The following is a 72,089-nucleotide window of genomic DNA, read 5'->3' as shown; positions in this document are numbered from 1 at the left end:
TGGGAACTGCTGGCTTATAGCACCAAGTCTAGACTTTGGAATAACATTCACGCTTCCTCCCAATTTGGCACCTGCCTGTTTCTGGCTTTATTTTCAGTCAGTTTCCTCTTGGCAGACAATAGGCCAATCGTACCAAACCACCCATTGGACCCAGGTATGCCCTGCATCTTTGTGTCTTTGCTTGGGATCTTTCTTCCTGACCTTTGCCAGGGCATCTCCATCTCTGCTTCCATGTATTTTACTCATAACATCAGCAGCGCCTCTCACGCTGTGTCACATGGGTTCTAGGAGGGCCCCCCATCCCTGCCCAGGTTCTGGAGGTCAGGAACTGCTTATTTCTATCGAGTATGTAGCACCTCGTGCTTTGCCTGGAGCACAGCGATCATCTATTAGTTGTTTGTTGAGTTGAATGGAAATAAGTACTAACTAGTTAAATGTAACTTTTCATGGTACTTAACACAATGCCTTGAACATAAGTCTTTAAAAATATTTGTTGAGGGATGCCTGGGTGGCTCAGATGGTTGAGCGTCTGCCTTCGGCTCAGGTCACGATCCCAGAGTCCTGGGATCGAGTCCCGCATCGGGCTCCCTGCTCCTTGGGAGCCTGCTTCTCCCTCTGCCTCTCTCTCTCTCTCATGAACAAATAAATAAAATCTTAAAAAATATATATATTTGTTGAATAAATAAATGAACAAAGGACTAAATATGGGCCAGACTTTACCATCACCATTGAGTCACTTCTAAGGAACTTGTGTATGTTTTGATACCACACAGTCGAGCTCAAATGTCAGTGTGTATAAATAAGAATCATCTAGAATGTTATCAAATGTGCAGACTCCTGGCCACACTCCCAGTGATGCTGATTCAGTAGATCTGGGTGGGGCCTAGGAATTTACATTTGTACAAAATATCTCGGGTAATTCTGAGACAGTGGCCCACAGACCACATTGAGAAACACTGCAGGAGACGCTGGCTATTCAGCAGGTGGTGTTCACTCTCTGGAGGGATTCTCAGACCAGCTATATTGAAGTTCCACCCTTAAGGTGGAAGGTCTTGGTGGAGTTTTGTCAGGAGGATGTGGTCAAAGCAGCAGGTCCGATGGGTTTCAGACTCTGGGCAGGCCATTCTTAGGAGAGCCAGTGAATTCTGCAATAGCAGGAAGAATGGCAGGCTCTGCAAGTTTCACTTTGGTTGCAGAGACCCTCGTTCCTGGCTTGTGGCTCTTCTCTGCTCTGACACGTGGCTCTGTTTGAAAGCCTCTGGTTCCTGATGCTGACTGGATCTGGGGGACTCCCTGGCTTGCTTCTATTCCCTAGGCACAGCTTCTGCGGTGGTTCCCACAGAGCTCTTGCCTTCATCACCATTCACTTCCTCCAGCCTCACCTCCAAAGGGGGAACTGGTGAGTCTGGTGGGTCTGAAGGAGGCCAGGAAGATGAGCCTACAGCTCTCCATCCCGGTCTGAATTCTGCCACTAACCACCCACCAGAATTACTGCAGGCCAGTTACCCCAATCAGCAGGCACTTACTGAGCACCTGCTTGTGCAAAGCATGGTCTGCAGATCCTCTAGGACCCTAGATTCCTCAGTGTGAAGTCCCTTGCAGTCCTTGACTACTGCTCACCATTGAACACAATCTCACAGGGAGTCCATCTTTCCCACTTGACCAACCTGGTCCTGCTCTTGGTGACAAAATCACCTCTCACCTCTTTTTACCCTTTCTCTTCATACTAAATGTTAAGAAAACATTTTAATTATATACTGCACTGTTATTTGACATCATATGAGAAAGAGTTGTTCCCATATTCTCTGAAAAATGAGAATGAATGGATGATCTTCAAAGAAATTTTTATTGAAATTGACTCAGAAAGGGATTTTTTAAAAAACCTAAATCATGGAAGAAATTGACAATGCTATCAAAAACTACTCAACCCCAATCATTTAACAAGTTAGTTATTTTATTTTATTTTATTTTATTTTATTTTTAAGATTCTATTTATTTATTTGAGCAGGGGGGATGTGTAGAGGGAGAAGCAGACTCCCTGCTGAGCAGGGAGCCTGTTGTGGGACTTGATACCAGGACCCTGGGATCATGACCAGAGTCGACGGCAAATGCTCAACCGCCCGAGCCACCAGGTGCCCACAAGGTAGTTATTTTAAACCTTTAAGGGAGAGATGCTTCTGATGCTCTTTAACTCATCAAGGGCATAAAGGAAAAAGCCTCCTCCTTATTTTGTGGAGTCAACACATGTTTGGTACCAAAACCTCATAGTGATCACATATATGTACCACACACTTCATACAAGCATTGCCCAACACACACACACACACACACAACATACCCCCACACCACACACACACTGTACAAATACAAACATACCACGTGTACACACCACACAGCACATATTACACTCTACACAAATATAAACATGTCACACACATATACATCACTATAACACCACACCACACAGACTCACACCATACTTACACCATACACATATCACACACACACACACACACATAGTGTGTATGCACACAGCCATGCTAAGGTATTCTCACATTTAAATATGATATTAAAATTCTAATAAAAATACTAACAAATAGAATCCAGTAGCCCATTAAACGAATACACTGTGACAAAGTGCAATTCATTTCAGGGTGATTCAATTTTAGAAAATCTATTAGTGTAATTCACCCTATTAATAGTCAAAGGAGAAAAGCCATGATTACCTTTGAAGATACAGAAAAGGAATGTAGTAAAATTGAACATTCATTTATAGTAAAACAAAAACAATAATAAGAGCTAACATTTATTTTGTCCTTCTTATGTCCTGAGTACTGTCTGACATGCTCTGCATGCATTTTCTCATTTAGAGAAATGAGAAAGTACCAGTGATAAAGACACTATCATGCTCACTTTACAGATAAGGAAACTAAAGCTCAGTAAGGTTAAGGATCTTGCCTCAGGTCCCAGAGCTAGGAAGTGGGTTGTATATAGCTAGCAGATGGCATATTCTTAACCACTGTATCAAAATAGGAATGTAGAAATACTTCCATCATATAATAGACATGTATCCCAAATCATAATTCAGCATTTTGATTAATGGGAAAACAAAGGAAACATTTCCACTATAATCAAAAATAAGACAAGCATGTCCTCTATCATGGTTATTATTTAACATGTTTCTGGGAAGAGCTAGCGAATGTAATTATAAAAGAGAACCAACAAAAGACATAAATACTGCAAGAAAGGAGGCAAAACTCTATTTATTGCAGCTGATATGGCAATACACCTGAGACCCAAGAGAAACAACTGAAAAACCACTAGAAACAATATGAGAATTAAGGGAGGTAGTGAGTCACATATTAATATTTAAAAAAATCAGTAACTTTCCTGCATGCAAACAGCAACCAGGTAGAAAATTCAATGGAAGAAGAGACCTTACTCACAAAAGCAATGGGAAATGAAACACTTAAGAATAAGTTAACAAGGGGCACCTGTGTGGTGCAGTTGGTTAAGTGTCTGACTCTTGGTTTTGGCTCAGGTCATGATCTCAGGGTTGTGGGATCAAGCCCTGAGTTGGGCTCTGCGCTCAGTGTGGAATCTGCTTGAGATTTTCTCTCTCCTCTCTCTGTCCCTTCCCCTCCAGCTTGCTCTCTCTCTCTCTCTAAAATAAGTAAATAAATCTTTTAAAAAAAGAAATAGAAAAATGAGCAAAAGATAATAGAGGCAAGTCTCAGGAAAAATGCAAGTATTCAATAAAGCAAGTAAAAATTTGCTCATTTCACTAATAATTAAAGAAATGTTAAATAAAATAATGAGTTATAAATATTCATATAGATTAGAAAATAATTTAAAAAATAATATCTGGTGGGTGAGAAGGTGAGAAATTGACACTCTCATCAATTATTGGTGAGAATCTAAATTGGCATAATATTTTTGAAAGAAAATTTGGCAGCATGTACTAAAACTTTGAAAGCCCTGAGGATGTTCTGGGTTAAATCATGTCCCCTCCCCACACAAAAAAAGAGACCTATATTAAAGTCCTAACCCCCAGTACCTCAGAATGTGACCTTATTCTGAAATAAAGTGGTTGCAGATGTCATCAGTTAAGATGATGTCATAGTGGAGTGGGGTTGTGCCCTACTCCAGTGTGACTGGTGTCCTTATGAGAAGAGAGCCATGTGAAGACAGAGAGCCACAGTGAGAGGGTCATGAGGCATGGAAGGCAGAGATTGGAGTCACACAGCTGCATGGCAAGGAACACCAAAGATGGTCAGCAAGCCACCAGCAGCCAGGAGGGCAAGGAAGAGTTCCCCTATAGGTTTCAGAGAAAGCCTGGCCCTGCTGACATCTTGATTTGGGATTTGAACCTTCAAAACTGTAAGACAGTGCATTTCTATTGTTTTCAGCCAGTGTGTGGTACTTTGTTATAGCAGCCCTCAGAAACTAATATGAAGCCCTAAGAAACTAATATGAAGGACAAATTCCACAAGAATTTATTTTCCCATGGTATGGAGGTTTCTCAAGAAGTTGAAAAGAGAGCTACCCTGTGACCCAGCAATTGCACTCCTGGGTATTTACCCCAAAAATACAAATGTAGTGATCCGAAGGGGCAGCTGCACCCCAATGTTTATAGCAGCAATGTCCACAATAGCCAAACTGTGGAAAGAGCTCAGATGTCCATTGACAGATGAATGGATAAGGAAGATGTGGTATATATATACAATGAAATACTACTCAACCATCAAAAAAAATGAAATCTTGCCATTTGCAACGACATGGATGGAACTAGAGGGTATTATGCTAAGCAGAATAAGTCAATCAGAGAAAGACAATTATCATATGATCTCACTGATATGAGGAATTTAAGAAACAAAACAGAGGATCATAAAGGAATAGAGGAAAAAATAAAACAAGATGAAATCAGAGAGGGAGACAAACCGTAAGAGACTCTTAATCATAGGAAACAAACAGGGTTACTGGAAGGTAGAGTGTGGACGGATGGGGTAACTGGATGATGGACATGAAGGAGGGCACGTGATGTAGTGAGCACTGGGTGTTATATAAGACTGATGAATCACTGACCTCTACCTCTGAAACTAATAATACACTATATGTTAATTGAATTTAAATAAAAAAATAATACTGAAAGAAATCACAAAAAAAAAGAACGGTGGAAGAGTTGGGGAGCGAGGAGATGTTGGTCAAAGGTAAAAGCATTCAGTTAGAAGGTGAGTAAGTTCTGGGGATCTAAGGTACAGCATGGTGACTAGTTAATAATACTGTGTTGTGTACTTGAACTTTGCAAGAGAGTAGACTTACGCATTCTCACAGACACAAAAAGTAGCTTTATGTAAGTTGATAGATGTGTTAACCTAATTGTGGTAATCATTTCACAAAGTATATGTATGTCAAATACTCATATTATGCCTAAATAAAGTTGAAAAAAATCAGAAAAAAATTTATTTTCCCCAAATACTCACTCAATTATATGTATTCAAAGATGTCCATTTCATTGTTGCCTGCAATGTTGTGTACTCTCCAGATATCCACCAGCAGAGAACTGTTTAAGGAAATTATGATATTTCTTTAATGGAATACTAAGCTGTGATTCAAAGCAATAAAGTAACTAAAAATATATGAATTCATGAGGCACCTGGGCAGCTCAGTCAGTTAAGTGCCTGACTTCGGCTCAGGTCATGATCTCGGGGTCCTGGGATCGAGTCCCATGTGGGGCTCCCTGCTCAGCAGGGAGTCTGCTTCTCCTTCTCCGTCAGCCCCTCTGCCCATTCTCTCTCTCTCAAATAAATAAATAAAATCTTTAAAAAAAGTATGAATTCAGGAGATAGTCAAGACAAACTGGTAAGTTGAAAGATCAAGCTGTAAAGCACAAGTCGTGTATGATACTAAACTTATCTTTTTAAAAAGTCATAATAATATGCTAGCATGTGGGTAGAAAAAAACATTGATGTATTTTACACAAGCTGTTACTTGGTGGTGGAGGTGGAGATAATGTGAGGGGCTTTGCTTTTTCAGATTGTATAGATCTGTAAGATTTAAGTATTTTAAACTTGGCACATGTTGCTTTGGTCTTCAGAAAAAAACATTGTTATTATAAATTCTGTGAGGGGGATTCATATCTCAACCTAGCCTCCTTCTGAGTTTTCAAATCAACTTCCTAGAGCAGCCACGGTATTCTCTCACCTTTCCAGAATTCAGCTTTCTAACGATCTCCCCATACAGAAGGCACCATATGGAAAATTGAATGAGGAAATTTGGCAGAAAGTTCTATTTGCTGTACCTTAGGTCCTCCATCAAAGTCTATTTACCTTTACTTTACACCCAAGATAGACACCCTCATTATTCTAATTTCTAGAATGCAGCAATTTCAAAGAGGGGGAAAAAGGACTGCTCATGGTGAGGACTCTGACCAGAGAGAGGGAAGTTTTACAAAAACTACAAAAAGCCATGGCAAGGACTTACATATGTTCAAATCTGGGTCATTTAATATGGGAATAAACCATCATACATGGCTCAGCAACCTCTGATGTCATCTTTCTATTGTATTTCTATTACAAGTCAATGTATAATTATTGTGACTCAGTCGAGGAAATGTCAAATTATGTCCACTGTTTAAAAACCAGGGAAAAGTGACACATTTGATGTAGATCGCCATTTGAAATGGTTAACATAAAAACTTCAAGGCTTGGGTGCCTGGGTGGCTCAGTTGGTTAAGCGACTGCCTTCGGCTCAGGTCATGATCCTGGAGTCCTGGGATCGAGTCCCGCATCGGGCTCCCTGCTCAGCGGGGAGTCCGCTTCTCCCTCTGACCCTCCCCCCTCTCATGTGCTCTCTCTCTCCTCTCATCCTCTCTCTCAAATAAATAAATAAAATCTTTAAAAAAAAAAAGAAAACTTCAAGGCTTAAAGAAGCAAATGCTCAGTTATCTGGGAAATTTCCACCACCCAGAAAGACTCATTATCCACGTGTTCTGGACAGTCAAGATTTTCCTCTCTCTTCTTTTCTTCCTAGAGCATTTAATCAAGGCCACCCACAGCCTAGAGGTTTTAGAAGTCCCCAGTTGAGCCAGTTGTTCAATAGCAGAGTAAACAGGGAGGAGATGGACCGGGAGGATAAGGTGCTAGATGAGGCTTCCCTTGCAGGCCCTCTCCTGAGACAGATGGGCAATGAGGGGCTTCAGGGGAGGGCTCCACACGGAATTCTCCACCCTCCTCTTGGACTTCTCTCCCCTCGTTAAGCCCAGAAGTGGTTGGTGAGGTTCTAAAATAAATAATGCTTGTTAAGCCTAATTAACATGTAACGCAAAAACAATTATAGAAATCATTTTAAAAGATCAACTTTGTTATAAGTGTTTCTTAACTTCAGGAGTGGCTCTTCTTTCCAGTATGCTCAGTTTTCAGAATTCATTGTTTTCTAGTCATCTAGGCTACTTTAACCAGCTCCCTCCATGGGAGGAGAGAGAGAGAACATTGTCCATAAGAACATTTCCTTATCAGAAGAGATTTGCACAAAGGTAGGGCCCTGGCAGCATGGTTGCGATTGCTATAATTACACCAAAATGCATGCGCCACATTCCCCCATTACCTCCTTGTTCTCGAACTAGAGCTAATATTTAAGTTAGGCTGAAATTCAGTGTGCAATTCACTTTTTGCTTCTCTCTCATCTCTTTAAAAAGCTGGTAACCAGCATTAAAGACAATGTGGTCAGTATCCTTATAACTAAAATATAGCTTCGTTTCTGCTCATGGAAATATGTAGTCAATTAGCCATAATGTGGTCCAGGCTTCCTTTGATATTCTAAAATAAAAACATTCCAACTTATTTACTTGAGAAGAGTTATTTCCAAGCACACCCAGTAGCTGCTGTTTTTAATAATGCTGCTTTTAATGGGTGTGGGGCATTCTGCATGGAGGGGGGATGTGTGGCTCAAAGTTCTGAACTATTATCACTGGATTTTTGGAGTAATCATGAAAGTTTACATTTAGATAGAACTATTACTGAACTGTATCCATTGACATATATTTAACAATTTTTATATTCCTTTCTCCTTTCAGGACAGGGAAGAGAAGCAGGTGGGGAGATCCTTTACAAGGATGCCTTGCCCTGGAAATTATCCCCACAAGAGCAAAGAAAGGAGCTGCCCTCTGCATAGCACTGTCTGGGAAGTAGTTCCCAAATTGCTTATTATTGAACATGGCAGGGCAAGATGCTCAAGTATCTCCTGGAGAACATTAATTATGAAAACAAGCAAAACAAAACCCCTGGTTCCACCTTGGGTTAGAAGTAGGAATGGGGTGTGACAGAGGTACAGAGGACAACCACAGATTTGGAAAATAAGGCTTCTCATTTGTGAGTAGATGTTCAGGCTCTTTAGCATTTCCCTGCTGTGTGAGTTCAAGCAAATCAACCAACTTCTCTGAGCCTCACATTGGCCATTTATAAAGTGATGATGATATCAGTAAGTCCTACCTCAAAGGGTTGTCTTGAGAATCAAATGAGATTAGGTATGCAAAAGCACTTATTAATCTGTCCAATACTTTGCAATTTTGGCTAAACTTAGATACTGAAATCCTAGTAGAATTTGTGCTAAGTGGTTTGAGAGACAAAAAAAGAACCCACACAAACAAATGGCAAGATATTCTATGCTCACAAATTGTAAGAATTAATATTGTTAATATGTCCATACTACCCAAAGCAATCTACAGGTTCAATGCAATCCTTACCAAAGTACCAACAGCATTTTTCACAGAACTAGACCAATACTAAAATATGTATGGAACCACAAAAGACCCCAAACAGCCAAAGCAATCTTGAGCAAGAAAAACAAAGCTGAAGGTATCACAGATACAGATTTTAAGGTATGCTACAAAGCTGTAGTAATCAAAACAGTATGGTGCTGGCACACAATAGACACATAGATCAACAGAACAGAACAGAGAGCCCAGAGATAAACCCATGCTTATATGGTCAATTAGTCTATGATAAAGGAGGCAAGAATATGCAATGGAGAAAAGATGGTCTCTTCAATAAATGGTACTGGGGAAACTGGACAGCTACATACAAAAGAATGAAGCTGGACCACTTTCTTACACCATATACAAAAACTCAAAATGGTTCAAAGACCTAGATATGAGACCTAAAACCACAAAAATCCTAGAAGAGAACATAGGCAGTAATCTTTCTGACATCAGCCAAAGAACATTTTTGTAGATATGTCTCCTCAGACAAGGGAAACAAAAGCAAAAATAAACTATTGATACTACACCAAAATAAAAAGCTTTTGCACAGAGAAGGAAACCATCAACAAAAGAAAAGACAACCTTCTAAATAGATTTTTTTCAAATGACATATCCAATAAGAGGTTAATATCCAAAATCTATAAAGAAGTTATACTCAACACCAAAAAACCAAATAATCTGATTAAAAATGGGCAGAGGACCTGAACAGACATTTTTCTAAAGAAAACATCCAGATGCAAACAGACACATGAAAAGATGCTCATCATTGCTAATCATCAGGGAAAGGCAAATCAAAACCACTATGAGGTATTACCTTTCCCCTGTCAGAATGGCTAGAATAAAAAAGACAAATAATAAATGTTGACAAGGATGTAGAGAAAAAGAAACCCTCATGCGCTACTAGTGGGAATGTAACTTGGTATAGCCACTGTGGAAAAGAGTGTGGAGGTTCCTCAAAAAGTTAGAAATAGAACTACCATATGATCTAGCAATCCCACTACTGGGTATTTACCCAAAGAAAATCAAAACACTAATTCAAAAAGATAGATGCACCGCTATGTTTATTGCAACATTATTTACAATAGTCAAGATATGGAAGCAATCTAAGTGTCCATCAACAATTGAATGGATAAAGAAGATATGGTATATATACACAATAGAATATTACTCCGTCATTAAAAAAATGAGATCTTGTGTTGCAATAACATGTTGCAACAACATGGATGGACCTAGAGGGTATTATGCTAAGTGAAATAAAGCAGACAGAGCAGGATAAATACCATATGATTTCATTTATATGTGGAATCTAAAAAACAAAACAAATGAACAAACAAAAAGCAGAAACAAACTCATAAATGTGGAGAAAAAATTGATGGTTGCCATAGGGAAGGGGGGCAAAATGGGTGAAGGGAAGAGGGAGGTACAGGCTTCCATTTATGGAATGAATAAGTCATAGGGATAAAAGGTACAGCATAGAGAATATAGTCAGTGTACTGTAATAGGGTTCAATGGTATCAGATGGTAGCTACACTTGTGGTGAGCATAGCATGAAGTACAGACTTGCTGAATCACTATGCTGTACACTTGAAACTAATGTAACACTGTGTGTTAACTATACTTCAATTAAAAAAAAAGAACCAATATATGGTTTAGGAGGAGTTTTCAATCTACCTGGAGAGACAAGGTAAAAGGGAAATGGGATAAATGATATAAATGGTAAAAACAGTAACAGCCTCTTAAGCCACTAAAAAGCATTTTTAGTGTGTATTGTGGGTTCTGTGCTACAGTAAGTCATATGGGTGAGAAGCATTATACCTACCATGGATATTTTCTAAAAGGGCTTCCTGTTTTGGTGGAGAGAAGAGTTTCCTCTATAACAGCTAAATAATACAAAGATAATATAATAAGAGTAAATTCTAAATTTTATGGTCCTACCTATAAAGGGTTACTTAGAAAGCTGTGAGTAAGAGCAATAGGAACTGTTGTAGTCCAGAAAGAGATGGAACTGCAGTGGGCTTGGAGTTATAACAGCAAAGGGGAAGGAGAGAGGATCATTAGGGGAATAGCAAAGGCCAAGCAGAGAGGCAGAAATACACATGGGGTAAGGAGCACCAGCAAGAAGACTAGCCTGGCTGGAATGGTGGAGCCTATTACAGAGGGCCTTAAAAGCTCAGCTGAGAAACTTGTACTTGATCTATCTGTGCATATTTTATATAGATGGGAGGGTCCTATTTATATACCTACCCTTGAAACTCTAGGACTGTACTGTCCAATATGACAGCAACTAGCACTTGAAATGTGGCTAGTCTGAACTGAGATATGCTGTAAATATAAAATGCATACTAGATTTCAAAGATTTATTATTTAAAAAACTCAGTTTTTTTATATTGATCATTTGTTGCTATGATAGTATTTTAAATATTAAGATTATTTCACTTGTTCCTTTTCTTTTTAATGTGGTTGCTAGAAAATGTAAAGTTACATGTTAGAGTTGCATTACATTTTTATTAGCCCTGTTCTAGAATGTCAGGATGGGCTTTAAAGAATTTTATTTGCATGAAGATCCAACAGATTCAGGAACCCTGGGAGAAACAGGGAGGGTTTGAAGGAGATAGTTTGGGAGATGCCTAGGAAACTGGAATTAACAGTATTATATCCCTCCACCCACACTCTACACACCAAAGAGAGTCATGGATGACACTGAATTAGGAGTCAAGGCAGTGGGATTTGGCCTTGGAATAGTGCATATAGGCTGGTATTAAGGGCTATCTTTGTGTGCAACACTGAGGGATATCCTTCAAAGAAAAGAACATTAAGAAATTGAGAAAGCAAGTAATGTACAAGATTTGTAGCAGGAGGGCCTATGTTTAAGGGCCAGAGCCACAAAAGTCCTAAACCTGAATGAGAGACAGAGACCTCCCCTATGTCAAGAAAATATCCCTGGCTACATGGGCCACATGGTCTACCACTGGACAGGTCCCAGGGAGCAGATGGCCCTTCGTCAGAAGAAAGAGGTATAGAGGTGGCTCCAGCTATCTGGCACCAGAGGGGACAGCAGTAGCTCTGACCAAAAAAAGAGCAATATTCTCTAAGGAGAAGAAGCAAAGAAAAGAGAGAGGCTTACAGTAGTTTGTTTGTTTGGTCCCAGAGTCAAAAGTGATTTCTATTGTTACAAGATATACATATATACATATCCTGATATCAGGGGGAAAGATTTGCCATCTGTGATAGGACTGTGCTCTAAAAAGAGTGAGTTGTGTTGATGAAGAGGCATTGGTTTTTCTGAGCATGTCCACAGATATGTTTATATAAATTTGGGGCAGAATCTAGCCGTAACTCCTTTCATGCCTTCTCCCCAACCATCCCACCCTCATCCAGGGTTGGATGTCAGTTAGCACTATGAGAGAGAGAAGAATTTGGAGGGCATGGTGGGCAGAGAAGAGGGACAGCAGAGGGGAGGAACAGTTGGCGAGAAGAGAAAAGGCTCCTCATCCTGTGATGTGATCTTCTTCTTGTAACGCCACCAAATCTTAGGAAAATTTGACCAAACTCACCAAAATTTGGCATGAGTGGATTTCTTGGAAAAACCCCCAGAGACTGAGTTTTGCCTCTGGGGTAATCTAAGGAGAAACATACAGCATGTTCGAAGGCCCAGCCAGACCTCAAAATGTAAGTCCCTCTGTTCCATTTCATATTAGTGAGTGAGACAAAGGAAGGGAGGGAGGGAGGGAGGGAGGGAGGGAGAAAGAAAAGAAAGAAAGAAAGAAAAGAAAGAAAGAAAGAGAGCAAGAAAGAGGGAAGGAAGGAAGAAGAAAGAAGGAAGAAAGGAGGGAAAGAAAAGAAAAACGGAAAGGGGAAGGGAAGGAAATGAAAGAAAAAGAAAAGAGCAAATTAAAGATTTGGAGTTTAGAGATATACAAATTGTGCCCAGGGATGGCATGCGAGAGGAGCTGGCCCTGTTGGCCTCCCTTCTTGTTCTGGCCACCTGGGCTGGGCCAGCAGGGCTCACAGGGAGGCCCCGGCTCAGTAGACTATGCTGTTTTAAGGTACTGCTGTCTTTCTGGGAAAGTACACTAAACTTTTCCAAAGCTCTTTTTTTTTTTTTTTCAAGTTTTTATTTAAATTCCAGTTGGTTAACATACAGTGTAATATTAGTTTCAGGTGTAGAATTTAGTGATTCATCACTTACATATGACACCCAGTGCTCATCACAACCAGTGCCCTCCTTATCACATCCTTTTTAAAAAATTGCTTTTGGTTCTCATATAGCCATCACTGGCTCGAAGAACACACGCTGAAAGACGGAAAAGTGAAAGATGCTGGGTCTCCAGCCTGAAGGATCAGAGTTGCTTCAGATGCAGGAACTGGGGGAAGAGGAGGAGGCTGGGAGGGTCCGAAGAGGGAGCCAGGGAAAATGGGAGGGGTGGGATCATGACACTTGCCTTCCTGTTCTCCTACTCATCTGTTGGTATTGGAATGAGTAGGCTTCTGGAATTCAGCTGAGCATGGAGATTTTTTTCCTGTTGCTTTTTGGGCTCCATGTGTTAACTGAGGATTCCCACACACAGCTCCTCAGACCTTGAGCCAGCTCTGCAGCGGGCAGTGTGCCTTTCTGTCTGGCATTGGGGAGGGAGTGGGCAGGAAGAAGGACCTTAGGAAAGGGGAGGGCTCCCAAAGAGGACCTGCAGTGTCCTAAATGAAGCTCTGTCTGTGTTGACCAGCAAAACTGTGTTTACTCCAGCGGGAATCACCTTGGCAACCAGCAGGGCCAAAGGAGTCCTCGTTTTTAGGAGTGTGTTAGGATGCAAATATAAATATGAATTCTGAATGTGCCTGTTGGGTATACAGAGATAACACTGTGTGTGCATTTTTGTATCCGTGTGCTTGGCTCCACCTGTTTTCATACTACAGAAGAAGTCCTCAGTCTGACATAATGAGATCTTCTCAGATTATTTCTTGATTGCCTGTATTGTAGTCATGCCGCCTATCTTTTGATGAGATATTGGATAACACTGAAAGTACGGTGAGTTCTGTTTCAGAATCTGGCACTATCATCAACATGGCAGAGGGAGAGGGGGGAGGAAGGTACAGTTGCATTTCCCCAGAGCACCAGAACTTCCAGGGGTCATGATGGACTCAGGACCTGGGCCTCAGCTCATCAGGTCAAACAGACAAAGTTCTCTCAACAATCATCGGGTTCCATGGTTTCCAATCATCAAACCTATTGGTTATTTTTCAATAATAGTTGCCAATAGTACAGTCCAGGCTCTTCTCAAAAGGAAGGAAAGTGAGAAATAACATTCATTCCAGGAAATTCTTTGGTAAGCACAGACGGTCAGGATAAAAGGAACAAATTATCCCAAGAAATACTGTTATTTTGTCTTAACAACCATCTCTTAGAGGGCACCAGCCAAATGACCAGGAACACTCACAATGGGGCACAGTCTCCTCGTCAGGACTGAAACATAAAGGCAAATGCTCACTTTGGGACTTTTTTTCAAGTGGTCCAAGGAAGAGGGCTAGGTCTAAAGGGGTATTGGTGGATATGTATTCAGGAAATGTTTAAAATGTAACAATTGGTTAGATGTGATGCACAACTGGATGAAAGAGTGAGGAAAAAAGAGGAATGTAGAGTGACATACTGATTTCCGGCAGGTGAGAAGAGTGGTTAATCATGCCACTAACTTATAAAGACTCAAAAAACAAAGAGGAAGAGGAGGCATTAGCACACAAGAGATTCTACCAGTTTCTTGCAAGTTAGAAAGCTAATGGAGGAAACATAATTGATTATAGAGTGCAGAAAGTTATGAATCACAGAAGGGAACACTGAGGAGAAGGGGATTAAGAACTTGGAAATCCAGGGGCACCTAGATGGCTCAGTCGGTTAAGTGCTTGATTTCCTCAGGTTATCACCTCAGGGTTGTGAGATGGGCCCGCCTGTTGGGCTCCATGCTCAGCAGGGAGTCTGCTTGAGAGTCTCTCTCTCTCCCTCTCCCTCTACCCCTCCCCCGCTTGCACGCATGGGTGTGCTCCAAATGAATGAGTGAATGAATGAATGAATAAATAAAATCTTTAAAAAAAACCCTTGGAAATCCTCAAGAAACCTGAAGGGCAGGTGTGAGGTGTGACGATGAAAACAAGGGGACAAGTTGAAAGAGTAGTTGGACCCTCACTTCCATTCCTTCCTCCTTCTTTCAAAACTCTGAAAGCTGGCATAATGCCATCTTGATGGAAGCTTGGAGGATTCTTTTCTGGAGAAACTGACTACAGAGACACTGCTCCACAGATTGATAGTTGGGGAATTCCCAGAGAAATAGCTGCCCCCCCCTCACCTGATCCATGTACAATGAAGCTGATGAAGCCTGCCAGGCATTAAGTGCTTTACATGTCTTTATTTTTTAGAGCAGTTTTAGGTTCACAGCAAAATTGAGCAGAAGGTACATATATTTCCCATATACTCCTCTGCCCTCAAACGTGCTTAACCTCCCCCATTATCAACGTCCCCCACCAGAGAGGCACATTTGTTACAACTGATGAACCTACACTGACATATCATGATAACCCAAAGTCCATACTTCACATTAGGATTCACTACTGGTGCTGTGCATTCTATGCGTTTGGACAAATTTATAAAGACATGTATCCCCAATTACAGTATAACACAGAGCTGTATCACTGCCCTAAAAATTCTCTGTGCCTCACCTATTCATTTCTCCCTCCCTGCAAACCCCTGGCAACCACTCATCTTTTTTTTTTTTAATATTTTATTTATTTATTTGACAGAGGGAGAGAGAGAGAGAGCACAAGCAGGGGGAGCGGCAGGCAGAGGGAGAAGCCCGATGCGGGGCCGATCCCATGACATGAACTGAAAGCAGACTCTCAACCAACTGAGTCACCCAGGTGCCCCGAGTTGTATGAGTTCATTTTTTTATAAGTGCATTTTTTTTCACCGTACTTTCAGTGTTATCCAATATATCATCAAAAGATAGGCGGCATGACTACAATACAGGCAATCAAGAAATAATCTGAGAAGACCTCATTATGTCAGAGTGAGGACTTCTTCTGTTCTCCCATCCTCTACCTGTACCTCTGGCAACAACAAATCTGTTATCTGTATTTATGAGTTCATTATTTATGAGATCTTATGTATTTGTCTTTGTTTGACTTATTTCATTTAGCATAATATCCTCAAGGTCCATCAATGTGGTTTCAAGTGTCAGAATTTCTTCTTTTTTATGGGTGAATAATATTCCGTTATATGTATATATCACATTTATTCATCTATTCATCCATAGACGAACACTTAGGTTGTTCCCATGTCTTGCTTATTGTCTATAATGCTGCAATGAACTTGGGGTGTGCATACATCTTTTTGAGATAGTGATTTCATTTTCTTTGGATAAATAACCCGAGGTAGAATTGCTGGATCATGTGGTATTTCTATTCTTAATTTTTTGAGGAACCTCTATACTGTTTTCCATAGTGGCTGCAACAATTTTTTTTTAAAAAGATTTTATTTATTTATTTGACAGAGAGAGAGACAGCGAGAGCAGGAACACAAGCAGGGGGAGTGGGAGAGCGAGAAGCAGGCTTCCCGCCGAGCAGGGAGCCTGATGTGGTACTCGATCCCAGGACCCTGGGATCATGACCTGAGCCAAAGGCAGACGCTTAACGACTGAGCCACCCAGGCACCCGTGGCTGCAACAATTTACATTCCCACCAACAGTGCACAAGGGTTCTCTTTTCTCCCACATCCTTGCCAACACTTGCTATTCCTTGTCCATTTGATAATAGCCATTCTGACAGATGTGGGGTGATATTTCATTGTGGTTTCAATTTGCATATTCTTGCTGATTAGTGATGTTAAGCATCTTTTTATGTACCTGCTGGCCATCTGTATGTCTTTGGAAAAATGTCTATTCAGATCTTCTGCCTATTTTTTTAAAGATTTATTTATTTATTTATTTACTTACTTACTTACGAGAGAGAGCAAGCATGAGCAGGAGGGGAAAGGGAAAGAGAGAATCTCCAGCAGACTGTGCTGAGCAGAGCTCGACTTCACCACCCTGAGATCATGACCTGAGCCAAAACCAAGAGTCAGATGCTTAACTGACTGAGCCACCCAGGTGCTCTAGTCTTCTGCCTATTTTTAATGGATTTTTTTTCCCTATTGAGTTGTATGAGTTCTTTTTTTTTTAAAGATTTTATTTATTTATTTTGTGAGAGAGAGAGCATGAGTGAGGGGGAGGGGCAGAAGGAGAGACACAAGCAGATTCCCCACTGAGCAGGGACCCTGATGCGGGGCCAATCCCAGGACCCCGATGCGGGGCCGATCCCAGGACCCCAGGATCATGACATGAACTGAAAGCAGACTCTTAACCAACTGAGTCACCCAGGCGCCCGAGTTGTATGAGTTCTTTATATATTTTGGATATCAGCCCCTTATCAGATATATGATTTGCAAATATTTTTCTCCCATTCTGTAGGTTGCCCTTTTATTTGTTGATGGTTTTCTTTGCTGTGCAGAAGCTTTTTAGTTTGGTGTAGTCCCACTTACTTATTTTTGCTTTCATGCCTTGGCTTTTGCTGTCAAATCCAAACAATCATTGCCAAGACTGATGTCAAGGAGCCTATCACCTGTTTTCTTCTAGGAGTTCTACAGTTTCAGGTCTTACATGTAAGTCTTTAATCCATTTTGGGTTTATTTTTGTATATGGTGTAAGACAGGGGTCCAGTTTTATTCTTTTGCATGTGGCTGTCCAGTTTTCCCAACATTATTTATTGAAGAGACTGTCCTTTCCCCAATGTATATTCTTGGCTCCTTTGTCATAAATTAATTGACCATGTATGTACGGGTTTATCTCTGGGTTCTCTATTCTGTTCCATTGATCTATGTGTCTGTTTTTATGTCAATATCATACTGTCTTGATTTCTATAGCTTTGTAATATAGTTTAGGCCAGTTTCATCTGATCATTCCAACAGGAGTATAGTGGTATCTCATTGTTGTTTCCATTTGCACTTCCCTGATGACATATGATGTGGAACGTCTTTTTGTATTCTTATTTGCCATCTGTACATCTTAGGTGATGTGTCTTCTAAGATATTTGGCCCATTTAAAAAATCAGGTTGTTACTTTTCTTTTTGTTGCATTTTAAGCATAGTTTTTATATTTTGGGTAATAATCCTTTATTAGATATGTTTTTTGCAATCATTTTCTCCCAGTCTGTGGCTTCTTTATTCATTCTCTTGACAATATCTGTCACAGAGCAGACTTTTTTTTTTAAACTCTAATGAAGTACAGCTTATCATTTCTTTCTTTCATAGAGCACACCTTTGGTGTTGTATCTAGAAAGTTGTTGCCAAACCCGAGGTCCTCTGGGTTTGCTCCTCGGTTACCTTCTAGGAGTTTTATAGTTGTGTGTTTCATGTATAGGTCTGTGATCCTTTGTGAATTAATTTTATATGAAGCGTGTAAAGTCTTCATCTAGATTCATGTTTTTTGTATGTGGATATCCACTCATTCCAGCACCATTTTTTGAAAAGACTATCTTTGCTCCATTGTATTGTCTTCACTCTTTGTGAAAAATCAATTGACTATGTTTGTGTGGATCTATTTCTGGGCTCTCTATTCTATTCCACTGATCAATTTGTCTATTTTTTTCACCAATACCACATTGTGTCAATTACTGTAGCTTTATAGATAGTCTTAAATTTGGGTCTTGTCAGTCTTTCACTTTTGTTTTTCTCCTTCAGTATTGTGTTGGCTATTTTGGGTCATGGTTTCTCCATATAAACTTTAGAATCAGTTTGTCAATATCCACAAAATAACTTGCTGAGATTTTGATTGGGATTGCATTGAATCTATAGATCAATTAGGGAAGAACTGATATCTTGACAATATTGAGTCTTCTTACCCATGAATATAGAATATTTCTCCACTTATTTAGCTCTCCTTTGATTTCTTTCATCAGACTTTCCTAGTTTTCCTCATATAGATCGTGTACATATTTTGTTAGTTAACAGCTAAGTATTTCATTTTGAGAGATACTAATGTAAATGGTATTGTGTTTTTAATTTCAAATTCCACTATTTCACTTCTGGTATATAGGAAGGTGATGTTTGTAAATTAACCTTGTATCCTAAAAGCTTGCTATAATTACTTATTAGTTCCAGGATTTTTTTTAATGGTTTCTTCAGATTTTCTACATAGGCAATCATGTCATCTGCAAACAAAGATAGTTTTATTTCTTTCTTCCATATATATATATATACACATACATACACACACACATACATATATATGGAATAAATATATATATATACATATTTTTTCTTTTCTTGTCTTGTTGCATTAACTAGGATTTCCAGTATGATGTTGAAAAGGAGTGGGTGAGAGAGAACAACCATGCTTTGTTCCTGGTCTTAGTGAGAAAGCTTTGAGTTTCTCACCATTAAGTACGATGTTAGCTATAGGTTTTTTTGTGGCTATTCTTTATCAAGTTAAGGAAGTCTCCTTCTATTTCTAATTTACTGAAAACTTTTATCACGAGTGTGTTTGATTTTGTCACAATGCTTTTTCCACATCTATTTTTTTTTTTAAGATTTTATTTATTTATTTGTCAGACAGAGAGAGAGTACAAGCAGGGGGCAGCAGAGGGAGAAACCGACTCCCCGCTGAGCAGAGAGCCTGATGTGGGACTCAATCCCAGGACCCTGGGATCATGACCCGAGCCGAAGGCAGACGCTTAACCGACTGAGCCACCCAAGCGCCCCTTTCCACATCTATTGATGTGGTCATGTGATTTATTCTTGTTTAACCTATTAATGTGATTTATTACATTCCCTGATTTTTGAATGTTTAACCAGCTTTGCATACCTGATACAAAGCCCACTTCGTTGTGGAATATTTTTCTCTTTTACATTGTTGGATTTGACTTGCCAATATTTGGTTGAGGATTTTTGCATCTATGTTCATGAAAGATATTGGTCTAACAGATACTGTGTCTAACAGAAATGAGTATAAAAGCTCACCAAAAGTTAGATACTAGACCACTTATATGAGGTACTCAGATAATCAAAATCATGGAGACAGAAAGCAAAATGGTGGCCACCAGACGCTGAAGGGAGGAGGGAATAGAGAGTGTTTAATGGGTACAGAGTTTCAGTTTTATAAGATGAAAAGAGTTATGGAGATGGATTTTGGTGATGGTTACACAAATTATGAATGCATTTAATGCCACTGAACTGCACACTTAACATTTACCACCTTACCCATTCTTATGTTAACCACGATAAAAAAACTTTGAAAAAAAAAAGAGAGAGAGATACTAGAATGTTCAGAGAAGCACTATTTATAATAGCCCTCCAACAGGCAGTTAGCTAAATATCCGACTGTAGAGTGAATAAATTGTTGTATATTCACACAATGAAACACTATACAGCAAGTAGAAAGTACAAACTATTACTACATGTAAAAACATGATGTTTAGTGAAAGAAGCCAGAAATGAAAAAGTACATATTGTATGATTCCACGTCCACTAAGTATAAAAATAGGCAAAAATGAATTTGTGCTCTGACAAGTCAGGCTAGTATGTATCCTGGTGGGAAGGGGAGAAGGTTAGTGACTGGAGGAGGGCATGAGGGGCTCCGGGATACCAGCAGTATTCTGTTCTTGGTCTGGGTGTTGGGATGTTTAGCCCGAAAATTCAATGGGCTACAAGCTGATGACATGTGCACTTTGTGGTATGTAAATTATACCTCAATTTAAAAAAAAAATAAAAGCAACAAATTTAAAAATAAAAAAATTGGTTTCTATATAACCTCTACTTTACAGATGTGGAAATTGAGGCTTGGAAAGGTTAAATGATGTGTGTGTTGTCACATGATTGTCAAGAAACAGAACTGAAAATGACCAAGGTGTGGGGGCTGCAAGTTCTGTGCACTTTCGCCTACACCTCAGAGTAACTGTTGGTTATTTCCCTAGGAGATTTAGAGGTTTTCAGTTTGTTTGTGTTGTTTCAGGGGCCGGGTGGGAGTGAGTGGTGGGAACCAGTGCAGAGGAAGTGGACCCATGAGCAACATATGTAAAGCACCTAGGCCAGAGCTCGGCACAGAGTAGAGCCTTAATAAATGCTACGTTTCCCTCACACACATCCCCCTTTCCAGGGCAATGAAATGGAGAGAATGTTGAGGAGTGCTGGTGGCTTTGCAGTAGACACTGCTCACTCCAGGACAGAGTGACTAGACTGGAGTCTTAGGTTTGTGCTGAAACCTCTTGTCTCCACAGCCAGGGCAAATTCTCCTGGGGATGAGAAAGTGAAGGGGAGGGGCGCCTGGGTGGCTCAGTCGTTAAGCGTCTGCCTTCGGCTCAGGTCATGATCCCAGGGTCATCGGATCGAGTCCCACATCGGGCTCCCTGCTCGGCAAGAAGCCTGCTTCTCCCTCTCCCATTCCCCCTGCTTGTGTTCCTGCTCTCGCTATTTCTCTATCAAAAAAAAAAAAAAGAAAGAAAGAAAGTGAAGGGGCGGGCTTCTGATTTAGGCTAATATTTCTTGCTGATTACTTGTAGGGCAAGCGAGGAGCTGACCTGAGGGGTAGAGACCCGGTGTGGGAAGGGGGGGGTGGGGAGTCCTGATACCTCGATGTCCAAAAACCGTGTGTGTGTGTGTGTGTTGTGTGTGTGTGTGTGTCTGTAAGGAGGTGGGCTCCTTTATGTTCTCTGCACTGACGTTCTTGCTCGTTGCTTCTTTTGTGACTTCTGAGCCAACTTGAGCAGGGCAGAGTACATGCACTGCCTTCTGCTTAGACAAAAGACGACCCTGTGCTCTGAGCTCCTCATAACCCTTAGAAACCTGTGTTTTTAGGTCTGGAAGCCGGTGGTGTCCCTTTACCCAGATGGGTAGCAAAGATTTTCCCAGGAAGCATCCCTGCCAGCCAGGGATTTCACATCATGACAGCGACACCTTGTGGCCAAGCGTGAAAGTCCAGCCCGCCCCCTCTGTATTGGCTCCGGGAGCGAGGGGAGGAGTTTAGGGAGGGTCCAGATCCTGCCCTTTACACACAGCTTCCAGGAGTTCTTAATCCCTAGGCTGCCAGTTCCGCACAACTCAGACTTTAATCACATCCTGTCCTGGGTTGCCCTCTGTTTCATGTGCAATCATTTAAAATCATTTTGTCTACCAAATTAGCTTAAGGTTTTGAGGCTAGGACTATTGGAATCACAGACCTTTTACAGTTGGATGGGAATTTAGGGTCTTCTAATCTGACTCACGGGTTTTTCGGATGGGGAACAAAGATGCTGGGGGGTGACGGGAATTGCCCAGCTACTTAAAAGTGGAGTTTGGAACAGGGCCCAGATTTCCTGAATACTCCCAGTCCAGTGCTTTCCATGGCACCATGCTATTTCTTTGTGTCATCCACAGTGTTTGCACACAGTTGGGGGCCTGGCATACAGTGGGTACTCCACCTGACTGACAGATCATTGCCCTTGCCACCCTACCTGCCACCAAAGTGAATTTTCAATTGTCATCTGGGCCATCTCCCACTTCTGGGCCTCTTGAGAGTTCTCATCAATTAAAGTGGCCACTTTTGCCATAGTAGGCCCCTGTCTTTTCCATTTATAAAGCACACAGTGTGGATTCGAGGAAAGAGGAAATGAAAGAGAGATACACAGTCTGAAGTAAGAGTCCCCATCTCCGTGTCCATTCAGACCAAGCGTCTACAGTAGACACCATAGGCTCTAGCTCAGTGCTTCTCAAATTTTCATGCACATCTAAATCCCTGGGATCTTGTTAAAACACATGTTATGATTCAGTAGGTCTGGAGTGGGACCTGAACTTCTACATTTTTTAAAAAAGATTTATTTATTTATTCGAGAGAGAGAGAGTGGGGGAGGGGGGCAGAGGGAAAGAGTCTTTAAAGCTCGGAGCTCTACATCAGGGCTCAATCTCACGACCCCAAGATCAGGACCTGAGCTGAAACCAAGAGTCGGATGTTCAACCGACTGCACCACCCAGGTGTCCCAAGCCTCCACATTTCTAACAAGCTCCTAGATGTTGCTGATTCTGTTTTTTGAGGAACAGGGATGCAGGTAGCTACCCCACCCTGGCCCAGGGCTTCTGAGAGGGCCACTAGCCCAACCTGAGCCTCTCCCTCCACCTCAGCCCTGCTGACCTTGGCTTCAGGGAACAAGGAAAGGAGCTGAAGCAATGGTGAACATGGTAGCTCTTCAGTGAGTCATTTCAAGTCCCTTTCCTCACTCCACCCCCTCCTTCCTCCCCATGATCCTGCTATCAGACAATCTGGAGAGAAGGCAAAGTTGAACCTGACCAATACACTGCACCCAAAAGGGGAGACCGACTTGCTGTTAACATACCTTACAATTTTCCCCAGGAACAGCCCTGCTTGGTTGCCATTTTGTATCTGGGTGCTATGACATCCCTATAAAGCACAGAGTTCTCTTTTTTATTATAAAATATATTTTAATTTATATAGCTTAATTATAAGATATATTTATAGATTATACATATTTTCATTTTTACCCTCTTTCCCCACCACTAAACACACCAAAACAAACAAACAAACCCATTAATGCTGAATCGAAGAAAGGAAGGAAATGGGAATTTACCAAACCACTACTTGTGACCAAAATTATGAGTATTTTTTTTTTTAAAGATTTTATTTATTTACTTGAGAGAGAGAGAATGAGAGAGAGCACATGAGAGGGGGGAGGGTCAGAGGGAGAAGCAGACTCCCCGCCAAGCAGGGAGCCCGATGTGGGACTCGATCCAGGGACTCCAGGATCATGACCTGAGCCGAAGGCAGTCGCTTAACCAACTGAGCCACCCAGGCGCCCAAAATTATGAGTATTTTTATGCATAACTCACTTAATCCTCACAATGCCCTCACAAGAGGGTGTTATTACCCTGTGCTATAGAAGAGGACAGTGAAGCTCAGGGAGGTTGTGTACATTACCCAGGACCACCCAGCAGTGTTAGGCGCACAGATAAGTTTGGTTGAAAAGTTTCTTTCCACCATAATGATAATAGATATTCATATTTGCACTGTGTTTCCCATGGACCAGATGCTGCTCTAAGCATATATGTTAATTCATAATCTTCACATCAACCTTAGGAGGCAGATACTGTAATCACTCCTGTTTTACGGGTGAAGAAACCAAGGCATAGAAAAGGCCAAATTGGGGTGCCTGGGTGGCTCAGTGGTTAAGCATCTGCCTTTGGCTAAGGTCATGATTCCAGGGTCCTGGGATTGAGCCCCGAATCAGGTTCTGCTTTTCCTTCTCTCTCTCTCTGCCCCTCCCCCAACTCATGCACACGAGCTCTCTGTCTCAAATAAATAAAATCTTAAAAAAGAAAAAAAAAAGAAAAGGCTCAATTCCTGGCCCAAGTTCACACAGCTAATGAATGATGGAGTTGGGATTTCAATCCAGACAGCCTGGCTCCAGAACACTCCTCTCAAACATCATTCTATATTGCCTATCAATTTCCTACCAATTTCTTAAATCTCACAATTGAGTGGAAATCACCTCCATCATTGCTTTGTCACCCTTTCTTATTCAGTGTATCCTGTACCCTGTGGAAAAATCCCATTTAACACACTAGTAAACCCTATGTTTTTGTTTTCCAACTGGGACTGCCTAGGGCTTTGGACTCTCTTTGTATCTGGCAAAGGCTGGGATCTCCTTGAAGAATCTTCTTCCCCACTGGCTGGAAGTTGAAGGAGCCGGAAAGACTTTGGAGAGTCATGTGCTTCTCCACGAACTAACCTAACCCTATCCCACCTTGTCCAGCTGGCCTAAGACAGAAAGCAAAAAGATGAGGTTGGCTGGCAAACTGAGCAAACTCCTCCAGGCTAGCGCCATAGGAGTCCACTCTATAGACATGGTATATACATGTTGGATGTGCACACAGGACTCTTTCCTTACTGACTGTGAATGTTTTGTCCCTCTGTATTATTTTTTAACGTATTTCCTATTTACCTATCATACTCCTGAGTCTTGTTTTCCTACCTGAAAGAGTCCTGATTGTGCAGGTAGCTTCATATTTCTGTGGGCACAGAAGTTGCAGCCTTGTATACCTATCCCAGCTCTTCCCTAGCTGTGTGACTATGGGCAGCTTATCTGAGCTTTTTTGAACTTTAGTTTCCTTACCTGTAAAGTGGGGTTAATGAGAATCTACTTCAAAGGATGGCTGCCTAGGAATAATAACTTATCATGGGTCCACAAAGAGGAGCTATTTATTAATACAATTCATAAACACATTCCTTCTGAGCAAATTAACCAGTTGAATGAACATAAAGAAAGTTGAGAAGGCCGACCTGATACACCCCAAGCCAACAAATAACTACCTTAACTTCTTTAAAAACACACATTTAGGGGCGCCTGGGTGGCTCAGTTGGTTAAGCGACTGCCTTCAGCTCAGGTCATGATCCCAGGGTCCTGGGATCGAGTCCCACATCAGGCTTCCTTTGCTCTGGGGGGAGCCTGCTTCTCTCTCTGCCTCTGCCTGCCACTCCCCCTGTTTGTGCTCTCTCTCTCTGTCAAATAAAGAAATAAAATCTTTAAAAAAAAAAAAAACAAAAAAAACACACATTTAGAAATTTTTATTTTGGGTGAGAACCAGGTAAAAAGAGAACACTAAAGGTTGTATGGGAAGGCTCCCAGGGCAAACTTCCTCAACTTTGTAGCTTTGCTGGGGGCTAGGCTAACTCTGCAACTGATGGTAGGGACAAGCCTCTCAAACCCTCATTCACCTCAATCCTGACCCAGCTCTGAATTTAAACCTAGGCTTTCCATTGGAGACTTCTAGAATGACAGGATGTTTTTTTCTCTCTTTTTTTGAGGGGGTGGAAGGAAGAAGAGGGGCACTTTCCATGAGCAGAGCAAAGTAACTTATTTTGTTGGTGCTTTTGAAGAGAAAGCTGTTATTGAAGGAACTTAAGGTACGTGGTAATAGGAGTGTGCCTACTGATAAGACTGAAAACTTCTTAGAAGAAACAAAATCTGAAAGCAGAAAATAGTTTTTCTTGTCTCTGAAAGGATAATAGACACTAAAATAAGATGATTGTTTTTTATTGGTCTTTTTTATGCTTGTTGTGTCTAATGAATGGGGTATTGAAAACCAATCTATTCTCCAAATCAAGATACATCTGGTTTATTGATTGTAACATTCCTGCTTTTTTTTTTTAATGGGTTGTGTTTGACTTGTAAAAATAAAATAAAATACAATTAACACCATCCATATGTTCAATACAATGAGCACATAACTTGTAAGTTTTAAACTCCGGGAACTGGGTTTCCAATGTGATTACAATGGTTCGTAAAAGTGGGTGAGAGAACTAGTTTCCCAAGTTAAGGTGTCTATTTACCATCTACTGGCATCTCTGACACTTTGGAGTCAGACAGTAATCATCCAGGAAGAAATGACTACTGGTGACTCATCAATCTATGAACTTTGCACTAATTACAGTGCCTCAGTTTCCCTATTTTATAAAGTGAAGCCTGCCTCTGTGGAGTGTTTGGAAAGCTGAGGGAGGTAATAGTCTTTGAGTGCTTTGGACATACAGAATATATTATAAATGCTAAATAATAACAATAATAATAGGGAGTCTTTAATAACAGGGGTCCTTTAATAATACTCATCAAGTATAATACCATTACTAACCAGTGGGAACAAGACAGAGTGCGTCTCTGTCTTCTTCTTCTTCTTTTTTTTTTTTTTTAAGATTTTCTTTATTTGACAGAGAGAGACACAGTGAGAGGGAACACAAGCTGGGGGAGTGGGAGAGGGAGAAGCAGGCTTCCCGTGGAGCAGGGAGCCCAATCGGGGCTCCATCTCAGGACCCTGGGACCATGACCTGAGCCGAAGGCAGACGCTTAACGACTAAGCCACCCAGGCGCCCCTCTGTCTTCTTAATCATTAGTTTGTATCATTGGAAATTGGTGGGGGATTGGTGCCTTGTTCAAGTTGCTCATGGTGCCTCAGGAAGCAGAGCCCCTCAGGAAGGCACCTGCTCTCTCCTGGACTCTCCAGTTAACACTTGGTTGCCTTTAGGAAGACACAAGCACTTGCAATTTGTTGGTTCTTGGAGACCCAATAAAGTTGCAGGCATGGTGGTCTGGCCGAGGCGCCAGTGTGGCCACCCAATCCTGCCACGAGATGGCGACAATCCAGCTGGAAACGCCTGCCCGGGGGTGGCCCTGTCGGTTTCCAGGCGGGGAAGGGATTCCTCCCTCAGACACAAAGAAGGGAGCTTTCGAGCCAGGAAGAGGCATTTGGGGGAACTACGAGCTGGGACTGGGAGACTTTGCCGCGATTAAGTCTTCCCGGGGAAAAAGTAGGCAGCTTCCTTCTCACCGCCCCCTCCCCCCCGTGGAGTTCTACTTCACGGGGCTGAAACGCTTGGGGGGATATTGTGCAAAAGCGCCCAAGAAATTCCAGGTTCGACCTCTCCCTCTGCCCAGAGGCGGTCCAGCTGCTTCCCGGACCGGCGACATTCCCGGGATTCCGGCAGGGGGAGCGGGTGCTTCCCGGGGCGGAGCGCAGCCAAGCCCGGCCGTGCGCCCGCCCTCCCCGGCCCGGGTCCCGGCCCCCGGCTGCGCACTTGGTTCGGACCTGGGCTGAGCAGAGCGACCCCCGCCCGCCCCACCCCTGCAGCTCCGGTGCACCCCTGCAGCTCCGGTGCCTTGGAGGCTTAGGACCCCGGACCTGAGCACCTGGAGAGATGTGTTCCTAGGCTCTGGATCCGGGTAGCAGCCGCAGAGGGGCTTGCTCACTCCTCTCCCTCTGCACATTCTGCCTGGGAAAAGTCCGCATGCCTTCCTGCGTTTGGGGCGGGGGTTCTCTTTGTTTTCTTTTCTTTTGTTTCGTTTTGAATGTAAGGAACCGCCACACCCACGTTTGTCTCAGGCTGGGGTAAACTTGCTTTGAAACTTGGAGCTATTAGGAAATACACAGATTCGGATTTCTAGGCTCCAGAGAATGAGGTTACAGTGTGGTGTGTGGAGCCCTGCTGGGTTGCAGAGCCTGGGCCATAGCCAGCCTGGCCTCCATCTTCCAACCTTGGGTTTGACTGTCACAGCCATGGTCAGACCCCTGCTCCTCCAGCCCAGGACTTGGCCAGCACTGGCGAGCATGGGAAGGAGGCCCAGAACAACGGTCGTTGATCCCTGCCTCGCCCCAGCCCACCACTTATCTGCCCAGCTTTCTGGGGTTGGGATAGAGGTAATAGTAACAGTGAACATTGATTGAGCCAGTGCCACATACAATTACCTCATTTAAGCTTCGCACACCATTATTATCTCCATTTTTCTCCAGATGAGAAAACCAAGGCTTAAAGATGCTGAGTGATCTGCCCAAAGCGATACAACTCTTGAATAGCGCGGTTGGGACTTGAATACAGATCTACATTTCTCCAAAGTACCAGGCTGTAATACCTCCTTAGTTAGCTCCTACAGCCACACTGGGAGACAGTGCATCAAGTATAAAGACATACTTGGTGCTATGACTACACAACTGGGGCGGACAACCAAGGACATTTTGGACTCTTTTTGCCTTTAAATGTGTGCTGTAGAACTGGGCTAGTCTAGCCTGCCTTCTTTCCTTCCTTACAAAAATGTTTGCTGAGTGCATTTTATATTTTAGGGACTTTTCTAGGCACCAAGACATTGCAGTGAACAAGACAGACCACACTTACTGTGTGACCTTGGGCAAGTTGCTTAAAATATGCTAGTTATTAAGCTCTTAGTTCCCATCCCAACCCATGTTCTGTATGCTGTTCTGAAAGGCTGCCCCTGGGACTCTGCAAACCCTATTTTCTCCTTTGCAGCCGCTCCTGTTCAGTTTTGCCAATAGGGGCACTAGAGGGGGACTCGAGGCAGGAGGAGGAAAGACACACTCCTTGCGGCTTGCTATCCCTGTCAACCTCACCACGGCACCAGTGGTCGGTTCTGGCCTCCAGTTTCCATCAGCACCCCCAAGCAGTATCATCATGCCCCCTCCTCTGCAGTCTGAGCCCAGGTTCTGAGGCCCTCCTCTGCGCTCCCAGATTTTCTTAGCCCTGCCTCTTTCCTTTGTTTCCCAGTCCTGGGGTGGTAGCTGCTTTCTCCATTCACTATCTCTGAGTTACTTTAATGTTCTCTTTTTTTTCCCCCCAGTCCTCCAATACCTACAACCAGGGGTGTGCTAATAAATATTTAATAACCAGCTCTCCAGAAAAACAAAAACAAAAAGAAACCTGATTGTAATGTGTGATTTTTCATAATATAAATCATTTGCCATGGATAATTTTCAACTACCAACATGCCATCACTGAAGTTAAGCTGGTATTAATGAGGGATAGAAGCAGAAAAATTTTCACCTTTAGCCCAGAGGGCTGACCTATATATAGCCTGCAGAGCTCCGATAAGGATCAAATAGGTGCTGGCGGCTACATTCTTAAAGGGTCGCGTGACTGCCTGTACATCTCACCCATAGTAAATATTGAGCTGAGTGATAAGCACAGGAGAAATCTTGTGAAAGTAGTTTTACAAGTCGAAATTCTAAGAAGACTTTTATGATCTAATACTCCTTGTATTGTCCCCTCCACCTCCTTGAGCACTAAGCACATAACCACCAGCTTCATACAGCAAAAGTACAGCTCCTTCTGCCCACAGGTCTTGTCCCTGTGCTATAATAAAAGCATCTTTTTGCACCAAAAGTATCTCAAGAATTCTTACTTGACCATTGGCTCCCAACCCCACAACAGTATGAGCAGTTCCAGTATACGAACACCAGCAACCAATTCCCTATAATAAATTCTCTCTGTTGAAAGACGTAGTTTGCTTTCTGTTTTTATGACTGGGTCCCAACTTAAGCTTCTGAGCATCGATTTTTTGAAAATAGAACTACTACCATTTCTTCCATCTAACTCACAGTGTTGTTGGCATTATATGAGATGATACAATTAAAACACTCTGAAAACTCCTTTTAAGAATTTGGTACTATAACACAGTTCCTGGACATTTCTGCCAGAAGGATATAAAGCTGGGATGATGAAAGTTATCCAATAAGCAGCCAATTATTTTCATGACAGCTCACAGAAGTGTTCCAGGTGCTTTTAGAACCTAGGGTGACCTCAGCCCAGGTGTGGAGCCTGGTGACTCAGAATCAGCAGTGATCATGGCAGTAACTGGGTTGTGATATTACAGTGTGTGTGTGTGTGTGTGTGTGTGTGTGTGTGTGGACACTTTGTTTTTCAAGGACCCTGGGACTGAATATTGTGCAAATCAAGAAAGTACACAAAGCCAATGGGAAAACAATTGAAATTATCCAACTAACACCACATATGTGGGATAGCATAGAACGTATGCACATTGTACTACTCAGTTGTAGGAAGGAAAGGAAACTTCTTTATTTTTCCATAACTGATTCATTTTCCCAGCAAGCACTCAACCCATGAATAGTGAGAGAAGGAAACAATCTTTAAACTTGTAAATCACCAGTATCTCTATTTGTGCCATCTAAATAATCTCTTCTGAATGACTCAGAGTTCACATAAATGCTCAGTTCTTCCCACTTCCTCCTCTTGGAAAGATGACATTTCAGCTAAGTGGGAACTTATCTGACCTCATGGCACCAGGAGAGAAGAAGACTCAGGTCCCTATGGCCTTTGCTTCCTAGCCTGGCCGCTGGACTGGCCTCATCTAGTCTTTTGTTTCTCCCTGGCACTCGTACCTGGAGTCTGATTTTTTTTTTAAGATTTAATTTATTTATTTGAGAGAGAGAGTGAGCGAGCAAGTGAGAGAGCAGGAACTGGGGTGGGGAGAAGACAGAGGGAGAGGGAGAAGCAGACTCCCTGATGAGCAGGGAGCCCGATGCGGGGCTCGATCCCTGGACTCCAGGATCATGACCTGAGCCGAAGGCAGATGCTTAACCGACTGAGCCACCCAGGCATCCCTGGAGTCTGATTTTTAAAACACTACATGCTGAGACATCTTCATCCTGACTTGAGACTGGTTGTTCCATCAGGCCTCTGCCCCTTCGTGTCACCTTGCTAAGGTGCTTGGGAACTCCTAGATACTCTGTATGCCATATGCAGGCTGTAGGTAGCCAAGTATGCTGTCACTCTCCCTCCCTATCGGATGTAGAGAAGCTAAAGGCTACACTCCTAGAGGCCTGTGGCCTCCCTGTATCCTGCCTGGGGAATGGAGTAATCAAATCCTATTGACCTGGACACCTCATTGCCTAACCAGCTTTCTCTATAGTCTCCTCATCTTGAGGCTCAGCTGGGAAGGAGAGCTGAGATACCCAGTATTGGCATCTGACCATCTCTATCTTCCTCTGGATCTACTGTCTCTCCTTTCCCACACTTCTACCTCTTCAGAATGAACCATCCTTATCAAAGCCTCCTACCCTAGCTATTATCCATAGCCAATAATAATGTGCCCTGGGGGCACCACGCTTCACAGCTAAATGGCTGAAGGAGTATCTATATTCTCTATACTATGGAAGAAACTCGTTGATATGGGAACCTCAGTAACTAGGAACTGTGGGTTATAAAGGGTGAAAATATTCTCAAAATATTGTCCATAATTATATATGTGTACTTCAGTACAATAATCAACAAAAATAGAATACAGTAACATTCTGACCAATGCTCTACCAATAATAAAGTGTATTTTTATAGTTAAAAAATCCCTGGTTCCTCTGCTTCCTAAAGTCATGCATGCTAATTGTAAAACAAATAAACAAAACAACCCAAAAATATATTTCTAAATATTCAGTGAAGGGAGGGGCGCCTGGGTGGCTCAGTTGGTTGGGCGACTGCCTTCGGCTCAGGTCATGATCCTGCAGCCCCGGGATCGAGTCCCACATCAGGCTCCCTGCTCGGCGGGGAGTCTGCTTCTCCCTCTGACCTTCCCCCCCTCATGCTCTCTCTCTCATTCTCTCTCTCTCTCAAATAAATAAATAAAATCTTTAAAAAAAAAAAATTCAGTGAAGGGAGGAAAGCTCCTCAGTTCTGGTTTGGCCAAGGGGCACCGTTCATGGAACAGCACAGCTTAGAATGAGATTCTTCCCTTAGAAACTGCCAGAGTCTGTTCAGGGGCTAACCGAGCATTATTCCTTTTAAGCCACTGGGATTCTTCTCTCTTCCTTTTGAGAGTCAGGGTTCAGCAAGGATATTTTCCCTTGAGTTTGGGAATTATGGCCTAAAGAAAAAGAATGTGGCCTGGGGACCAGACTGGAAGGTGGGATATGTATGAGGCCTAGAAGACTCATGGATGCAAAGTGCATACAAAATGTGTGTTTCTGGCTGTTTTACTCATTCATTAATTCATCCCACAAATAGTGAGCATCTACTATGCCAGACCCTACACTTCTTCCTATACCAAGATGAAAGAGAAGTGGTCACTGTCCTCAAGAAAGACGTCAAGACATATTTCAGTACAGCAGTGGGAGCCCCAGAGGGTGACTTGGGTAAGGGGTGGGTATAATCTAATCTAGTCTATTCTTTGACAACACCAAATGCTGACAGGACTGTGGAGCTACAGGAATTCTCATTCATTGCTGGTGGGAATACAAAATGGTACTGTAACTTTGGAACACAGTTTGGCAGGTTTTTTTGTTTTTACAAAACTAAACATACTCTCACCATTTGATCCAGTAATCACACTCCTTAATATTTACCCAAATGAGTTGAAAACTTACGTTTATGCAAAAATCTACACACAATTGTTGCAGAAGCATTCTTGGAAGCAACCAAGATGTGTTCAGTATGGGAATGGATAAGTAAACTGGAGTACATCAATACAATGGATTCAGCAATAAAAAGAAATGAGCTACTGACATTTCTTCAAGGAAGATATGCAAATGGACAAGTACATGAAAAGATGTCCAACATCACTAATTATTAAGGAAATGCAAATCAAAACCATGAGGAGGTATCACCTCATACCTATTAGGATGCTCACTATTAAGAGAAAAGCTCAGAGAAAATAACAAGTGTTGGTGAGGATGTGGAGAAATTGGAACCCTTGTACACTTTTGGTGGGAATATAAAATAGTGCTGGAGAAAGCAGTATGGGAGTTCCTCAAGAAATTAAGAACAGAATGACTGTATGTTCCAGCAGTTACACTTCCGGGTATATACACAAAAGAACTGAAAGCAGGGTCTCCTTGAGATACTTTACACCCATGTTCATCACAGCATTATTCACAAGAGCAAAAAGGTGGAAGCAGCCCGAGAGTCTACTGATGGATGAATGGGTAAACAAAATGGTGTAGGTACATACAATGGAGTATTATTCAGCCTTAAAAATGAAGAAAATTCTGACACATGCTACACCACGGATGAACTTCAAGGATGTTATATTAAGTGAAATAAGTCAGTCACAAAAAGACACATACTATAGGATTCCACTTATATGAGGTACCTAGAGGGGTCAGAGTCATAGAGTCAGGAAGTGAAATGGCGGGTGCCAAGGGCTGGGGGGAGGGGAGAATGAGGAGATAGTGTTTAACGGACACAGAGTTTCAGTTTCGCAAGATGAAAAGAACTCTAGAGATTGGTTGCACACCACTGTGAATGTACTTCACACTACTGAACTGTACACTGAAAAATGGTTAAAATAGTACATTTGTATACAGTTAAAAATTCAGCGGCAACGGTCAAGGTGGTGGATGCACTAGTAGTCATATTAGGTACCAAAAGCCTCTGGGCTTTGTTCAAGAAATGAAAAAAAGAAACTGGGATGGAGCTGACTGAACGGTGATGCATGAACCATGCCATTTGTTATTTAGGGTTTTTTTACACTCACAGACCATTTTTGCTGGCCTCTGGATTTGTCTGGGTGACAAGAATAGGATCACGTGTATTAAAATTGCCAACGCTAAAGGAGAAAGCCTTTAGAAAGAGCTAAAATAAGGAAGCTGACAAATGCTGTGTAACAAGAAAAGACTTGCACAGATGTGCTGAAAGGCCAGAGGGTCACAAGCCCCAAGGAAAAATGGATTCTAAAATCTATCCATGACAAGAGAAAGTAGCAAGAATATCCTTCCTGGGTAAGAGGAAGGAATCAGCCAGCTCTAGGACACCATCCCAGGACCTACCCATTCCTCTGTATTATTTTTGAACAACTTCTGAATGAGCCACAACACTCAGTTGAGCGAAAATATAACCACCACCACCAACAGCAACAACAAAAAGATGTATATACTTGAGAACCAGAGGGGGAAATGATGAAAATAGAAGGAATGGCTATAAAATATTATAACTACTTTCCCCCCCATAAAGAAATCAGAATGTTATATATCCAAATGAACACGGTCCTTTGTTAAAGAAGTCAATCTGACCTTCTTGGATGCATTTGCCACTCACTCCAAAGATTCTACTCCTGTGTCCAACTTTCTCGGGAACTCTTATACTAGCATTTGCTTCTGACTACTTTCAATGGCGGCAAACCATCTCTTGGAGGTCAGCTTGAGCTTTATAACCGTGCTGTTAATGTGACCCATCAACTTACTAAGCTAAATAAATCACATTTCCTAAAATGGCCTTCCATGCACACTGCTGGTGTAGGGTTGGTCATGAGGGAATTTGCAGGTTGGTGTAGGGTATCCACTGTCACTGCAGCTCGCACACATTGTTGTTGATCTTGGGGGCTCCCCTTGTGGGTCTGGTGCAGCATCAGGGTTGGAAGGAGCTGCCGCTGCATTGCCTGCCCCAGCCCTCTGACTCTAGGCTCAGGTACTAGACCCAGGTACAGCTCTGCAGCACAGTTTCCTGCAGGTCATGCACATTGTCAATGATGGCAGCAGTGAGAGACCCACGTGGGGTTCAGTTTGTCCTCACTCTGCCAGACTTCATGTCAGATTTTCTTCTTGACTGCTGACCCTGCTGGTCTAAAGAGACCTCAGGCCCATCCCAGATGCACAGGCAATAGGCATCTTCCACAGCTCTCACACCTGTGGGAAGTCTGATCCATAAAAGAAATCCCTCGATCCTTATCATTCATAGTGGCTCTGCTTTTCTGATTGAACATGCTGTTACAATTACATATAAAAGTCATTTGGAGGCAAGTCTGAAAAATAAGGTGGGTAAGCAAGCTGAATAAATAAGTTTGGGGGCCAAAAATTCAGGGTTATAATAAAGAACAAATCTATTTCTTATACAGTTCATAAGATAGATCTAAAGCCCTTCCCAAAGAAGAGTTCTATGACTATTTTGAATAAGGATTATTTGGAAGGATAATATTCATTTGGATACTCTTTGCAATGTTTGTGTACACAATCTCCTTTTTTATTGGCTTTATGTCACTCTCGCTTATATTCTGGTTTACAGAAGAATGATGTGACCCATAGTAAATGACAGCACACCGTGAAACAGAGAATGCTGTCCAGGGACAGACTATGTAGTATTGGCTCAGAACGTTGTAGAATCTTAGGGAAACAGGGAGAGTCTGGATGAGCCAGGGAAAGCTTCAGAGAGCAGGTGAGGTGTGATTGAAACAGGAATGGAATTTTAGGCAGGGGATCAGCACAAGCCCTGTGCCACATCATAGGGAGATAAACCAACTGACCATCTTGAGTGAGTGTGAATTTGGGGAGTAAAACTTATCCATCTCCCTCTCACTGACAGAATCAAAATCAAACTTTTGCCTGAGAGGTGATCTCTTCTATGTCTGGGTCCTACTTATTCTTTAATCTCATTTCCCCTTCCCCATCCCTTAACCTGCCTCATCTATATTAAAGAAGTTGAAGTGCTCTAACATTCACTTGTTCATTCAACAAGTATGAATCCCCACTATGTGCCAGGCACTGGCTAGAAGGTGAGGGTACAGGTCCTGCCTTCATAAAGCTTATGATGTGGGTGCCTGGGTGGCTCAGTCGGTTAAGCATCTGCCTTTGACTCAGGTCATGATCCAGAGGTCTTGGGACTGAGTCCCATGTGGGGCTCCCAGCTCAGTGGGAGGCCTGCTTCTCCCTCTTCCTCTGCCCCTCGCCCCTGCTCATGCTCTCTTTCCCTCTCATAAATAAATAAAATCTAAAAAAAAAAAAAAAAGCTTATGCTTTGCTCTCATGAGAGGGACAGATAAATAAACAGGGAATCATAATGCAGCATGATAGTTTGATGGGAGCAGTTAGGGGGCGAGGGTGAAGGAAAGTTTCCACAGAAGAGACTTTAAAGCTGAGACCTGAATGATAAGAGTCAACCAAGTTGAAAAGGGGGCAGGGAGGCCAGAAGAAGAGTGGTGGGTAGAGGGAGGAGCCCACACAAGGGCACAAAGACTCAGAGAGCCTGTGAGATCACTGAGGGATCTCCTGTGGTTGGAGGCTGAGGCCTGAAGGCAGATCACACAGGGGTTCGTGAACCATATTAAAAAGTCTAGGCTTTAACCCCAGAAGAATGAGGACATGGGAAACACCTGCACCCAATTTTTGTTTTAGAGAGATCATTGTGGCTATAAAGTAGAAAGAGGACTGGGTTGGTGGGGAGGAGGGCCAACACGAGAAGCAGATGACCGATTAGGTCAGTGGGGGAGAAAGAATGTGGCCTAAACCAGCCCAAAGGCTGGGAAAATGGAGGGAAGCAAGTGATTTCAAGAGATATTTTGGAAATTGACTGGACAGGACTGGGGACTTTGCTGACAGGGGGACAGTGGATGTAAGGGAGCAAGAGGGAGGAGTTAGGGACATGGTCAGGTTTCTTGTTGAACAGCTGAGTTCTCTTCTCAAGAGAGAGAACACAGGAGGAGGAAGTTTGGGAGGAGGGGATGATAATGACCCTGGGTTTGGACTTGTGAGTCTGAGGCACTCGTGGGCCATGCAAGCAGTAGGCAGGGAGATAAGAGGATCTAGAGCTCAGGAGACTGGTGATGGCTGGGTACCTCCTATAGAGATGACAAGTGGAATGCCTGAGATTGGGAGTGGTGAAATAAAAACAAGGGAGGAGCAGAGACAAACCCAAGGAACAGCATATTTCAGAGAGAAGCGGGAGAGGATCCAGCATGGAAGACTATGAAGATGTGACTGGAGCAGCAGGAAACCCAGCAGGGGCTACTTATCCACATATAAAGAAGAAAGTAGTCAGGAAGTACTGAGTCCTCAGCGGGAACCGACTCTTCCAAGAAGCTGAGAGAAGCAAGGGTGGTAGTAATTAGGATTCTTTGGCTGCAGGTAACAGAAACCAACTTGAGTCAGCTCAAGAAAAAGGAGAGGACAGATTATAAAGGAACAGGAGTGTCACATGGACTCAAGAGCAGGAAGGTCTGAAGGCAAGAACTTAAAGCTTTTAGCACCCTTGCAGCTTTTCTCTGCATATCTGCTGTCTTTGCTTTTCGCTGATATCTTTCCTTGGCTCATGAGGCTAAATAGGAACTGGAAGATGGTCACCGTATGGTTTTGAGGGAATCACTTGTCTAGTTAAAAGACTTGCCCAGACTCAACTAGAATCTCAATTCCTGAGAGAGAATAGGGAAGAGGGGAGAGAGAAAGAGGGAAGGAAGGAGAGAGGGAGGGAAGAGGAGAAAGCAGGAGATGGGGAAGGGGGTAGAGAGAGGGAAAGGAAAGACAGAGAGAAAGAGAGAATCCAATTTTCCTAGAATAGATTCAGGTGGCCATCCCTGGTCCAGTCATCTGTGGCCAGAGGGAAGGATCTCAAAGTATAAACTAGGCTCCTAGGGGTCCATCCTGATTGGGAAAGAGGGCACTTAAAGGAGATATAAGACAGGCAAATAATAAAAATAAGGTTTCTATTACAAGAACTAAAAAATACCCTGGGATTTTGAAGCTAAAATGTACTTGTTGACCTTGGCAAGAGCAGTTTCTGTGGAATGACTTCAAGTTTGCAGTGGGTTGAGGGGTGGATGTAAGAAAAGTGAAGTCAGTGCATAGAGATGACTCTTTCAAGGCCACAGTGGAGGGCCTTGGAGAGAGCTAGTGTGGATAGTTTGTTTGTTTCCTTGTTTGCTTATCTAGCCCTGCGAGAACTGAATAATTTATATGTTGATTGAAAAGGGTCTACAGAACATAACAATCATGTTGGCATCCTGTTGAACATGCAGGATCTCAGACCCTACCCTGAAGATTTGAACTCAGCAGGCTGAGGGTGGAGCCCAGGCACATATGTGTGCGACCCCTTGTTTAAAAAGCAGGGAAAGTGCTTTATCCTTTCTTCTGTGGTCTCTCTCTCTCCATCTGTCATGTGCTTTTTCAGTTGTTCCATTCCCTCAGGTATGGGGATACTTGGTGGGCAAGTGTAGGCCTCATAGTGCCCCAAGCACCCTGGGCCGTGCACTTGAAAAGGTGTTCAATGTCAGTAGTCACCAGGAAAATGCCAAAGAAAGCCACAATGAGATCCTACTACTCAACAGAATGACCGAAGTTTAGAAGACTAACCATACTAAGTGTTGCCAAGGATGTTTTGGGAGTGTATATTGGTTCAACCACTTTGGAAAATTTGATAGTAACTACTAAACCTAAACCTACCTTATGATTCACCAATTCAACTCTGTATAATTGCAGTGCCCATCAGAAGAGATGTATAAGACTATTCATAGAGCCCCAAATTATTCACAATAGCTCCAAGCAGGAAACCCTCAAATGTTCATCAATAAGAGAACAGACAAATATAATGTGGAATATTCATAGAGTAGGGTACTATGCAGCTAAAAATAAATGGACCACTCATACAATATCATTCACAGATGACATTATGCTGAGCAAAAGAAGCCAGATACAAAAAAGTTCGTATGATTTCATTTATGTAAGTTCAAGAACAAGAAAAACTGAGTGATGATGATAGAAATTAGAGTAGCATATACCTTTGGACAGGTAGAGACTAGAAAGGGGCCCAGGGAAGCTTTTGAAGTGTTGGAAATATTCTGTGTCTTGGTCTGGTGCGTGGTTATGGGCATACCCACAACTAAAATTCTTCAAATTTAGGATTTGTGCACTTTACTGTAGGTAAATGATACCAAAAAAAGAGAGAGAGAAGAAAGAAAAGAAAATACTTCACTGCTCACTAAAGCTAGAAGTGCTTCAACTCTTGAAGGAAAATGACTCAAAGGAAGATTCTAGTGTGGGATGAATTAGATGCTGTCTTTAGTGGTAAATCACAGTGGGGTACCAATGACAAGGGTATCGTATGGTGACACAGAACTGCTTGAATTCACTTGTATGATATTCTGACTCCTCACTCCTCCCTCCAACAGAAGATGGGGTGGGGAGAAGGGCCTTTCTCAGACACCAAAGTGGTTATGATAATCTCCCACCATTTCCCTTCTTCCCAGACCTGAACAGTGGAGGAGTGTCTGAAGAGTGGTGTGACATTTGGGGGTCCTGAAGGTGAACATGTTAGACTCTGAGATCCAGGAACCATCTTCATGAGAAGTGAGTGCTATGGTCATGACTGGGCTTCTTCTGCTGGAGCTCACAGCCAAGCATGGAAGGTTGAGGATCTGATCGGGAAGATTTGCTACACATATGACGTGATAGAAAGTTTCAAATAAAACAACCAAATAAATGTTAATTCATATTTAATGCAGAGTGAAGATCTGAGTGTTATATTTCCCCTTTGTTTTATGCCTTCTCCTGTCTTTACAGAGCATGGGGGCAATTATGATAGGAACTGGGAGTTAGGATGAGAGAAGGGGATGATGAAGGGACTCCATTCCTACTTCCCTTTCTGCTCAGCAGAAACTCTAATGTCTTCTATGGCCTGGAGATGACCAATTCCATCTCTGACCTAAAAACTGAATTCTAGGGATGCCTGGATGGCTCAGTCAGTTAAGCATCTGCCTTCAGCTCAGGTCATGATCCTAGGGTCCTGGGATCGAGTCCTGCATCAGGCTCCTTGCTCAGTGGGGGGCCTGCTTCTCCCTCTGCTTGTGCGCTTTCTCTCTCATACACACACACAAATAAATAAAAATAAAATCTTTAAAATGTAACAAACAAACAAAAAAAACCTCCTGAATTCTACATCCTCAGAGAAAAGTGGAAAATGGAGGAAATGAAAGGTATCCTTCGTGAAATGTGCCTGTTCCTTGCAAGGTACTTCAGCATGGTTGGGGCCTTAAAGATCCGTGGTGCCCTTCACAAGCAGACAGGCTCATAATCTCAGCCCTTGTTGTCTCCCTGGATTGGACTTTTCTTCTGAATTTTGGAGATCGAGTAGAATAAAAACTTGTCACCAGGCTTAGTCTGCTCACTCTTAGTCTACTCTTTTAGGAGTGGGGAGCTGGTTCCAGCCAGTCATGAAGTCTGGGTGGAGAATATGAATGTTTCCTTTGAGAAACAATATTAGCTTTGGGTTTTCTTCCAGCATGTGTTTTGGGTTTTTTCCCAGAGGTTTCAGCGAGGAATCACGTGTCTCAGAGGTGAAAATAAAAAAAGCATTTGAGCTCTGCAAAATCACAGTGGATTGGAAACTATGTAGTTAGCTTTTTTGCTATAAACATTTTTTTTTAATTTTGTGTATTTGTTTTTTTCTCTCACAGAAAAAAAAATGTGGTTTTATATACACATACACACTGAAGGGTGGGGGCGGTGTTCAGAACAAGATGTTTCTCATTCCATTTGTTTCAAGCAATAACTCAGAGGCTCTGGAGAAAATAAACCATACATAAATAGTAGAAAACAGACTGCATCTTGTTGCTATGGCAACGCCCTACTTATATCACATTAAGCTGATTCATGTCTTTTCTCACCTCACTGTTAATAAATTATAGTGGCTGATGAGAATTAAACTGGCCGGAAGAGTTGGCATGGGCAAGTTGCATATTAATTTGTCATCCAATCCTGGATAGCCCATAATCTTTTTGGGGGTGGGGAGAGAGGAGAAAGCTAGCTGTTTATCTAATGATGTATTTTTTGAAAATTTTTTCTTGTTTTGGTTTTTCTTCTTTACTGAAAACTATGTAAATAGGAGTCTCAGGCTTAGATAATGGTTGCTTCCTGGCTGCTATGTAAGGCTTACAACTCTCGTGGAATGAGCAAATGCACATGAGCAGTAGGGCTTGGAAAGTTCCCTTGTTTCTCTCCCTGCTCCCTTATCCTCTTCACTCCTGTGTGGTTGGGGTTTTAAACCATCCTCCACTCTTTTCTGCTGCCTTAGTTCATATACATTCCCATGCCCACACACACACACACACACACACACACACACACACACAGTGACAAAGTGAAAAAAGGAAAAAACTGGGTTAAAACATGGACAAAAAGCCAGGGAAAATATTGGCAACAAGTATAACAGGTAATGGACTAATTTCATTAATCTACCAAAAAAAAAAAACCAAACCAAACAAACCTCTTGTAAAATCAACAAAAAGCCAAACCAAAGCAAAGAACCAATGGACAGCCCACTAGAAAATGGTCAGAGGAGGGGCACCTGGGTGGCTCAGTTGTTAAGCGTCTGCCTTCGGCTCAGGTCATGATCCCAGAGTCCTGGGATCGAGCCCCACATTGGGCTCCCTGCTTGGCGGGAAGCCTGCTTCTCCCTATCCTGCTCCGCCTGCTAGTGTTCCCTCTCCCACTGTGTCTCTGTCAAACAAATTTTTAAAAATCTTAAAAAAAAAAAAAAGAAAGAAAATGGTCAGAGGACATAAAAATCAGTTCATTGCAAAAAAAGAGACCAATAGCAAACAAATATCTGAAAATATGCTCAATTTCAATCATTATTAGAGAATTAAAATGACAAAGAGAAGCAAATTTTCCTCCAAAGCAGATAAGGAAATATTAAGAGCGCTGTGAATTGTGTAAGACTGTTGAATCACAGACCTGTACCTCTGAGACAAATAATACATTATATGTTAAAAAAAAGACGATAGTAGGAAAGGAAAAACGAAGGGGGGGGGAATTGGATGGGGAGATGAACCACGAGAGACTATGGCCTTTGAGAAACAAACTGAGGGTTCTGAGCAGGGGATGGGTTAGCCTGATGATGGGTATTAAAGAGGGCATATATTGAATGGAGCACTGGGTGTTATATGCAAACAATGAATCATGGAACACTACATCAAAAACTAAGGATGTAATGTATGGTGATTAACATAACATAATAGAATTTTAAAAAATGTTGGAGTATTAAAAAAAAAAGCTATATGATTTGGAATTGGATATAACGGAGGAAAACAAACCCTCTCTGACAGGGTTAGTAGGAGTAGATTTGGCATAACTTTTATGGAAATAAGTGTGGCTGTACTTATAACAATTTTAAGTGCATATTTGACCCAGAAGTTCCATTTCAATGAAGTCATTTATAAATATACTTGCATAAGTGATTGAAGATGTTCTTACAAGGACGTTCACTGACTGTAATAGCAAAGCAAACAACGACAGGGGCGCCTGGGTGGCTCAGTTGTTTAAGCGGCTGCCTTCGGCTCAGGTCGTGATCCCAGGGTCCTGGGAATGAGCCCCACTTCGGGCTCCTTGCAGAGAGCCTGCTTCTCCCTCTCTCTCTGCCTGCCTGCTGCGTCCCCTGCTTGTGCCCTCTCTCTCACTATCTCTCTCTCTGTGTCAAATAAATAAATAAAATCTTAAACAACAACAATGACAAAAAACCCCAACCTAGGCGGGACTTAAATGCCCGTCAATAGATGACTGGTTAAAAAGATTGGTTCATTCATACTACACAGGGGAAGAATTTGCACCTACAGAAAGATGTTAAAAATGTAACAAATGAAACTGCCAAGTTTCAGAACTGTATTCATAACATGATACCATTTATGTTAAAAGATATAATACATATATATGCTATTATATACACAAAAAATTTCTGGAAAGAGCTACATAAGTAATCATTGCTGTTTCTGTGGTGAGGGAATAGACAGTGAGGTGGCAGAAGATGAAAGCAGGGAATTGGGAGACTCAAAAGAATTGAGAAAATGTAGAGGCACCTGGATGGCTCAGGCAGGTAAACATCAGACTCTTGATTTCGGCTCGGGTTGTGATCTTGGGGTCGTGAGATCAGAGCCCTGCATTGGGCTCCACGCTGGGCATGGAGCCTGTTTGGGATTCTTTCTTTTCCTTTCCCTCTGCCCCTTCTTCCCCCCACTCTCTAAAATAAAATAAAATAAAATAAAATAAAATAAAATAAAATAGATAAAATAAAATAAAATAATTGTGAAAATGTAACTTTCATTTTCCACCTTCTGCACTGTTTTAATTTTTTTTAGAATGAAGATATATTACCTCTATGATAAAAGGCCTTTAAAAAGCATGTGCACACAAATGCACGTGTGGGTATATATGTTGTCTCTTTCACCATGACAACTTAGAAGATGTATAAGATAGTTCTGCCCAGTCTAGCTAGGAAGACGTAAATGTGGGAAAAGTTAACAAAAGAATACAAAGACAATCACACACAGAGATCAATTGTGTGCCAATGATGGACTTCTTTTTTTTTTTTTTTAAAGATTTTATTTATTTATTTAAGAGAGAGAATGAGAGAGAGAGAGAGAGCATGAGGGGGGGAAGGTCAGAGGGAGAAGCAGACTCCCCGCTGAGCAGGGAGCCCGATGCGGGACTCGATCCAGGGACTCCAGGATCATGACCTGAGCCGAAGGCAGTCGCTTAACCAACTGAGCCACCCAGGTGCCCAATAATGGACTTCTACAGTGGTATTCTCGAAGGTAAGAAGAGGAAAATCACTATGACTGCAGTTAAGTATAGAAGATAAGGGCAGGAAGAGCTGGCAGTGTCTGGGTGCCAAGACACCCTAAAATGTCACAAAGAGGAGCGCTTGCTGTTGACAAGACTGGCGCTGCATCAGCCTGACACATAGCGATTCACCCTCTGCAAGGCTCCTGGTTGGCTGGAAGTAGTACAAGGCCATGCTAAAAATTATACCTGTTCTGCCTTTGGAAGCTCCCTGCCTGCTGGCTGTAAGAAGTGCTACTGGCTGGTTCCTGTTAGGAAATGTCCAAGGCAGCCTAGTACAGAGAAACCGCTTCCTGATTAGCGTTGACCTTGTGTGTAGCTCAAGAAGCCAAACTCCAGGTGGTGGTAATCCCTACTCCTTGGACCTTAAACTCTGCATTGGTGGGCAATTCCTTTGGTTCCTTTCACCTTCTTGGAGAAGCTAAAAATAGTGGTCCAGAGCATGTATTGGAGAGTTGGACTGGACATAAATCCTGGGAGGAAAAAAGCCTAATCTGTGTGTGTCATGTTTTCCACTACTGTAAAATGAGAATAATTATAGTAGCAACAACCTCATAGGGTTGTGTGAGGATCAAATGGCTGAATAACATCAAAGCGGAAGAAGAGTCTCTGGACAGACAGAATTTATTCACAATATTACTTATTCTTACCAGGGACAAGAATATCCTAAAAGTTTTCAGAGAGAAAAAAAAATCACACACAATGCACTGGGAATAAGAAGATAATCATGGTGAGGGGCTCCTGGGTGGCTCAGTCAGTTGGGCATCTGCCTTTGGCTCAGGTCATGATCCCAGGATCCTGGGATGGAGCCCTGCACTAGGCTCCCTGCTCAGCGGGAGCCTGCTTCTCCCTCTTTTCCCCACTCATGCTCTCTTCTTTTTTTATTTTTTCTTAAAACGTTATTTATTTATTAGAGAGAGAGAGGGAGAGAGCACAGGCAGGGGGAGCAGCAGAGGGACACGGAGAAGCAGGCTCCCCGCTGAGCAAGGAGCTCGATGGGGGACTCGATCCCAGGACCCTGGGATCATGACCCAAGCCAAAGGCAGACGCTTAACGACTGAGCCACCCAGGTGCCCCTCATGCTCTCTTCTCGCTATGTCCGCCTGTCTCTCTCAAATAAATAAATACAATCTTTAAAAAAGAAAAAAAGAAGAAAAGAAAAGAATCATGGTGACATATCAGTAGTAACATTAGAAGCCAGAAGCAAAAGGAATAATGTCCACAAAATTAATTTCCACTTAGAATGTCATGCCCTGGCAAATTGAGCATGAGGACATAATAAAGATATTTCCAGACAGGCAAAGTCTCAAAAACTTTTCAGCAGTTTCAGGCACTAGTTCCAAGTGGTAGGGATTAACACAACCCAGGCCTTTCACAGGAAGCTACTGGAATACGTATTTCATCAAAAAGAGGGACAAAATCAAGAAAGAAGACATGGAAATGCAAAGCAGAGCACCCAGGACAGGAAAGTAGTAAAGGGATTCCCAGGCTGAGAGCTGTGCCTTGGCCAGGAAAACATCACCGCAGATCTGCAGGAGGCACATGGAAAGGGAGGTTATCCACCAGACTTAACTGCAGGGGAACTTGTACTGAGAGGCACTCTACAGAGTATTGGGGAATATTAGAACACTTAGCAATAGATTCAGGGAAAACTGAGTAAATGAAAAGATGAGGCAATGAATAACAAGAAAAGTAAAGCATCTTGCAAGAAAGGAAATGTAATAAGAGTATACTATTCAGCTCAGCAGTGTGCAAGATTTATTTAACATAAAGATGACTGTGGATTTTTTTAAGATATAATTGCTTTGAGAGATAGGGAAAAGAGTAGAAAGTGTTTGAAAGTTAAAATCTTCAGCTGCCATAAGAGGAAAACAGTAGATTATATATAAATGGATGAATCGAAAGAGAGCAGCATACAGTTTCTGACTTGGAAATATGGTGACCACAGAAGAAACATCAGGTGGATGCCTTTGGAGCCGAGGAGAGAGAGGCAGGGAGGACAGTGATTGGTTTCTGGTTTTTGTTTGTTTGTTTGTTTCTTCTTCAGATTTTATTTATTTATGAGAGAGAGAAAGAGAGAGAGAGCACAAGGGGGGAGGAGGGCAGAGGGAGAGGGACAAGCAGATTCCATGCTGAGCAGGGAGCCCCATGCGGGGCTCAATCCCAGGACCCTGGGGTCATGACCTGATCGGAAGGCAGATGCTTAACGACTGAGCCACCCCGGCGCCCCAAGCTACATACATTTTTAAGTACTTGGCTAATCTAAGGTTTTGACACTCCTGAAATAACAGTGCTTTTTCTTTAGTTTGGTGTCCATGAGGCCCTGAGCAATTGCTGTCTTAAAATCAGCTGATTCATTTAAAGATTCTGTTCTAACAAAGTGAGAAGAGTAGAGGATATGGAAGTCTTTTATTGCCATTACTTTTCATTTAAATTTCTAGATTTGGTCTTCAAGAGATTTATTAACTCCTCAAGACTTTATCATCTTCTATTCTTAGTTGATTTTAAATGTTTTCAAGGGCATAAAAAAGATGGGAAGTTTATGTAACTATGACAGTAAAACCAGGATGGGGGGGTGTGGGGGGGCGGTGAAGAAGGTCATAGCTCAGGATTACAGAGATGAATATGCTTTGAGCAATCAGCATTATGCCCTGGTTGTAAAGATGGCTAAACATTGGGAAATTTATTGTGATTCACTATATTAAGAGATTACATGAGAAAAACTATGTGCTCATTATGATAGCTACAGAAAAGATTTGATAAAATTTAACATCTATTATTAATCAAAACTCTTAAACTAGAAATACATGGGACTTCTTTAACTTGAGAAGGGACAGTTTTCAAGAACCAATAGCAAATATCATTCTTTATGGTGAATGCTAGGGGACATTCCTCAATTTCTCGGGAAAGCCCATTAAGATCAGGAACTAAAAACCAGGAGGATTAGGGTGTTACTCAACATTTTTCTGAAGGCCCTTGTCAAAATAATAGGAAGAGGTTCATTTATAGGAAAGAAAAATATAAAACTGTCATTATTTGCAGTTGATATGATCATCCATTGAGAAAATACCAAAATAATCAACTGAAAAATGTAGGATTACTGTGAGAGTTTAATAAAAAGTCAAATTACTAGATAAATATTCCCCCACCAACTTTCACATATGCCAAACATAACCAATTAGAAAACATAATAAAAAATTTTTATTCATGACAGCAACAAATACTATAAACTATCTATGAATAAACAGGAATTTAAAATATGATTCCCTATCTAAAAATTTCACAGACAACGGGGCAAAAACATAAACAATTGGTAAAAAGATGTCTTGGACTATTCTTGCAACTTTTCTATACTATAAAAACTATTTCAAAATATAAAGTTACCAAAAAACTCAAGAGGTGAAAAAGAGAATGGACAATGCTGAAAGGAAAATGAATGATCTGAACATATAAATGGAGACTCAATCTCACATCCCTAAGCAAAATGACAGCAAAAGGGAAATCAAGAGTAAAAGGATAATCCATGAAAGGCAAATCCAAAGGTCCTGGGAATCATAAAAGTTCCAGATAGAAAGCAAGAATGGATGGAGAAGATACAATTACAAACAAAACAAAACAAAACAAAAACCAGAGTAAAAACTTTCCTGAACTGAAAAATGTTTTCAGGTTGAAAGGGTTCACAAAGCGGCAGGCAGAATTCAGGAAAAAAGAAACAAACCTGGCCACATTTTAGTGAAACTTCTAACTTCTATTCCCCCAGGAATAAAGAGGAGATCTTGCAAGCTTTCAGACAGGATTATGGTTCCCCAAATGAAAAGATAATCAGGCCAGGTTCAGATTTCTCATCTGCATAGTTTGACTCTAGATATAGGGAAACAACACTTAGAGGCATTTGGAAGTAAAGGACCATGAGTTGAGATTCCTATTCTGAGCCAAGTTATCATTATATATGAAAACAAAAGACACTTTTTTCAGACATACAAAGGCACAGAAAATATATAGACATATGCTCTTTCTGAAGAAATTTCCAAGAAATTGGTTGGGAAGTACTCCAACCAAATAAACATTAAATTCAGAACAAAGATCTCAAAATAGGGTTAGATTTAACTCTATATCTCTATCTATCTATCTATCTATCTATCTATCTATCTATCTATCTATCTATAAGAAACAGTGGTAAGCCATACACTAAATATAATTAAATCTAAATGGATGATGCTAATATGATTACAAACTGTTGTGTAAGGATTAAGAAGATTCTTGAAAACAGAAAGAGCCATTCTATAAGGAAGGATGTAAATAAAATTAGGTATTAGTTTAATAAAAAGAAAAACAGAAATTGCAGCAGGGAGGAAGGGAAAGAATGAAAGAAGTGAAAAATTAAGTGTTCAAATCATTTCATCTATTTTTTTTTAAAGATTTTATTTATTTACTTGAGAGAGAGAGTAAGAGTGAGAGAGAGCACAGAGGGAGAGGGAGAAGCAGACTCTCCGCTGAGTCTAGAGCCTGACACGGGGCTCGACCCCAGGGCCCTGAGATCATGACCTGAGCTGAAGGCAGCCGCTTAACTGACTGAGACACCCAGGGCACCACCCCCCAAAATCATTTCATCTTAATGATGGGAAGCAGAGTTACCAGTTGATGAACCCAGCAAAATTCAGCAAAGGAGAAAAAAGGAAACATAGTAAAGTATATCAGTAGATGTAAAATAAGATGAAAGCATTAGAACCCATAAAAATGAGTTGAATTCCCTATAAAAATAGACTCTTAAATATCTTGTCTAAAAAATGTACCAGGAACAAAAAGATAAAAGTTGGAAATAAAGAACCAAATAGATCATGCAAACACAAAGTGTTATGGCTTGAATCCTGAACCCCCCCAAAGACATTTTGAAGTTTTAGCCCTCAGAATGTACCTTATTTGGTTCTTCTCAGTGTGACCTTATTTGGAAATAGGGTTTTTACAGAGGTAATCAAATTAAAATGAGGTCATTATGGCGGGCTTTAATGCAGCATGACAGGTGTCCTTGTAAAAAAGGTGCAATTTGGACACAGACAGGGACATGCCCAGAGGGAAGAGAATATGAAGACACACACACAGAAGAGGGCCATGCGACTAGAGCAATGCATTTACAAGCCAAGGAACACCGGGGATTTCCAATACCAGAAGCTAGCTAGAAGAGGTAAGAAAGGATTCTCCCCCTAAAGCCTTTAGAAAGACCATGGCCTTGCTGACACCTTGATTTCAGGCTTCACCTCCAGGACTGTGAGACAATAAACTTGTGTGGCTTTAAGCCACCAAGTTTTTGGTACTTTGTTATAGCTGCCCTAGGAAACTAATACACAAAGTCAGCAGGAGTCCCCAAGTTATCATCTGATAATAGAGATTCCAAAGCCAAAAACATTAAATGTGACAGAAATGAATATTTTATAAGGATAAATAATAGAGCCCATCAGAGAAAATATAACATTTTTTGTTATCAGACATGAACGCAGCAAAGTATTTATGGCAAAATTGCTCAGAAACAGGACGTTGATAAAACTACTACCAAGTGGGGAGGGGGGTGATATTTCTCTTTAATAATCTGACAGCTCGAACTGACAAATAATAGATGAGTCACATGTTTGCACTCACAACTACTTAGATAGGTATAAAAACTATAGCTTATCAATTCCTTATAATGATCAAATCTTCCTCACAAGCTCTTCCTGACTGGGCACTGAAAGGAGTAGTACTTACCTTTGCTAATGAATGGTATCTCAGTCTCTCTTGGATCTTTTGTCTCTTTGGGGTATATGCTGAGAGTTTCACATTTCTTCTTCCATTCCCTACCACTCCATTCAGCAAAGGGGGTTTGGATCTGTGTGGGCAGGACCTGGTGTTGTCTTCAGAGTCACCTAACTGGGGGGGAATCCACGGCTTAAGTCTGTGGCTTGTGGTCTCCTTATCCTTCTCTGAACCCAGGCAGGCCCTAGTAGCCCTACTTGGGATTGGCAGCCACAGTGTTTACATTCCTCCACATCAAACCAACATCAGACCCCTAGCTTTTGTTGTCCACCTGCAGCCTCTGTGGTGGGGTCAGCTCAACCTTCACTGTGGAAGCCAGCCACCCACCTTGGGGGGATATAGGAACTTCTGACTCTTTTCACACTACACAGATACCAAGGAAGGCAAAGGGTACAACTTGGGCCCTTTTCTCTACCTAACTTCACCACGGGATCATGCTTATATTGTCACAGTCTGGCTTGTCCCCACATGATGGTGAGGAGGCCACTGTATGTGGCAGACACTCCCAAGAGTTCTCAATGAAAGGGAGGTACAAGCCCACTCCGATTCCAGCTCTCCTGATTTCCTATTGATGAAGGATAGTTGGAAGGCAGGCAGGCAAGGACAAAGGGCCCCTGGCCCTAAGAGGAAACCTCCCTTGGGACACCTGGGTGGCTCAGTCGTTAAGCGTCTGCCTTCGGCTCAGGTCATGATCCCAGGGTCCTCGGATCGAGTCCCACATCGGGCTCCTTGCCCAGTGAGGAGCCTGCTTCTCCCTCTCCCTCTGCCGCTCCCCCTACTTGTGCTCTCTCTCTCTGACAAATAAAAAAAAAACCTTTAAAAAAAAAAAAAAAGGAGGAACCCACCCTGGAAGGAGCCCTCCACCCTTTCCCACGTGATAGATAGGGGACAAAAACCTGACTGAATGACAGGCGCAGGGAGGGTTAATCAGATTAAAACAGCTCTCCAACAAGCCCATAAAAACCCCTAGACGTAGAAACTCCGGTGGCAACCCTCTCGGGTCCCCTCCCTCTTGGGGAACTTTGTACTCTAAACTTTACTATCGCTCAATAAACCTTGCTTTGCTGCCCACCACTCTGTCTGGTCTACCACTTCATTCGGCGTGACCAAGAACGGCAGGCACTGACAGAGGAAAAAAATCCTGTAACACTTTTACTTGCAGCCACTCTACGCTACCATCAGTACAATATCACCCTCAAAACCACTCCGTCCAAGATTACAGACGGAATAAGGTGGTCAGAACACAGATCTTTTCCCTTTTCCAATACAGAGGACAAGAGCAAGACAGAAAAAGTGATCTCCTGGGGTGTCTGGATGGCTCACTCGGTTAAGTGTCTGCCTTCGGTTCAGGTCATGGTCCCACGGTCCTGGGATCGAGCCCCGAGCCCCGCATTGGGCTCCCTGCTCAGCGGGAAGCCTGCTTCTTCCTCTCCCGCTCCCCTTGCTTGTGCTCTCTTTCTGTCAAATAAATAAATAAAATCTTTTTTTTTTTTTAAAGATTTTATTTATTTATTTGACAGAGAGAGAGAGAGACAGCGAAGAGGGAACACAAGCAGGGGGAGTGGGAGAGGGAGAAGCAGGCCTCCTGCCAAGCAGGGAGCCCGATGCGGGCTCGATCCCAGGACCCCAGGATCATGACCTGAGCCGAAGGCAGACACTTAACGACTGAGCCACCCAGGCGCCCCATAAATAAAATCTTAAAAAAAAAAAAAGTGATCTCCTAGCAAGGACTTCACAGAGTTCTGCTTACTTGTGGTTTACTTTAAACTCAGCATACAAAAATCCCTGAGGCCTGGATTTGGATATGCTAATGAATGTAAGGAATTTAGAAAATCCTTTTCTCTCTGGTGAAAGCCTGATTTCTAAAGAATATTGTATTTTAGATTTTTAAAAATCCTATTTTGGTGATCAAAAGGTGAACATAGACTACCACTTTCTCTTTTTATCCCTGGCTGTAACTGTCCAAATTTTCACCTAAGGCAATACATTACTCTGGGGAGTGGAAGAAGAACACACATATGGAAATGTGAAAGAGAGCAGCACATTCATTTAAAGCACAAATGTTATCCCTGTTTACACATGGTTTCTATAAACAGAGAAAACACATTCTTTTCAATTGCTTACAGAATATCCATAAAAATTGATCATGTACTTGGCCCAAAGAAAATCTTAATAGATTCCAGAAATATAAAGATTTTACAGGCCACATTCTCTGCCCACAATTCAATTAGGCTAGAAATCAACAGAAGAATATAGAAACATAACAAAACAGAAACACTTAACCACTTCAAAATTGAAGAATGCTTTCTAAAATCTCCCCTGAATCAAAAAGGAAATAAAACCTGAGATCATAATTTATTAGGCATTAACAAAAGAATAGTAATTTATAATAAAACCTATGGGAAATGACTAACGTTATAGTCAAAGGAAAATTTATAACCTTAACTATTTTTATTATTTTATAAAAGAAAGAGTGAAAACAAATGAACTGGTCTTGTACTCCAGTAGTATAGATGGCTAGGTGTTTTCTAGCCCCTAAGATTCTCCTGAAAAAAGAAGAAGAAGAAGAAGAAAAGAAGAAGGAGGAGGAGGAGGAGGAGGGGGAGAAAAGAAAAAACCTAAAATACAGAATTAAGTATATTTTAAAAGCTTATTCTTAAAAGCATTCGACAGGACTGTAAAATAACAAGGAATGGCCAGGCCAAATATCTAAGGGAAAGAAGGAACTCAAAGACTACCAAAGTCACATTTTCCTCAAAGACATTTGTCTAACTTGGCAAACTTACACTTAGGTTGATAGTCACGGCTTGTTGAAGCTTGAAGACAGAAGACAAAATCTAGAAGCCTCTAAAATTAATTAGTAAATCTAATAGGAGAATCCATCCATTACATCTGGGATTCCTTACAGTAGGATTATGCCCCCAGTGTAGGGAAAAAAAATTAAATACACCACCCTAACACACACATATATTCACACACACATGACTTCAAGGAAAATTGCATTGGCACTGAAGCCAGCCCTTAAAGAGTCCTAAACTCAAATTCATATGACCAAGGTAATCCCAGAAGTCTCAAACCATGAGCTCTAAATCACAAGTGACTTGGGAGTCTGTTTAAAGTGTCTAGTAAGAGGTTAACTCAGCTGGCTTGGGCTGTCCAAACCCTGTACATTCTAAAGAAGGGGATGTTCTTTGATCAGTTCCTTGGAATATCTTGCCTGATAAGTGTCTGATACAGGTAAGTTATCTTGCCTAAGAACTGGGGCCATGGGCCACATCCAACAGGCTACCTATCTGTGATTTCTGGTGAGAGACTTGGGCCATGCCATATTAGACCTTTGGAGGGACTGGACATTGAATAACTAAGTTCAAACACACGGGCATTCCAGGCCTACATGACAGAACCCCAATAAAAACCCTGCACACCGGGCGCCTGGGTGGCTCAGTTGGTTGAGCGACTGCCTTCGGCTCAGGTCATGATCCTGGAGTCCCTGGATCGAGTCCCGCATCGGGCTCCCTGCTCGGCAGGGAGTCTGCTTCTCCCTCTGACCCTCCCCCCTCTCATGCTCTCTCTATCTCATTCTCTCTCAAATGAATAAATAAAATCTTTAAAAAAAAAACAAAAAAACCCCTGCACACCAAAGCTCAGCTGAGCTTCCCTGGCAGGCAATACTTCATTTGTAATAATAATAATGTACAGTAGAGAATCCATATGAATATCCTGGCAAATTATCAGAATTGATCATTTTAATTATTAGAATTTAGCAAGGTTAACACTAGCAAGACCTAGAGAGGGAGCTTTTGAAGCTTAAGCAAACATATGGTAAAGCAGACATGAATACGTTCCCGGACTTCACATTTGAAGATCCTAAATTTGAAGTCATGGAGAGCCCCAGTCCTGGAAAAACCATGTAAAATTTATTTGGTAATTTCACCTAGATTAGTTGTACAACTGGATCAGAATAAACATTTCCCAATTGTCAAAAAAAAAAAAAAGAATTTAGCAAGGTTGCTAAATACATCAAAACACAAAAATCAATCACATGTCTATGCATCAGCAATAAGAGCCAAAATATAGTTAATCTAAGAAAAAATAAAGAAGGTTGAGAAAGAAAAAGCCTACATACCAGCAAAGAAATAGAGCCTGGGAAATAACATATAACTAAAGATCACTGGTGGATGGGCCAAATATATGAAAACTGAACAGGGAAAAGAAAAAAAACACAAGCTAGGCACTCATGGAAATTTAGTGTATAATAAAGATGGCATTCAGGGGCGCCTGGGTGGCTCAGTCGTTAAGCGTCTGCCTTCGGCTCAGATCATGATCCCAGGGACCTGGGATCGAGCCCCGCATCGGGCTCCCTGCTCCGCGGGGAGCCTGCTTCTCCCTCCCCCACTCCCACTGCTTGTGTTCCTTCTCTCGCTGTTTCTCTCTGTCAAATAAATAAATAAAATCTTAAAAAAAAAAAAAGATGGCATTCAAAGGGGAGAAACTGTACTCTTAATAAGTATTATTGGTACAGATGGCTTAATATTTCAAAAAATGTGACGTTAAAATGATTTATTTTTTACACCAAAATAAAATCTAGAGGATCAAAAACATAAACTGAAAATTAATAAAGGCATAAAACAAAATTAAAGGAAATATATAATTTAAAAATCACGAAAAGCATAAAACACTTCGGAATAAATCTAAGACAGAATATGATGACCTCTACCCAGGAAACTATAAAATATTACTGAAAAAAATTAAAGAAGATTGAAATAGTCATGTTAATGAATTAGATTCCATATTGTAAAGATGCCAATTCTTTCTAAGTTGATCAGCAGATGTAATGTAAACCCATTCAAGATCCCAACAGGTTTTTACAGAAATTAACAAAGGTATATGGAAGGGCAAAGATCCAAGAAGAGCCAAGATACACCTGAACAAAGTAGGTAGATTTGATTAACCAGCTCTGAAGACTTACTATAAAACTATAGTAACAAATAATCTGATTTGGGAATGAGAAGAAAGAAACTGAGAGAAAAAAAAATGAGAGCACAGGTATGTGGGAAGGTTGGCCTTTAAAGAGAGCTGGCACTGCAATCCCTGGGGGAAGGATAGACTTTTCAGAACATCATAGTGGGACAATCGGGTATAATATAGGGGAAAAAACTAAATGAGGAACTTAATTGTATTTGTATTCTTTCCTGTTAGAGGGTTATATACTCCTACCCGTTGCCATAAGATTCATCGTGCCTCCCTGTACGAAGAGTTTATGTTCCCATTTCACTGTGTCTGGCTTGAGCACTTGCATATGCCCCATCCAGACAGATTATTTAAGTGTAAGACGATCTTGCTCTTTCCTCTGCCCTAAGAATGGCATGTCTCGTAAAGGGCTGTTCTTTCAGTCTGATTCCCAAAAGGAGAAGACGCATGGGACTTGCAATGAGAAACAACTTGGGATGCAGTTGAAGCAGCAAACCTGCAGTTGCTGATATTAACATGAGCAAGAAGTAATATATGTTGGTGCAAGCCACTAAAATTTTTGAGCAGAGCATTGTTTGTCACTGCAGCAAAGCTGACTAAGAGAGACAGGCATCTCTTTCACATCTCACACGAAAATGAATTTCAGGTGGCTTAAGCATGTAACTAGGAAAGCAAGAACAATAAAGGTTTTAGAAAAGGATATAGGGAGCACGGCTTCATGAACCTAGGAGAGGGAAGATACCTTGTTTTTGTTTATTTGTAGTCTTCTTGTTTTTAATCCTCTAACATGTCATTAGTGCTATTTTATACAGTTAATCCTTGTTTATCTCTACCTGCATGTTTATTATTTCCATTGGTTTTCATTTTTCTTGCCTCTCACGCCCACTTCAGGCATCTCATCTATATGGGGTCTCTCTCTACATGGAAGAAAGAATCTCTTTCCTTCTCCCTGAAATATATCCTTTAGACTTTACAACGACCCTTCTGATGATTTCACCTTTTGATGATCTCATTTGTCCCTTTTTTTTTTTCACTTTCTGTTTGTCTGAAAATATCTCTACTTCTTTTTTCATTATTCTTAAAAGGTATTTTTTCAGGGCATAGAGTTCTAGGGTGCAACTATTTCCTTTCAGTACATGAAAGTATCATTCCATTAACTTCTGGCTTCCAGTGTTCCTGTTGAGCGCTGGGCTATCGGCCTCACTGTCATTCCTTTGAAAGTAATCTGTCTTCTATGGATGCTTTTATGATTTTATCCTTGCTTCTGGGGTCCTTCAGTTTCATTATGTTATGTCTACTTACAGATTTCTTGGTATTTATCGTGCATGGGGATTCATTAATATTCTTAAATCTGTACATTGGTGTCTTTCATCAGTTATGAAAAATTCCCAAGCATCATCTCTTCAATATTGCTTCACTCTCTTTCCTTGCATGTATTAGTCAAGGTTCTCCAGGAAAACAGAACCAACTGTGTGTGTGTGTGTGTGTGTGTGTGGAGAGAGAGAGAGAGAGACATTTTAAGTAATTGGCTCATGCAATTGTGGAGGTGTGGCAAGTCCAAAATCCAGAGAAGGCTGGTAGACTGGAGACTCAGGGAAGAGCTGCAGCCTGTGTCCAAAGACAGTTTGCTGGTAGAATTCTTTCTTGCATGAAGAGATTAGCCTTCTATTAGGGCCTTCAGTTGATTTCATGAGGCCCATCTGCATAATGAGGGGTTATTGGCTTTATCAGAGTCTACTGATGAAAATGTTTATCTCATCTAAAAAATGCCTTCACAGAAATACCTATAATAATGTTTGACTAAATATTGGGGTACCATGCTTTAGCCAAGTTGACACCTTAACACCAACCATCACATTGTAGAACTCTACTTAGGTACATTTTAGACCTTCTTACTTTGTGGCACTCTGTCTCTTTCTCTTTTATATTCTCCATATCTGTTTCTTTATGCAAAATTTTGGATAATTTTTTTGACTGACCTTTTGCTTCACTAATTCTCTGTTTATATCTAATCTTCTGTTAAACCCATTCATTTGATTTATAATTTCAATTACCAAATTTCCTTTCTATAAGGTTTATCTGGTTCTTTTTTTTTTTTTTAAGATTATTTATTTGTTTATTTGAGAGAGAGAGCAGAGCAAGTGAGAATATGAGTAGGGCGAGAGGGGAGAGGGAGAAGCAGACTCCCCGCTGAGCAGGGAGCCTGACTCGGGGCTTAATCCCAGGACCCTGGGATCATGACCTGAGCCAAAGGCACATGCTTAACTGACTGAGCCACCCAGGCACCCCTATTTGGTTCTTTTACTAATATGCTTGGTCATTCCTCATATTGTTCTTTACTAATTTTTCCCTATACCTTTCTTTTATTTCACATTCTGTTTCTGATAATTCCTGTATCTGAAGTCTTTGATGATCTGATTGTGCTAACTCTGGTTTCTGCTGGCTTTGGTCATAGTATCTTGTTTTCTTTTGTATTTCATGATTTTTGATTATATACAATATTTTATAGAATTTTATTTCTGAGAATTTTTGAGGCCTGGAATGAAGGTAAGTTTCCTTCTACCATGTGCCTGAGGGCACATTCTACCCAAGAACACTTTAAGTCCTCAGCCTGACCATCTAGATAGAGCAAACTAGGGCTATAAGCCTACTTACTTGATTATAAATTCTCAAGTGAGATTTTGTTTGTCCTTTTTCCTTAGTAGTAAGATTTGAGGCAGAGAAGTCTCCTTGCAGTCTCCTGGGGGCATCTCTGAGGGTGAATAGATCTATTACTTGATCCTGTTACACTAGAATAAGGGTGAGGCTTTTAAGGTCCTAGTTTCACTAGGTCTCATAATAGATGCCCCCTCCCCCAACTCTTGGGGTCCCTGAACTTTGTCTCTTATCTTCAGGACTATGAAGCCATAAAAAAACAAAGTTTGTGTTTATCCAGTTCAGCAAATGCCCTCAAAGAAAAAAAAAAAATCAATTTTATTGCTCAGCTTATATCCCTGGGTACTTTTATCCCTTTTCACTTCGTTTCTCGCCTGAGTATTCCTCACTTTCTTGCTAGATCACTAATGCATTAAAAGAGATGATTGTAAATTTTATTGTGTTTTATTTGTTTTTACCTGAAGGGTTGGCCAGATTACCTAGTTTGCCATACCTGCTGGAAATAGACATCGTTTCTACAGGTGAATGAACACTGGTGATAAAGCTGCAGCTTTTTTGACTTGTGGTCAAATCTTTATTAGATTTCCAGGTATTTCCTACTTTTGACTTGGGAGGCAGTCTGTCTTTTTAGCCAACTTCTTTCGAACTCCAATCTAATAAGTGTTTTCTTTACAAGATTAACTCTCAAACAGTGACTTAATTTCCAAGTCCCTCAGGTTCTGTTAGGCTTAGGGCACACTGTAGCAGAGTGAGTTACACTTGATTTACACAGATTCTTTCTCTCCTTGCATCTCTGTATGTCTTTTTGTTACTTGAAAATTACACATTATTTAAACTGAGAATGGTTTTTAATTGGTTAATTGTTTCATCGGAAAACACAGGTCCTTGATATATGTCAGGACACCTGAAGTCACGCATATGTTGTGAATAACGAAATTTACAAATGCCACCACATGATATAATTTTCCCCTGAACTGCATTAAATTATTACTGAAATTTTAAATTCCCTCAAACTCTTTTTAAAAAGATTTATTTATTTATTTGAGAGAGAGAGTGAGTGAGTGCGCACAAGCAGGGGCAGGGGCAGAGGGAGAGGGAGAGAGAGAATCTCAGGCAGACAGCCCACTGATTGTGGAGCCCGACACAGGGCTCCATCCCAGGACCCTGAGATCATGACCTGGGACAAAATCAAGAGCCAGTTGCTCAACCGACTGAGCCACCCAGGTGCCCCTAAATTCCCTCAAACTTTTAAGGAGTGTTTAAATACAGGATCAGAATCTTTTATAAAACTATTAAGAGAAGTTAAAATAAACCTATCCTACCTTGCATAATGACTGAATAGAACATTAATTGTAAAGTTCAGTCTATGGTGATGAGACAGTGTAATTGTGCTTGTTCAAAAGTATGAACAGAGGAGGACAAGTCACAGGAGATTAGCAGCGTTCTCCTGCCCTTCTGAGTGATAACCCAGCATCAGAGCTGGAAGAAATGCAGGAAGGGGATCGCAAAGGAAGACATAATATGAACTCAGACAGCCAAGGACCTACCTCAGAAGGGCATGCTCGATGTTGTAAATGCCTCCTTAAAGAAAATGACTAACAACTGCCTTTTGTCTCCTTTGCAACTCTATCCATTTGCTGGCATAAAGATAACACTTAGTGTATTTTTGAAACAAAGTAATTTCCTCTAAATGCTGGCGACTCCCTGTGAGCTGAACACTTCTGTGCTAGGGCATGAATTTCTTCAGATTGAGAGGAGGGTCAGCTGAAGCCACCTGCCCTATTCGTGACACATTACGCAGACTGTTGAACCAACTGTTACTTTTGGTGCTTTCATTGCAGCAGAAGCTACACTGCCCGTTGCTTCATAGACATGCCTCCATAGACCTCCTGAATCCCATTTCTGTAAAAGGTAATTATTTCCAGTGCATTTCCTCACTGAAGTTTTACTGTTTTATTTCTCACTTGAAAAGTAGCTGTGCCCTGACCAGGAAGTTGCTAAATAGTCTCGTAAACCAATCTCACTCTCTATCTCTCTTTCTGTTTCTGGTTTATTATTTTTTTTTTTTTTAAGATTTCTTATTTATTCATTTGAGAGAGAGAGCATGGGGGGGGGGAACAGGGAGAGGGAGAAGCAGCTCAGCGGGGAGCCCAATGCTGGGCTCGATATGGGGCTCGATCCCAGGACCCAAAGATCATGACCTGAGTCAAAGGCAGACGCTTAACCATCTGAGCCACCCAGGCGACCCTCTGTTTCTTTAGATAGTATATGGGTGACTTATAAGATCATCAACTCAAATGCAAGAGCTTTTAATGGGCTATAACTATCCCCAAAGTATTTTCTGCCTAAGAATAATTACTTTCTGAGAGTTTTACGTTTTCTTCAACAACATTAGGACTAGAGACTATCTTCCTTCACAGGGCTCTACACACACACACACACACACACACACACACACACAAGCTCTTTTATACTTCTTGAGATTTACTGCATGGAAAACAGCAAGACTGCATTGCATTGTGGTGGGGCTGCTGGGCAGCAGGCTAGACACACCTCCTTGTATACCCCAAACTTGTCGTGACTTATTCACATTTGTGCTCTCACAAAATTACAAGGTTTTGATTGTATTGAAACTTCAGGGTCACCCAAAGATGGTGATTCAGTCGGTTAAGCATGTGACTCTTGATCTCAGCTTAGGTCTTGATCTCAGGGTTGTGAGTTTAAGCCCTGCATTGAGCTCCACACTGAGCGTGGAGCCTACTTTAAAAAAAAAAAAAAAAAAGTCAAGTCAGAAAACATTGAGTCTACAAATGCCAATGACCAGGTATTTCTAAACAGATGGAGTTTACTTGGAATTCTAAGAGCCTTCAAATAACTGGATCTCAGAGTTAGCGTTTTACATAATTCAGTATATTTCTTTTCCATCTGTTAAAGTCTATAGAGAGCAGACTTTTATATTTGCTCTAAGAAAGAAACTGGAGACTTAGTTCATTGAAATTTATCTGACATCAAATATCAAGACCAACCATGAGAATTGTTAATTTGCTGCTCAGACCTTTACATTCATTGGCTTTTTTTTCTCCTTGGAGCATTAATTCTGAATACAAAAGAATCCATCAAAGATCTCTCTGCCAGTTTTCATAGTTGGCTTTTAAAACAAGTTTTCCATGTTCTTCTTATAAATAGCTCTCCCCAGTGATGGAGTCTATATCCTTCCAGATATCAGAGAAAGAAGAGGAGTTTAATATCAATAGTAAAAGCACCATGTATGTGGCATCTTTGGGAGAATTTCATGTCTATAGAGTTATTCAGGTCCTAATCATCCAGATCTTTTGTTTTTCCTTGTATCCTTTTTAGGGAAAATACCTCCCCTTATCACACCACTACTGGAAATGAAGCCAATGAAAAGATTTAGTAGAGTTATTATCCTCTCTGTTCATCAAAGTTTGCTAAAAGGAAAGGTTTTGCCCCGTAGCATGAAATACGGACTCTAGGATATTACAGTAACTCTGGGATATCAGTGGAGATCCCTGGATACAAAGGAAAATTAGGTTCAACTTTTAGCACTTTACCCTTGTGTTTTGCCATTCAAACAACATGCATATAAAAATTAATGACTAAATACTCAACAAATACAAAATTTACTAAAGGTAATTTCTATTTTAAAAAAAACTGAATCACCTTTTAAAAAAGCTATACCATTTGGTTTTTAAATATATATTTTATGACTATTTCAAAGATAATTTTAAGTTGTAGTATATATTCCATGGGCGGCGGTGGTGGTGTTGGCGGTGGGGGGGGCGGGCAGGCAGGATGGGTCAGTAATAACACCATATTAGTCTGGGCAATAGCAAACAACTCCCAAGTCTTTATAACAAAGGTTTCTTTCTTTCTCTTGCTACAGGTCCACTCTGGGTCAGCAGGAGGGTTGTGGGAGGGTGGGGGCTCTGCTTCACATTGTTCTCACTTAGGGACCCAGGCTGGTGGAGACTCCACCATCTGGATATTGTTGGTCAGTCACTGGAGTGGGGCAAAGGGAGATAATTAATCACACACCAGCTCTTAAGTGCTTCTGGCCAGAAGAGACATATGTCACTTTATGCACATTTTATTAACCAAAGTCACATGGACATTCTTTAAAATGGGTTGAGCATTGGAAGAAGAGAACCAGATATTGGTAAGCCATAGGAATGTTACTATAGGTGTTTCCATTTTTTATAAGCCTTTCTACATTTCAAAGCATTGACACATCCAGTGAAGAAAGACCTTGCCTATCAAAATGTTCATGTTCCATTCCCCACCCACAGGACCAGCTTCAGGGTGTGCAACCCATGTGGTCATACAGGGCTCCTGTTCAGAATGGCCCATGCTTGGGTTTTAATGCTTTGCTGTTGCTGTTTTTGTTTTTGTTGTTGCTGTTCTTTTAAAGATTTTATTTATTTATTTGAGAAAGAGAGCACGAATGGGGGATAGGAGCAGGAGAGGGAGAAGCAGACTCCTTGCTGAGCAGGGAGCCCGACGCGGGGCTTGATCCCAGGACCCAGAGATCGTGACCTAAGCCGAAGGCAGATGCTAAACCGACTGAGCCACCCAGGTGCCCCCGCTGTTGCTGTTTTTAAAAATCCTTAATAATTTCATCTCTGAGCTTGTATTCTTAAATGAAGTCTGATGGTACAGTGGAGCATATGTGTGAACAGAGGAGATAACACACAGTATGTATGTCCCCTGATGTTCCTTACTACTTCCTTTGCAATATAACATTCACATGCCTCATGAGCACAGGATTCCAGTGGCCCCACAATGTGTGGGAGTTCAATGAGACTCAACGCAAGTAAAAAGTAATCATGTTATGTCTACGCCTGAGTAAACAGGGGTGCTATCAGAACTTGCTTAGAACACAAAAAGATGGCACAGTCTAAGAAACATCAAACCACCAAGGAACCCAATCCCATCCTTTCTTACTCCTATTAACCTATGTGTGTCAGCTAAGCACTACTACTGAAAATGATAACATAGAGGAAAAGGGGAAGGGAAAGACTGGGCCACCCACAGCTCCCCTTCTTTCTAGTCCTTTCCTATTCATCAGTAAAAGGACCAAAGTGGTGGTAGAATGTGTGCATCTCAAGATGTGAAATAAAAACAGTTGAGTTAGTTTTGTGTAGTGCTTCCACCATTCTGGTAAGAACAAAACACATATGCATGCGTGAACTATGAGATAAAAATTATATAATTTTAAGGATTCTGCATATGAGTGAAATGCTTTTATATTTGCATTAGAAACTGGCATTTTCTGGGCGCCTGGGTGGCTCAGATGGTTAAGCGTCTGCTTTCGGCTCAGGTCATGATCCCAGGGTCCTGGGATGGAGTCCCGCATCAGGCTCCCTGCTCAGCAGGGAGCCTGCTTCTCCCTCTCCCTCTGCCTCTGCCTCTCTCTCTCTCTCCCTGTCTCTCATGAATAAATAAATAAAAAAATAATAAAAAAAAGAAACTGGCATTTTCCAATATAAAAAGAATAGTAAATTTTATGCCAATAATTTAAAATTTTACTTTCTCTTTACTTAGAATGACATAAAATTGCAAATAAAAACCCATGACAAGTCAAGAGAAAGACCATGGAAGAACGGAAGACGTTTCAGGTTTTAGTGCCTTTAAAGGCACTTTTTTTTTTTTTTTTTTACTGCTTGATGAACAAGGGGCCCTCCCTTTGCATTTTGCTCTGAGCCCTGCAAATTATGGAGCAGACCCTGCCCACCCACAAGTCTCAGAGATGCAATGTCTAGGAAGATTCATTTGAGCTATTTTAAAGTGTGAGCTCAGAGATAATCGAATCCAGTGACTTTCAAATTTCTTTTTAGCAGCAGAGCCTATTATTGGGTGAAAGTCCAAAATGGAAAACAGAAAAATGCAAACTGCTTTGGTTCAGCAGGATCTGAGCCCTGTTCACCTGACCTCTCCATTCCCACACTTTTTGGGTGAGAGTAGGGGTCTCTGTGAAGCTCCTAGAGTTCCTCAGGGCACAGTGGGGAAATCTCTGATCCAGAAGTTGAGCAACATGTCCAACCTCCTAATTGCTAATGTGGCCCTCTTCTGCTTCTTTTTTTTTTTTTTTTTTTTAAGATTTTATTTATTTATTTGACAGAGAGAGAGACACAGCGAGAGAGGGAACACAAGCAGGGGGAGTGGGAGAGGGAGAAGCAGGCTTCCCGCTGAGCAGGGAGCACGATGTGGGGCTCGATCCCAGGACCCTGGGATCATGACCTGAGCCGAAGGCAGACACCTAATGACTGAGCCACCTAGATGCCCCTCTTCTGCTTCTTATTGCCACCCAAACCAGCTAGCTATCTCAAAGTGTGGGGAGACCATTTGATGGTCTTGGCACATTTGTGAATACTCTCATCTTAAAATGGGGGTGGTAATGCCTACCTCAGGGAATTCTGTTAAGGATTGAAAGAGATACTGTAACTAAGTAAGTGCTCAATAATTAATAACTGCAACTTTATCATAATTATTATAATTCTTATTTATTATAATAGTAATATTATTATAATTATTATTTAAACCTAGAGTCCTAACTTCCATAGATATTGGTAAAACTTCTGCTTTGTTTTTTAACCTTTTTTAAACATGTATTTTTAATTTTGGTAAATCACATATAAAATTTACCCTCTTAGCCATCTCTAAGTGTACCTTCCAACAGTGTTAAGTATATTCACATTGTTGTGCAACCAATCTTCAGAATTTTTTCATCTTGCACGATGAAACGCTATATCCATTAAACAGCAGATCTCCTTTTCCCCAACCACCCAGCCCCTGGCAACCAGCATTCTATTCCCCATTTCTATGAAGCTATTTTAGATACCTCATGTAAGTGGAATTGCCTAGTCTAAGCAACAGATAAAAGGAGTAAGAAGCTACAAGATGTTTGATACATGATAAAGAGGTACATGTTCATTCTTTACTCAAAAAGAAAGGCAATTCAGAAACTCGAGGGAAAAGAGCAGAAACTAAACTAAAGTAAATTAAAATGAATGCATGCATGCATGCATGCATGAATGCCTGGTCTAAACATGAAGCAGATGAAATAGATGGGAGTGCAAGATTTTTTACCATATAATTGTTATGTCATTTTGGGTTTTGAATCATATGAATATATTATCTACTCAAAAAACAATCTGAAGCAAATTAAAAGGTAGCATGGACTTGAGAAGGAAAAATCTGTGTGGACTTCTCACTAGAAATATGGAAACTCTGTGCCCTTCTCTATCCCATACCTTGTCCTATGCATCTCTTCCATTTGTTTTTTCTGAGTTGTATCCTTCACAGTAAACTGGTAATAGTAAGTCAACTGCTTTCCTGGGCTCTGTGAGTTGTTCTAGCCAACTATGGAACCTGAGGTTGGGGAGGTCATGGTAGTCTGGGTGCTCTATTTGTGGCTTGTGACTGAAGTGGAGGCAGCGTTGTGGGACCGAGCCCTTAATTTGTGGTGTCTAGGCTAGCTCCAGGTAGTTAGGGTTAGCATTAAATTGAACTGTTGGACACCCTGTTGATGTCAGAGAACTGGAGAACTGGTTGGGGAAATCTCACTCATCTCCTGCCTCCACCCTGGTCTTCTCCTTCTTTTTTTTTAAGATTTTATTTATTCATTTGAGAGAGAGCAAAAGCAGGGGGGAGTGGCAAAGGGAGTGGGAGAAGTAGACTCCCCGCTGAGTGGATAGCCCAATATGGGGCTCAATCCCAGGACCCTGGGATCATGACCTGAGCCGAAGGCAGACGCTTAACTGACTGAGCCACCCAGGTGCCCCCATAATATATATTTTACTTCTCTCCCATAATGAGAAGGAAGGCTCCATGAAGACTGTTGCTTTTTTTTTTTTTCTTTTTTTTTGGAAGAATGTTGCTTATTGTATTCACTTCTATCCCTGGTGCCTACAACAGTGCTTGGTACATAGTAAGCACTCAAAAAATATTTATTGAATGAAAAATAAATGAATGAATGAACTAATGGGCAAATCACTGAAGACAGTCTGTTGTAGAACAGAATGTAAATGTTAACCAAACTTGAGAACACTGATCTGATCAATCTTGGCAGAGATAGGGAAATAGAAGGGGTGGGGAATAGAGAGGAGGGAAAGGCTGGGCATAATTAACCTCCTGTCAAAACAAGGAAGTCAGGAGAGACTAAGTGGAACAATAAATGGAGGTCCAAATGCATTGTTTGAAGTGAAAGATGCAGCCAGTGGGGAAACTGAACATTGGGAGGAGGGGTCTAGGAGTGGTTGGAGGGGTGCAGGGTAGATAAATGAGCTGAGTCTGACATGGCCACGAGTCAACAGACACCACCTAAGGTTCATGAATCAAGAACAGGAGTATGAGCGCAATTGAAGATATAGGGATCACCACCAGAAGAAATAAAACCTCTGGGGAGTGGGACTATTTTTCACCAGGATGCAAAGAGTACGTTGATAAAATCAAATTTCTGGAGTGTTTTCCTTGAGCACCTTATTGCAGGCCAGTCCCATACTGGGTATGAGAGGAGATACACCCTCGCCCTCGGGAATTTTGAAGTCCAGAGGCACGGGCTGGACGACAACACCTCAGAAGAACAATATGGGACAATACACAAGAGGGAGCATGCAGGATGGGTCCACTGACAGGTGAAGGCATTCCAGAGGAAGCATGAGTTCATGCAGGCCTCATGCGTCAACTGCAAAGTTGGCAAGATGAACTTCCTGGTCTCCCTACCTGCCTCTCAGGAAGGCCAGCCACTGCCCTCTATCCTTTCTGTGTGCCCCAACCCTTCCCGGTAAGGGTGCAACCAAGTTGTACCAGTACCGAGTAACTTGATAGAATACATGTGATTCATGGCAGGGAAACTCAGCGAGAACCCAAACCACCTGTCACTGCGAGAACCAGCAGTGACAGATGGTGCTTCCAGGAGAGGTTCTAAACATTGCAATTACTAACTTCTTTAAATTTTAGGTGTCAGAAGGCCCCTTTGACCAAAAACTTCTCTTCCGTGGGTTTACAGGTTACTCAAAATTATTACTATTATTACTGTCATTCAAGGTACACTACAACCCCTCCTGCCTCTCTTAATGTAGAGGTTGTAGCTCTTAAAAGATTCATTTGTTAAAGAAATATCTATTTCTTTACTTCCTTTCAATGCAATTAAGTCAGATTCTGGACATGCCTCCCAGTGGGTTTGCATTGCCAATTGCAGTCAGCATTGGAGACTTCTGTTCTGGCTGGAAAATGTGGTCCTATGAGGTCCAGTGGCTTCTGCTTCTCTGTCAGGAGTACAGGACCCTTTGCCCAGGGGCCCCTGGTACTCGGGGCCCAGTCGACCCAGGGTCACAATGCAGTAACTCTCTCTGCCTTTCTAGCCTTGCTCCCTCCTCAAGGTCAGAGGGATTCTTTGTTTTCCCAACCCTGCAGCATCTGACCTTTGCTCTCTTGACTGCCTCTTATTCTGGAAGAAAGCCCTCCCCATCCCCCCGTCTTCCTGCAATTGAAGGCACTTTGCAAAGTCTCTTCAATTCATCCAGAATTTTACAAGACAGGGAGAGCCCTTGTCTTAGAGCAGCTCCTGCTTTCCACTCTGGCTCCACAAGTTTCCTTTGTCAGTTCTCTTCTCTTTTAGAAGTCTCTGCAACACTCTTATCTGGAGGCAAACTGCCCCTTCCAATCTCTTGGCTTTTGAGGGTTTTTTGTTGTTGTTCTTGTTTTGGGTTTTTTTTTTGGGGGGGGGGGTAAGAGTACATTTACTTCAATGGGGCTTCAGGATGGACAAGAAGCAAACTTGGTTCTTATTCCATCAATAAGAATTTTATCTGTTAAAATGATTCCTTTGCTCTACAAAAGTTTTCCAGGCAGGATTCTTTGTAGGCAGTCCTCTACATGTACATATAGCATGCCCAAAATATATACACGCAAGTTGAATATTAGAAAGTTGATCATCTTCTAGGTTCTAAGGGAAGGGCTGCTTGCAGAAAGCCAGAAAAATGATAAAAAGAATTGTAAGTTTTTCTTCAGATACAATCTTCAAGTTATTTCCTGCTTTCATGCATGTGTTTAATTTTGTTCTTCCCACTTAAACACACAAAATACTGGCTTAAGGGTGCCTGGGTGGCTCAGTCGGTTAAGCGACTGCCTTCGGCTCAGGTCATGATCCCAGGGTCCATGATCCCAGGGTCCTGGGATCAAGTCCCACATCGGGCTCCCTGCTCTGTGGGGAGCCTGCTTCTCCTTCTCCCCCTCCTCCTGCTGGTGTTCCCTCTCTCGCTGTGTCTCTCTCTGTCAAATAAATAAATAAAATCTTTAAAAAAAAAAATACTGGCTTAAATTCAGTGAACATTAGATTGAAGCTGGAAATGTTTTGCTTTTAGCATTCTTAATGATTTCCAGCTTTCTCCATTATGTTGGTTTTGAGATCTATGTTCTTGTCACTCATTTTTTTATAAAATGCACTCAAAATGAATGCAAAATGCCTCTGTAATGTAGTGTACCTGATAAGACAGCTGGGCATCTCCCTCATCCAGGCTTTTGTTCCCCAGAAAACAGAAGTCGAGCCCTCCTTGTTGACCATGATTGTTACTGTTTTTGGTTGGCTTTTTCAAATAATTGCTAAGTGAAAAAAAAAAGAGCAAAATGCAAAAGAACTATTTGAATAATTGCAAAACAGTGCTGGACAAGCCAAGATGGAGACTCTGCCAGAATTATGCCACTGATAGGCTAGCGGTGCGTGCAGAAACTTAAAAACACTCACGCATCGGTTCAGGAAGAAAGGTTTGAATTCAGTGTACAGTACAGCTTTAAGAGTTGTACAAAAGTTGAATGTCCCAAAGTCAAGGACAGCCTAAATATATTGAGTCACAGAAGCATTGAAGAATAACACCTGACACACAAGAATATATAATGTATAAGAATAGCACTCACCACATATGACAGAGTTTTAAGGAGGTATGCACGAAGGAGATTAATTTAAAATATTGAAACATACCTTCCGTTAAATGTTTATTGGGAATGAAGAAAATACATCCTTGAAAGTACAGATTAATTGGTTAAGCACAGGACTTTGTACCTAGTAGGTGCTCAATAAATATTTGCTTTAACTGATGTGCACCAAAGAAAGATTATTTAGTCTACCCAAAACCACCGAGGAATTTAATATAATGGCCAGCCCACTGGCAAAATGCCTCTGTAATGTAGTGTATCTGATAAGACAGCTGGGCATCTCCCTCATCCAGGCTTTTGCTCCCCAGAAAACAGAAGTCAAGCCCTCCTTGTTGACCATGATTGTTACTGTTTTTGGTTGGCTTTTTCAAAACACTAATTAACTTGAAGGATTTTTGTCTTAGCAGACAAATGCTCCTCCAGCACCAGCAACCTCTGCAGGATTAATCTCTTTGCAGAGAAGCTTTATATTGGCAAGAATTTATGTTGTCAGCTCCAGGCACAGGGCCTGCATTGTAAGCACCAATATTTTTGGTGTAGCAGTTCATGCTCCTATATTATAGAAGTTCTTTTTTCCCCTTTTATTCACAGTGGCACTGAACTGCTTCTTCTCCAATAATGTAATAGGCTAATGTAATAGGAACTGGGTTCAGGATAAAGGGAAGAATGACAGACATTTAAAGTTTTTCAGGTTACACTATGTTGTTGTTGGGTATTGTTTATTTGTTTGTTTGTTTTGCTGGGGGGTGGGGAGTGGAAGGGAATTGTCTTTTAACAAAAAGAGAAAGAGGAGGGCGCCTGGGTGGCTCAGTTGGTTAAGCGACTGCCTTCGGCTCAGGTCATGATCCTGTAGTCCTGGGATCGAGTCCCACATCAGGCTCCCAGCTCAGCGGCGAGCCTGCTTCTCCCTCTGACCTTTTCCCCTCTCATGCTGTTTCTCTCTCGCTCGCTCTCTAATACATAAATAAATAAAATCTTTAAAAAAATAAAAATAAAAAATAAATTAAAAAAAAGAGAAAGAGGAAAGGACCCACCCTCAGCTACTTGTAAAACCAAAAACTTAACCTATGGCTCTAAGAAAATGTGGAAAAGGCAAATTGGCAACTGAATTAATCTCATTCTCCTAAGAAATATGGATGAAGAGCACACATTTCATCTGGTGTTAACCCAGTTATTGGACAGGAAAGATTTACTCTTCTCTTTAGGAAAATATGATAATGAAGACCAGGGATGGAATTCCTCACTTTACAGAAGAAGTTACCACCGTGTGTTTATGTAATGGGGAGGTTTCTGTACAATAAAGGAGTTGAGCCTGATTATCTCAGAAGTGGAAGCAGATATATCAGGCATACTGTCTCGAGTTGGATTTTAAAATGCTTTCAACTTTTCAGGAACCCATCCATTATCTAAAGTAAGATGCCTTTTGTGAGTTTTTGGAGAGACAATACACAGTACACATCAGACACTCTGTCCTTAGTTTTCCTGGATTCACGATGAGAGCACAGCTTTTGAAATTTCCCTGGGCAGTATTTGGGGCTAGTCTTGTGGCTGTACTATAGTGAGATTTGACTTGCAGATGTCTTGAATTTTCTGGGTGGAGTTTTAACATGGTATCATCAGTCTTTCCTGGTCCACTAGGCTATCACACAGCTAGCTAATAATCATGATGCTGATAACGATAATGATAACAAATAGTTAAGGCTTACAAAGCACTTAGAATCGTGCCTGGCACAGAATAAATCTTCAGTAAGCCTTAACTATTCTTACAACATAAGATCCCCTCTGATATTTTCTACTCTAGTCAATTTCATTTTTTAAAAATGCTGATCCTATTGATTTCATTACCCATTAATGGATGGCAATTTGCAGTATAAAAACTATGAACTTGAACCCCATGAAATTGCTGGTTTTATACATCAGAAATGCTTAAATATCAGCAATTTCATATAATTGAATCAAACAGACGTCTATGTCTGCTTTGTTCAGCCTTATTATCTTGAATGGACAATGACAACAAGCTAGTGAATGTGTACATACAAGTGATTCTTCAGTTCCCAGGCATGGACTTGTGTGTGTGTGTGTGTGTGTGTGCGCGCGTGTGCGCACGCGAAGGAAAGTCCTTGACATAAGAGTGTTCATTATCCTGGTCCCTATATTTAGAAGTTTACTTTGTGAAGCAAAAGTGATCAAAATATGAAAAGTGATCAAAACATTAATAAACTGACCACTTATAAAATTAGTCCCTACTCCAAACACCCTTCCTTTTTTACTGGTAAAGTCTAGTTCATACTATTTTTTGGGGGGTGGGTCAGTTTCTAATGCATCATTAGACATATACTTAAAAACACATTGCAAATATATGGAAATTAATTGCAAAGTAAAGTGGCAAGTCTTAACACAGGAAGATACAGAACTTCATCAAATGAAAGAAAATGAAAAAGGAGTACTTGAACCACATGCAAAACCAATGGCAGAGTTACATCAAGTAACAATTGATTAAATGCACAGAATGAGCCTTTTAAAATATGAGAAGCCCTTGGTACACCACTAAGGAATGAAATGAAACGAGCTGCAGATACACACAATGACACGATGGATCTCAAAATACATTATGCTCAGTGAAAGAAACTATACACTGTATGAATCCATTGACTTGCAATTCTAGAATGCAAAAAAAAAAAAAAACTAGCTTATGGTGATAGAAACAAGATCAGTGATTGCTTGGGGAGAGACTGCTGACTGGGCATGTGCACAAAGGAGCTTTCTGTGGTGACGGAAATGTTCTGTCTTGATATGAGTTCCCAAATCCAGTTGAGTGGTACACTTAAGATGTGAGCAATTCATTATTTATAAAGTGTATCTCAATTAAAAATTCGTTTATTTATTTATGGCATACTAAGGTTGGGAAGTACTTGGGAAAATTGACAAAGCCTCAAATATTTTTGCAAAAGATAACCCTTTTTTATGGCCATACCACAAAGTCAAATTGGAATTGGTCTAAGTTATACCATATCATTGAACAATTTTGTCAGAAAAATTATACACCTCCCCAAATAAGAAACATTTGGTTCATTCTTTGCTCTAAGAATCATAGTTGTTGTAATTATAAACTATATTTTGTGACATATACTTATAATTTGCATTTCTCTTTTTAAAGGTAAATTATCAATCAAATATTGGTCCTCATTTTAAGTGGACTCACTTTAAAATTAATTCATTCAACAAGTTTTTATGGAGAGCTTACCGTGTGCCCCAGCATGGTTCTAAGTGCTCGGGATGTATCAGTGAACAAAAGGGACAAGGATCCCTGACCCTGTGTATGTTCTCACAGTGAAACAAACAACACACAACAAAACCATAAAATAAGAAAACGAAGAAGAATGAGGGGGACCAGCTAGAGCTAAAGCCTGGAGATGAGAGCATGCTTAGCATGTTCAAGAGACAGCAGCGAGGGCGCCTGGGTGGCTCAGTCGGTTGGGCGACTGCCTTTGGCTCAGGTCATGATCCTAGAGTCCCGGGATCGAGTCCCATGTCTGGCTCCCTGCTCAGCGGGAAGGCTGCCTCTTCCTCTGACCTTCCCCTCTTCTCATGCTCTCTCTCTCAAATAAATAAATAAATAAATAAATAAAATCTTTAAAAAAAAAAAAAGAGACAGCAGCGAGGCCAAGGAGGCTGGCAGAGAGAGAGCTGCTGGGGTGACCAGGACAGAGGAGGGAGGGGGACAAGGGCTGGATCATAGGAGGCATTTTGGAATGTTCCTGGTATGGTTCCTCATACTTCTTACCCAATTATTCTTAGTAGTGGGGTCCTCTGTGTGTGTGTGTGAGAGAGAGAGAGAGAGAGAATTTTGTTCACTCCACTCTAGAAGTATTACCCTGGCTGTCCTGCAGTCACCTCAGAGGAGGATGTCCAGAACAGAACTCCCCAACCACTCCGAGCCACACTCCTGTGATCTCTGTCTCTGTAGAGGGCATAAACTTCTACCCAACGAAATTAGAGTCACTTTTGTTTCTTCCTTTCCTCTCATGCCCTGAAGTCCTACCAATTGTACCCCACAGGCTCTTGAATTCACTTTACTCCCTCTTCTCTATCCCCATGGTCTCCGCTATGACCATCTCCCACCCAGGCTCCTGCAAAAATCTCATTCCCACCCTCCACTTCCAGTCTGTCCCCTCCCAGCTATCAGACCTCAGACCGATCTCTCTCAAACCTAAGTCTGATTTCATAACTCCCCTGCTTAAAACCTTCTGGTGGCTCCCCACCAGCCACAGGATAAAGCCCTTGCTCATTAGGGAGGGCTCATGGTCCCTT

This window comes from Neomonachus schauinslandi, chromosome 10 (genome assembly GCF_002201575.2).
Source record: "Neomonachus schauinslandi chromosome 10, ASM220157v2, whole genome shotgun sequence".
Lineage (NCBI taxonomy): Eukaryota > Metazoa > Chordata > Mammalia > Carnivora > Phocidae > Neomonachus > Neomonachus schauinslandi.
The sequence above is the reverse complement of the archived record's forward strand: the minus strand, read 5'-3'. Positions refer to the sequence as shown.